Source organism: Pagrus major, chromosome 8 (genome assembly GCF_040436345.1).
Source record: "Pagrus major chromosome 8, Pma_NU_1.0".
Lineage (NCBI taxonomy): Eukaryota > Metazoa > Chordata > Actinopteri > Spariformes > Sparidae > Pagrus > Pagrus major.
The window spans coordinates 32,481,821-32,547,017 of record NC_133222.1 but is presented as its reverse complement, the minus strand read 5'-3'; the positions used below and the strand labels follow the sequence as shown (position 1 = coordinate 32,547,017).

The following is a 65,197-nucleotide window of genomic DNA, read 5'->3' as shown; positions in this document are numbered from 1 at the left end:
AAAACACCACTGAGCAGCTTTCATAGGAATGAATGGGCACCACCTCCAACACTGTTCCCTGTAATAAAACGTCCTTAATAGATTGCATCCGAAATTCCTTCCTTATTTATGCACCACCACTGGATGTTGATATTGGTCATCACTTGGCACGGCAGAACTTAGCGTGTTCACCCGGGTCTTACGTTTAGATCAAAGCCGAGCCGAGGTGATAAAAACCCGGGTCTACTGCAGAGTCAATTGACCCGTGTGAAAATGCTAAGTTTACACATTCCCATTGTACACAAAAGCCTGATCTTAGCGGGTTTAAGTGAGATCTTTGACTAGTGGAAAAGGTGTATTATTAATTTTTTTTCGTGATTTACACGTATTAACTGTTTTTTTGGCCTGTGTGAGCGGATTGTAACATGACGTGAAAGATAAGACCTTCACCTTCTCTCTCGGTTGCCTACAAAAGCCAATTTGTTTAAGTTGTTCAATGCTGTTGAACTGTGGATTTGTTTTTAAAGGACTCCGGTTGGACTTTCCATGACAGTCCAAGTTTAGAAATGGAGTCCGCTAACATAACCTAACAACTGGCTTCCTGCACAACACAGAAGTTCCACAGAGCCCCTTGATGAAGAACTGGAACACCAACATCACTTCATCATGTTGAAACCTCACAGCTTCTTCCCCTTGACCTAAGGTGTGGGGGTTTGTCAGTATTAGAACAGGCCAGGAAGTCATATGTGGGGCAATTCTCCTAAGGTATTAACAGGATGATAGATAGGATGACATTTACCATCCAATATCAAAGGGTCACTGTCCCTTGGAAAGGCATGATCAACACAAACATCAGGGGGTCAGTGTTTGGGGAGGGAGTGATTAACAACTGTCGTAAAGTATGTAACCACTGTTCTGTTGTATTTAAGTCGGAAACATTTGGAGGTCTAGAAAGAACACTGTGGGTCTTCTCTCCATGCTGCATGTATTAAGGAGATCTGAATGCAATGAAAATCAAGCATTTTTACAGACACAGGGTTGTGTTAGGCTTCGATTTGACTATGAATTTTTAAGATAATTCAATTGGTTTTAGAGGATTTTTTAGCCTCAGATGTAGGAACATTTTGACAAGTCGTTTAGTTAGATTAAAAATCATCAAATATTCTAATATGTCATTTTAAATGGCATCGCTATGAAAACTTGAAATAAGCGGACATGCAGCACCACTTCTCTCTGACAGCATTCACAAACCACAACTGCAAGAGCACTCTAAATTTACAAAACCAATCGTCCTTAAGCAACAGTTCCTCACAAAGCAAAAACAAGCTGAGGGCCAGGATAATGAATGTTTTCATCATAATGACATTATGCAATTTCAGCACTGCGACATGCATTGCAGCTTGAACAAAGACCAAGAAAAGAACCAAGATTTCACAAACCACGACAGCAGCGATAAGTGCACAGGAAGCGTTGACGCACAGATGCTTTCTCAACTTTAAAGCCACAGTGAAGCATGGACGCTCTGACTGTAAAAAGCAACGTTAAAAAGCTGGATGTGGCAGAGGAATGCAATGTGATTAATGAGCAACTAATCATGACTCCGAAACGCCGTCCAGACGCAGTCTAAACATGTGTGCTCGAGTGGTTTAACCCACATCGTTCATCATTGATTTGACAGTATTTTGCTGTTAAAGGGTCACATATGAAAATGACAACAGTGATGTCTAATTTCGGCATGTTGTTAATCAAAAGCACTGTATAAGTCTATTACACTATTGTCTAGCACATTGTGTGAATTACACCTTACACACTTCAGTCAGTCCAGCACCCTTCACATCAGGATATACTGTACAAACACCTGACAGATCATGTCTTTGTGAAGGCAGCAGCTGCATTTATAGGCTTACGCTGAAATCCTCCTACTCTAAAGTCAAACAAGTTTTCTTTAGCACAGAAATTAGATTGTCCCCTTTAATTTAATCAAGCCATATCCAATATCAAATAACACAGATTTAATTCGCTAGATCTAGTTTTTTATTTGAATCAGCATCAAATTGTACTCGCTAATAGATACCAGCCACCTATATACACCTGATTTTTTCCATCAAGATCCATGAATTATTCACTGAGAAATCCAAGAAACCAACCAACCAACCAACCAAGAAATGGACACGTTGTGAAAACATAATTAAAGTTAACATTGACCACCATGAGCTAATGCTTATCCAGACCGAGGAAGGCTGTAGCTGTAACAACCCTGAGTGTATTTAATCAGCATTGAGTAGATTTCTAAAATGTAGATTGTTTTATTTCTTCATAAAAAAGTTATAGTCTTACTTAAAATAATTAATGTTTTGAGAAGGAATTGCACACCAAATTCATCCATTCATGAATTTATATGCACACATCACAAGTTGGTATCCTTTTGCCAGTTTAAAGGAACAATTCTACCAAAAATGAAAAGTCCACAAAACATTTCTGGATTCTCAACGCTTTGGGATTGTAACTTTTGTCAACTTTTCTTACAAATAGGACCTTAAATCCAAGTCTGGGGAAGCCCAGAGATCTCTAATTGATTTGAAAAGAGGTTATTTACACCCCTGAACCATGCACACGCTCTCACTTTTAGCTTAGCAGCTACAGTTAAAGGATGTAAATAACATCATCTCAAATAAATTTGGGCTTCCCATTATTAAGCTTGGCAAGCTGTATGGAGCCATTCTGTTGTTTTTTAATGTTTAAAACAAGTCCCCATCTACTTCAGTTTTTTCCGGAGAATGCTGCAACGCTGTTTTGCCGTGAAGCTCCAGCAATGTTTTGCGAAGTACAAACCTTCACCTGACTTTCCATCAGCACGGGGGTGAGTATATTATAATTAAATTTTCATTTATGGGTGAACTTTTCCTTTAGGTACAATCATACCCTCCAAAATAAACTTTATTTAAAATGAATGTGTAAGGAAGCATGTGGAACCAGCATCTGCATTTTCACAGATCCAGATGTTTTCTTTCCTGTGCCCTGTAGACTTTTCTCCTCAAATTAGTAGCACATGTCCTCTGGATAAAATTCACCACAGGTTAGCCTTTTGTTGTCCTTTACATATTTTAAAAAGCTGCCCATGTGGTTATAGTTCTATAAAACTCTTCAATGCCATTGTTCTGAGAGGGAAAGTTTAGTCTGGCCAAGTTCTTTGCTTTGCTCCCACAGGGGCAAAACCATCACATGGGCCAGATGCAAGCACTTTATTGTCACTGAGTGTTTGTTATTCTTGTGTGCGGTAAATCATTATCCTGTTGTCTTATGCAAGTTAAACATGCTGCCCCCAACAGTGAACCAACTTCTGCGAGGCTGTCACATATAAGACTCTACGGATGCAAGTAAAGAGCTTCTAGGCTGCTACTCCATGTGGGACTATATTGTGTCCAGCTGTAGAGGGAAAAAAACAGATCAGACTGCCAACAGGCTCACAATCACTTCAGTCTGAGAATTTTTTATTTTGAAAGATATAAAGTTTTACTTCTGTTAGAAACCTTTATTGAACCAAGTGAAGGAAAAACTACAGTCACATCAAATATTGTGCGTTCATCATTTATCCGTTCTCTACAGGAAATAGACAAGTGGATTCAGGTGAAGATTATCATCTCTTTGTTCAGGGTGAATGGCTAAGAAGGAGACCAGCTCAAGGATGCCAGAACCTGGATAAATTACTATCATCGATAAAATTGAGTTAGGCTAGCTAAGCTGCAGTGTCTTCTGACTAACATCAGTGTCTAAATCCTCTAAAATAAATCCTCTTTTACAGAAGTACATTTCTCCAATGTGGTATTTTACTGGTACTTCCTCCATTACTAATAACACGCAATGTAATTTGCAGTCTTATTGAATAATCTTGTTTCATAGATGGAAGCCGAGCTGACGGAGCCGAACGGCTGTGCTTACAATGATGTTTTTAGAAAGCGTACAAATTTAATTTATCACCATGTGTCAGAGAAAAAAAGGCAGATTTCTCAAGTTAACAAGATCATTTATCGCAAGAAGACAACTATGTAAGATTCATAAGAGTGGACCACGACACACACACACTGCTCTACAAAAACATTTGAACTTCTTATGAACTTGTGCCATTTATTGTGAGAATGTTTTCCAATGAGATTAAATATGAGAGTATTTATATTATGGCTAATTACTGTCCCATGCTACAACCAGAGCAAACTTACTGTCAGTGTTGTAGTGGAAAAGTGTAATATAGTATGTATGTAAATAATTCAGATTTAAGTACAGTCTGGTGTGTTGATTAGTAATGGATACTCATTGATCCGACAATTTCAGCTTAAGTGTGCTGTTCTGGAGAAAGGATGGTGATATTTGAACTCAAAAAATGCAGAAGAAGCAACACCCCCCAAATTCATGGACGACCCTTGTTGGTGGCTTTTCGGCCGATTGAGTTTGAGATTGAGTTGAGACAATATTTCCTATTTTCCTATTTAGACAGAGCAACCTCTGCGTCCATCTTCAGGCCTTTCACCTCTCAGAGATCTCTCCACTGCTGGAAAAGCCTCACTGATATTAACACGGCCATTCATAACCCTTGCTTTTACATTTTCTTTTGTCTGTTTCTTGACCATCTCTCCTTCTTCACAATGCGACTACACGTGAGCATGTGCCAGATTTATCAGCCCTCCCGCTCCCTTTATTCTTCCCATGATCACGAACAGCACCTGTTGCTGATTGGCTTGAATTGGGCTGTTTTCCAACCCAAGACTATTTTGTTCAGCACACACATGGAAGTGGCAGCTGGTAGGCCTTGAGGAAATATTTGCTGAATTTAACATGAAGTGTGTTACTTTGTAGAGAATGGCTGATCCCAGCTGTAAATAAATTCCTACACAATTCCGTCTTAGCATGTTGGTGTGGCCCTCCATTTCAGTCTTTATGCTAAACTAACTGCTGGAGGTGATTTCATATTCATGGATCAAATGTGACAGTTGTACCAAATCTCAGTAAGAACACATTTCTCAAGGTGAACTATTCCTTTGATTTAATAAACTGAGGTGAAAGTTGCCACTGTATAACAAGACAACCGTTGTACTATGTTGGTTCTGAGGGGAAAACTTTGTTGCAGTATTTTTGGGAACCTAATGGCTTTAATCTACTTCATGACAGAAAGGATGCTACCAATAATCCCCTAAAACTAAATGGCTGATGAGAAAATAAGTATTGAAAAAAGCCACATCCTAACCTTGTATTGTTTACATGTAGTTTCATATTAACTCAAAATGAACACAACTGAACCTGACTCACTGAAGCAGCTAGAATGTTTCCTGTCCGTCCAGTTCAGCACATCTAAACCTGTGCTCAACAGACTTAAATTCATTTAGAGGCTTAAGTGCTGTCCACCAATTAGTCCACAACAAAGATTACTATTCTGCCTGCAAGGTCTAAATTAAATTAATTAAAATTAATTTAAGCAATTTAACCTGTAACTAAAAATATGTCGTCCCTGTCCTGAACCATGACACTTGACACAAAACCTCAAAACTTAATACTAGACCACTAATGTGTTAATAAGCCAAACGAAGCCTCTGGTTGAGTGATGGTTCTCCACACACACAGTGACAGGAAATGACACACAAACATATGGTATTATAAAGCACAAAAAACAACAACTTTATTTACAAAAACAGACCACTGCCCCCATCCCACAAACCCCTAAATTCAATGACTACTGAGGAATGCTATGTCTGTGTCTGTGGCTGAGGTTGGGAATTTACAGGACTGAGAAGAACAACACCCAGCGCAAACCTTCAGTATTCTTCCACCCACTTATTTAGTCTGAGTTCAGCCGTCGTCTAATGCCACAGGATGGCAACACGTCTTGAACCGTGTGGCCTGAGGCATGAGTGGGTTAGAGGCCGGCTTCTGTTTGGTTCCCAGTTGCAAGTAAGCAATATGCTTTAATGAGCCTGGGGCCGACGTGTTATCAAACAGGCTGCTCGGCAAGGGGCGTACAAAGATTTAATTATACCATTTCAGACTATGGTATATGCATAACAGATCATTCTAATCAAGACACATTTTAAAAAAATCATACCATACAAAAACATGTTTAATTTTGCTCAGACCAAAGATAGAGGACACACAACCTGAAAAACACCTTCTTGCTAAATAACAGACACTAAAAAAATTCCCCGCTTCTGTCCAGGCAGCACAACATCAATCTCTACACATCGTGTCCATGTGACCTTTCTGCTTAGCATGGAGGGTTTTAAATAAAAATGTATTCGCTTTCGCTCTCAGATGATCATGTATCTATGTGGATGACAGTGTGGTTGCTCTTTACACAATTAGGCGCTTGTGAATTCGGTTCACACAGCTGTTCGTGTGAATGAAGCTCACCGTGAGAACACAATCTGAAAAAGTTCTACTGACCGAGGCCACCTGTCATGTCTCTATATAATGGTGTCTTTATTTGCTTGTGTGTGGTTTCTGCTGACGACAGCAGAGGGGAGGTGTGAAAACTTACTGGAACTCTCATAGATTGAGGCAGTAAGTATATGCATTGGGGGTGACGGCGAGACGGTTGAGAGCTGTGTGGGAGAATGCTCATTTTTGAATGCAGGTATTTGTTTTGGTGCGTGTGAGCTGCATCATAATTGAGCAAAGTACGGAAAATTACAAGCATGTGACATCTTGTGGTGTGTTTCTATGTATTAAGATGTTTGTCTCCACACAGTCAGCTGTATAACAATCCATACAAGTCCGTGATATCTGTTGCCATAGGGGCATTTCTGTGGCAGAGCAGGATTTCTGCATGTCATGGTGCTAATGAGTGCCTCCGTCCGCCCCTGCTGTATGATTTAGAAGGCGTAGCGAGTGCGAATGTCCTCCAGTTTCTTAGAGACCTCGGGAGGCGTTCTGTCCAGCTCTTCTGCCACACTTTTCTGCTTGTGAGGGTCCATACTGTTAAACTGCTCACACAGATCTCCGTCAATGACATTCTGGAGAGAAAAGCAGAGAAGACAAACCAATGACTGAATGAATGCTAATTGTCTGTGATGATGATGTGCACATCTGAAAGAAATGGACATGTAAAACAATTCCAACAGGTACCAACCTTGACTGGGAAATAATAGGATCTAAAGCTGAGATGATCTCTGCCGCACAGTGGAGGGAACTCAGAGCGCATGTGCATCTCTAAATGCTGGAAGAAGTCATGGTCCTGGACAAAAAGATGAGGAACAGAGGCATTAGAACAAAGAAGAGCAGGAGAACGGGTTGAGAAAACAAGTTCCATGTAATCAAATTCATCACTGAGTGGAACAAAGACAGTTTGTGTTGTACCTCATGTGAGGTGAATGGGACCAGAATGCCGATGCCTCCAGACAGAGTGGTGTAGACCAGGGACTCTGAGCCTCCAGGGATCAGAGTGGTTTTCTGGAGCGATAACACAGTCTCTCCTATATGGTAATTTACCACCACCTCAGCCTGGAGAGACAATGGAGGGACAGAGAGACAGTCTTGTTAAAAATACTGAGTAAGCAATACACGGTGTGACTGAAGTAAAACCATAGTTTTGCTGGATGACTACTAGGATGCTCATGTATGGTGCTTGAGTTTAGATTGCAGTGCATGACATGGATGCATTCTATTTACGTGTTCCTGACAGTCTGACATATGTGGCTGTAAAAAGTACTGTCATGTGTCATGTTATATTTTCTACCTCACTCAATCACAGAGGATGCAATGGGTATTTTGGCACTGAACAACAGAGTAGAATATTTACATGCTTTAAAAATAAGGTGTCATGTGCCATTAGTAAAATAACTACAGTAAAACAATATATTTATGTGACAGGAGAATATTGATTTTTTTTCTACCACAGTATTGGGAAATGTTTGATTTATGATCAAATATACGTACACAGCAGCACTGAAGAATGATACTGATACGACCTCAATGACCTCCTGACTTCCTGTCAGTGACACTGACTGACTACAGTTAGTAACTTCCATCTGTCAAGATCATATAATAACATGTCAGACATGTCACTGAAGCTGTTTCAGGTCCTATGATCCTCCGCCCTGACTGCCGCATGTTCAAGTACATTAAGTACAAGCATGTTAACAGTACACTCTGAGCCAAGGTCAGACAGAAGACACACACTGTCATCTTCTGCTTAGAGGAAATTGGTCCGGATGGTCACATCTAATCCAATAACCATCAAAAAACTGCTTTGCCAATAATTAGAAGTAATAATCAGGATGTGCCTTGGATACAAAGGCAGCATTGGGAGGCAATAAAACCTCAGTTGGAGTCTGAACACTGCATAGAGGATATACATGACACTGACGCCATGAGACCAAAAAAGCAGAGGCCAAGTAAAAATAAACTCAGCCCCAGACATGCAAAGAACATAGCTTCTCTCTGAAGGGAGACAACAGGTCTGGATGAGACCGACAACAATGTCTCCTGAGAGGAAAATGAGCCCTGCTCAAGATTCAATAAACCTCAGAGCACAGAAATAAGACTGCAATCTGGGTTTGTGATTGCTCAGACCATCAATCACTGAAACCAATGGCTCTCTTCTGACAAAGATTTAGCCACTGGGGCAAGGGCCAATGTTTTGGGGCTTCTGGTGTAGCCAGCCAATTTCTGGTCCAAGCCTCTTCCATGTGGCGGTCATTGTTTTCAGTTTGATTAGTAACTTGAGACGCATCCAGACAACAGTGGCTAATCTTGATACATAGATATGTGCAGATAAATGCACACTGATTTTAAAAAGGCTAATCAGAAGCTAGATCACTGTCAGACGATAACCGATGGGTTGCGGCCAATGCATTCCACAACTTTTGCTCTCCACATGGATGATTTACCTGCATGCAACCAAAGTAGGCTCGAATGTGATTGGTCAATACTACTACTACTACTAAAAACAAAAACAAATGAGGCCCATCATAACTGGGAGGGATTCTAACACAGTGGAAATGTCCCATGAAGCCAACAAAGGCTAAGCAGTTCAACACGACACTCAAGATGTGTTTCCCAACTGTTGATAAGGTGAGAAAATTAAATCATCACTGGCTAGCGTTGCCTTGGGGAAGGGAAGAACCAACTGAATGCACCCAAAATAGTAATTATCCAAGTTATGTCTGCAGGGGAAAGGGTAAGGACTTCAGCACTTAAAAAGATTGTACCTGCTGTCTCTTGTGACAGCGACAGTCTCAGACTGTCTTATTCTTTGTGCTGGTGGAAATGGTACACTCATAATGGCCTCTTAATAAAACTCAATGTGGTAAAACAGTAGCCTGTTAATCAAATAACAATAATAGGAGTGATCAGCGTGAATAAGAGCGAACAGATTTAAGTTCAATCAGAGAAAAAAACGTTCCTTTTTAGATTGCTACATTTCTCTGTTTCTTCAGTACAAGTGAGTAGATTTTGTCATGTCAATGAAGCTTTGCAGAACTAATTGAGATGGAGAGATACAGAAATGACCCAAGTACACTATATGACATTTGGGGTTGAGACAGTCAGTCCTTTCATTTTGCTGGACAGACAGCTGTGTCTTGCTGACCTTGATCTTTTGAGATACATAAATTAAATCAAAGTGGAATGCATTTAATTTAATGTAAGACAGCATTTAGCCAAATTATGTATGGATAATTAAGTTCATCCAGTCAGATGTAAACACGCAAACAAGATAAATCCCAACATCCACACCCACCTCTATAAACAGAAAAAGTACATTTCCAAACTCGAAAAATGAAATTCTCAATCAATGTGCACCAAGACAGAAATAGCTGACAAACACTGTGTCACAAAGAATACTGGGACCAACTGTCTAAATTGGTGGGACTTTCCCAGTCTATGTGCTACCTAAACAGTTTTTGACCAGAATTTAAATATGGGATGAGTGATGCTGTGTGTTTCGCCAACTATGTGCGAGCATGCATGTGGGTGTGTGTACACACTTGCATTTGTGAGTAGGTTAAACATGTGGTTGACAGTGTTATGCAGTGTGTGTGTGTACATGTGTGTAGTGCCTATGTGTGTTGGCGGTTGGAGGTCAGAACAGTAGTGGAGACAGATTAGAGAATCAGGCCAAAGTCCTGCACACGCCTGACTTTTAGCTGTAGCAGGAGGTGGCCTGAATCATTCAAACCTGACCTGTCTCACAGTATTTCTGTTTTAACATTAAAACTCATTTTCACTCTCTCTACATCCCTGTCGCTCTTCATCTTACATGCTGAGGAATAGACTGGTCTGACTCTATAAATACGCAAATAAAGGTCCAGGTGTATAATGAAGACACTGGTGGCCTAATCTCTTATTGGCTGGTTAAAGTTAAGTGTTTATGTAATCTGTAAGCTTTGTAATCAATGGTCCTTACCTTTTCAATATCTAAACTAATGTTTGTTTTTGATGAAATTTTCTATTTCTATATTTCAGCACAAGTCTAAAAACAGGCCTGAACCTGAACAGAACATGAAAAGGCTGACTTGTTCAGGTCTTTGTTAAGTTGAAGACCTGCATTTGCATTATGTTTAGAGATTTTTTTAAATTGAAGCGCTCTGAGAGGCCGCACAAAAAAGGCGGAGCACTCTGAAAACAGACGCTGGGCACTCAGAATAAACCCTATGTGGACACTGGCCCTTATAGGGCTGATGGTTTGCAGAAAGATGGTTTTACCTTCTGTGAGGCTCCATTGAGGAGGCCTCTGTCCCATAATGCTTTGTTCCCTGTGGGGTCTTCATCCACATCATCGCTGGTGTTGGGGGGCAGACGGACCTGACAATTAAGAAAGAAATTAAGACATTTATCTCTTCATCTGCTCAGTTCTACTGGGTCACTATTGCCGCCCATGTTTTCGGTTCCAATGCCACAAAGAGGCAATTTGTGTCTAAATAGATGCATCACATACTATACTATTCTTTCTCTGCCAGAGAAAGTCAGACAAACAAATTAAACACTCCCCGTCCCCATACTTACAATGCTGATGTTCCCAAATTTGTCAGCGGAAGCCATAGTGTCGTAGTCCAGCAGACAGGCTGTGGTCACCCAGCGGGGATACGTGTCGTCAGCGAAGATAATGAGCTGGTTCTCGTTGCGTCGGTAACGGACCCAGAACAGGCTCTCCTGAACGTCAGACACGATCACACGCTGGCCGATGGTATAGATGCCAGACACCAGGTTGGGAACGTGCTAAAGAGGAGAGCATAAAGTACACTTAAAGTAGGACACTCAATAAAGTACATAAAAAGACACACCATGTATATACCATGAGGAAAATCTACTTTGCTGATGTAGTGCTGCTGCTTGATATGCAGCGCTGTTCATTGTTCCAGTTGGTTATACATTAAAAACTTTGTCGTTTTGGAATATCATAACCAATATGGGAGGTACACAGGAAGAGAAAGGACTGTTGCAAGTTCAATCCTCATCACATCAGCCCATTTCACACATATACTGCTACGCTGAAATTGTCCAGAGATTACCCAGTGGAGCTGTATGAGTTATTGCAAATGTCTGAATCAGTTAGCCCAGACATTAACAAGACACCAAGTCACCCTGCCAGCTCCCTGGTACAGTCCTATTGAGTCCATTTGTGAACTGCCAGTAACAAAACTATTAATTCCTACTCAAAAAAACTCACGCATATGACACACGCATATGACCAGGTTGGGAGCTGTGACATATCACAATGATACTTGGAAAAATACTTTTTTTGTGAAAAGCTGTCGCTTCGATGGACAGACCATGATTTCTGTCCCGATAGACTGCCCCTTTACTGTGATTCATTTTAAGTTGACAGGCGACGGAAGGCGTGGATTGACAGGAGACTTATTACTGAATTAAACAATTCAGCTAAATTTAAACCACTTAGATAAAATCAACATATTTGTCCCCACAGGGAGGAAAAGCACCAGCATTGTCGGTTCATGTCTACTGGAATGTGCCAGGAAAGGAAGTGAGGTCACAGTACAGGCAGTGTTTCAATGGTTTATTTAGTTTCTAAAAGGTAAAGATAATACAGTTTAAATCCTATGTACTGCATTTAACTTTACTTGAGTTTAGGTTATCACATTAAGTCATTCAAAGATATTTGGTTAATAAAGGTAGATTACCGATTGAAAAGCCTCATTATTTGACCACAATTACCCTTGACCATGTTTCTTTAAAGTTTTATTTTCCCCTCAAGGATGCCCATTTACAACTCTGTTGTGTAAAACAGAATGTGATTACTTTTATCTTTTTTTTTAATATTCTTAATTGAAGGCAGTACAAACACGGTCATCAACCTTATAGTTTTTTGTAAATACATGCTTATTCTGAATTTGATACCAGCAACAAGTTTCAAACAAGTCGGGACAGGGGCAACAAAAGACTGTGAAAGTTGTGGAATGCTCAAAAAACACCTGAACATTTCACAGGTAAAAGGGTTCATTGGTAACAGGTGATAGCAAAAGGTATTTAAGCCTTTGCCTTACCTTGTTTTCACACTTGCGAAGCAGCTTCTTTTTGCCCAGGTCGTAGATTCTCAAAAGTTTCCCGACTCCCACAAGCACTCGTCCCTGGAAAGGAGCGATGGCCAAAGGGACGTCCTCAACCGGAGTCTGTCAAACAAAACACAAAGAACTAATAAGCCACAGCCAATCAAATTCTTTTTGGCAGCTTTTAGGAGAATTTAGGTTGAGATACAGCAGTTTTGTTGGAAACATAAAGAGTTCATATTCATGAAGAAGTAGAAGAAGAGTCCAGTGTTTCACTAAACACAGCTCCAGATGCTCATTAGGTCATAACTTTGATTTAAGAAGATGTGAATGTAAAGAGTGGTCATGCTCTTGTAGTATGTATTTTCATATTCCACTCTTGAAATGTTGGAGTTTTTGAGATGTGAACAACAGGTATAATGCTGCATTCTTCTATAAGATCATGTACCTGCCAGCGTGAACTCTGTGCCATTTACTTAACCCCCCCCCCCCCCAAAAAAAAAGATAATAGTAATTTTAGCAAACGCTGATCAACTTAAAAACTTTAATCTTACAGGTGTCCCTTTGTCTGTGTTTCACAAATGAAGATCAAAAAGCATGATCGAAAATTTAACTTAAACCAATGGATTAGTTGTAATTCTCACGTCATTATATCCAATCCTGTTATATATATCTCGGAACACAAAACTACATTTATAATTTTATGGGGTTTCTAATTATTTGAATGAATTATGAAATCAAAAAGTCATTACCTCTCCAGAGATGAGCAAGAATGTTGGCAAATTATATTTTTCAAACAAGATTACAGAGGTCACAAGTCAAAATTCTTAATAGTCATTAAGAGCGTCTTGTGATTTTCTGCCTTTTTTCCAGAAAAGAGTTTAATGTTCAACAGGGATGAGGTCTGGTAAGTGAGGATAGAAGAGCTTCAAGTCAGCAGCCTTTGCTTCTTCCATGGCCTTGAAACAGGTCAGTCATTACTTTGATGCCCCTCTGAGGTTAATTGTTCTGCCAAATCCTAAAACCCTCAACATAAATTGTGTATAACAACTTTAAGCCAGACAGTCTGTAAAAAAAAAAAAAAAAAAAAAGGGAGGGGAAAGTCATTAACTTAAGTTACTGTGCAGCTGTTTTTTTTTTTTTTACAACACACTCATTCCATACTGGAGTTTTATGAACTGCTTCATTAACCTTGTAGGTAAGTTTGACCTTTGATTTAACCGTGAAGAAGGTTTTTCAGATGTACTTTAACAACGTGCTCCTCTTTCGTTCAGCTGATACTGCAATCATGGTAAGACTGATGTGAGCCTTACTCAATCTGAGTGGCTGTGAGGATTTTTGGTTGCCTGCTTTTATAGAACATTTCTGCAGTCCATCTTTACTTACCTCTTAAGAACAAGCACCTTAGTGGCACACTGATCTTTTTTTTTTTTTTCATCAGCTAAACTGCTTTCCTGTTTTTTGTTTTTTTGACATCTCAATTTGAGTCAAGCACAGTAACAACATAACCAAATAAATGGAACAGTCATTTTGCTCAAAATCAATGTTATCAGAAAGTTGTGTTGACATTTAAATATATGACATGACAACAATTGATGTTACCCTTACTAGCCAGATCAAGGCTTTTTTCAAATGGTCCAATGACACTGCATTAATACACTCCACATCAGTGCAATCGTTCCACTTCCAAAACTGGTTGTTAATAATGGCAATATTCTATTTAATATATAGGCAATATTCAACCCATTTCAAATAGGGAATCTGATATTGTTAATGAGGGAAAAGTAGTTGGTTACCTCACAGAGAAATTGGAGTTGTGCCGCCTGTTGCCTGCAGCTCTTTATCTAACAGTACCTTCCTGTTGCATTAATCTCACAGACTGTTCAAAACTACACCCTGACATTTTCAGACTTCAAACTGATCTGCTGTCAACAAATGCCCCAAATTACTGTCGTTTTGTTCTGTAGAAGCTTTTATGTTGGTGCTAAACTCAACACTCAAACTGAACACACTGCATTTCCAGTGCCTAGCCTACTTCAAAATAAAAGCTGTGTTTAACAAGATAATTGCTTTTAATATGAACCTGCAGCAGTAGGAAATGTTCAGTTTGTAAATGAGTTAACACTGCTCTACGGATTGTGAGCATTTTTTCTTCTAAAAAGCCGGTGTATCAGGTAACAATGGCGTAGTTACAACCTTATTAGTCATTGGGAAATATTGTCACCGCAAAAATCCTAAAAAGTACATAAACCTCTCTGTTCCAATGATGGTGTATCATGACTGTGTTATGCATCAGTATCCAAGTTGTCATCTATCTGGGAAATGCATGTGTATGTTGTGCATCAGTAAAAAAATATATGTGTTTAGACCAGAAAGACTCATCTAAAATATCTGATCTGGTTAAGTGGTTGGGAATTTCCTCTAAAGTCAAAAGAAATGGCTGACACTACGGTGCAACACTCATGACTCACTTCCCTTGTTAATCCACATCAGGTAACAAATGCATGTGGGCTGATTTACCCCGATGGCCTCCACCCTGCTCGAGTTTCTAGGGGATTTGCCGAGGAGCAGTGCTTGGCGCCAGGGGCAGTAGCATCTGTGTTTGGGGTCATTAAGACTTGACTGGAGGCTGGCCTGCATGGTGCAAATTAAGGGCCTCTCTTTTTCCAATTAAATCCTAATCTTAGCATCCATCTTAACAGTGACCTGCTAACACTTCAATTTCAATAACAAAGGAGTTTTCCCAGACAATTAACACCCTCGGGCCCAAACTCTATGGTCATGTAATATGAGGTCCCCAAGAGGAAAATGTGGGTAGAGGTTTCGGGCATGGGCTACATTTCATCTTTACTCTCTGCTATTCGTGAATGTGTGGGTAGCTTTGTGAGCAAGTTGTAATCCAGTGCAGCAAATTAAGTCAGCAGTCTAAATATCAGTTAGTCAGTTCAGTGTCAAACCAACCTTGTGCACAAACTCCAGCTTCTCCCCTCCACTGATGAGTCGATAGGTGTAGATAAAGCCACCACCCACTGATCTTGGGTTGAGAATCATATCTCTGGCAACGCCCACCAGAACATACCAATCATCTCCTGTGTTGGGGAAACGGCACACAGCAACACTGAAACATAACAAGCAAAGGAAAAGAGAAAGAAAGGAGATGTGAGTTATGGGCTCTTCTGCTGTTTTTGGCAAAAACAATGGAAAACAGAAAATGATAAAAGGTGTCCTACACAGAGTACTACAGGATTTCCTCAGAACATCAGCACCATTAAACATACTACCATGATCTCTATGCAAGTTGCCTGTTTACCAACCATGGATAGAACACAGAGACTGCAATACTTACTGTAAAAGTGAAGGGGAGTAAAAAAAACAAAACAATCCTCACCTCTGTTTAAGCAGCCCATAAAACATCTTTATGGCAGCTGCCAGTTATATTCAGTCACTACTTAATATAATTTAGGAGAAGCTGGGAGTTTTAGAGGCTGACTGTCAATTTGAAAAGGCGTAACAAACAGAAAAAATGTCTGGGGTCAGAGTCTGGACAGGATAACCTCATTTACCCCCCATCACACCCACACACAGAGAACTCTTATCCAATATCCAATCCAAAAACACGATCCATATTGAGTATTGGTATTGGTCCGATATTGGACAAAATCACTGGATCGGATATCTGAGAGAGGAAAATGAATAATCCCATCCGATTTATTAGCCTAAACGCTCCCATAAATGCTTAAACTATGCGCAACATGCCGTAAAAAGAGCAGTGTGTGTCACGTGACTACCTGGAGCAAGCTTGAATGAGACTATAATCTGTTTTTCTACCAGAATGTTTGGCCGCGCCGAATCAAACCGAGCCGCACCGATTTGCTTTTCCATCACCAGTTTTACTGCGCCAAGTTGAGCCGCACCGCAAGAAAGACATTTTTAAAAAGTCAGTGTGTTCAGCTCTCAGTACTTTTGTAGCATCTAACTGAATCTCTTTAGTTCCTCTCGTCCTGTTTGTACTTTCAAACATCTGCTGTGTTTTACTGTTTCAGGAGTCATGTTTAGTTACTGCTGGTGAAAACACGTTTCCTGTTATGCTGTTTCATAATAAACGCTTTTAAATAACTAAATAACAGGGGGCTTTTTAAGTTATAGGAAATTAAACTTGTTGGTAACTGACTTAGCGGAGCCACTTTGTTAGCGGTGATTCTTCGATAGTACTGCAGGGATTGGGACAAGAGCGTCATTGATTTAATACACACCTTCAAGCAAGTAGGCATTGTGATGGAAATGCAAAACCCCTGTCGCGTCGAGTCAAACCGAGTAGAGCCGGGCCAGCAGATGTAATGGAAAAACGGCACAAGTGAGCAAGTTCATTTCGAATTGTTTGGAAAATGTTGATATTGTTAGTTTTCACAATGGACATATGGAGCTCAGACGAGTGTCCAATGTCATTACTAAGTCTGACAGCACCGTGGAGAGATTCAAGTTTTAATTTGCATGCAGCACTGCAGTTTCGTGGCTCACACACAGGTGAGAACTGCAACTTGTTTCTGCTTGTCATTGAGGTATAGGCTACACTGTGTTATATCACGTATCTTACACTGGGATTATAACACCTTTATCATAAGTACTCAGAACAACACTCAAGTTGCACTCTGAAATTCATTTTGAATGTTTGAAAACAGTTATTTGTGTAAAATCAAAATAACAAAAAAACTAATTTATGATGTTGTCTCTGTATTTCTTCCTTTAGAGAAGTGGAATAGTTGTTTTACAGTTTAAGTATGTTTTTAAATGGCTAAGTTAAGCAAAGTGCTTCCATACCTAGACACCATGTCATGTGAAACCTTTTTTTCAGCAGTGCCTGTGTTTCACACTTTGAACAGTTGTTTCATGTAACCTTGACTCTTTGTAATTCTCATACTTCCACTCTATTTAATTCCCTTCCTGTTTAGAAATCATTTCCTAACACTTCAACCATCTGTGAACAAACATCCCCAATCATTAAACAAAAAGCTGAACTCATGGCGTTTTTCCATTACATCTTCTGGCCTGGCTCTTCTCGGTTTGACTCGGCACATCAGGTGAGCTCAGCAGACATTTACATTTCCATTATAACAGGGCTACCTGCTTTAAGGTGCATCTTTAACTGATGACATGCATGGCCTGTGTAGTGGTCAGAGGAGCAGCTGTGAACACTCCTCCTCCCCACAGAACCATCTAAAAAAGCTGTGAATAAAGCTCCATTAATTCAGTGGCAAACATTTAATTTCCTGTAAATTCTTCACAATAAAACTCCTCCATTTAGTTATTCAAAAGCTTTTAGTATGAAGCAGCAAAAGGAAATCAGGAAATGCTGGGTTTTCTCCAGCAGTAACTTAACACAACTCCTGAAACAGATGAAAGTGAGCCCAATGAAACTAAAATACAGCAGATATCTGAAAGTATGAACAGGGACACTGGAGATAAACTAAACTAAAAACGCCTTTCCTTCAGGTTTCCTGCACGGACATGAGTTGAGTCTCAACACAGGCTCATTTGAGGGAGAGGAGGGGGTAGTCATGGTCATTGGTCATGAGACATCACCACGGCCCACTTGGAGGCAGGGCGGGCGCACTTTGGACCTACTCCAGAGAAAGTCCACCCCGGGCGTGGCTTGGCTTAACCTTGTGTGGTAAAACTGGTAATGGAAATGCAAATCGGCGTGGCTCGGTTTGACTTGGTGCGGCCAAAAGTCCCCGGTGGGAAAACCCCATCAGTGTCAGTTTTATTACACCATTCCGACAACTCCTTTTCCTTCCTTTATAATCTCAAATGTTCCGATTCGGACATGATCTGAACTAAGGATGGGTACTGTTGGGATTTCAGTGATTCTTCTACTCTTTTCCAAACATTTATTGTTTCTTTTAGCTAAATACAGAATACATTTTGAACAAGACTGGAATGTATTTTTATTTTTTACATAACAAAATTTTGTTTCTAGAGCAGCTCAGGAGACTGAATAGTATAGTAAATAGTATAATAGTAGTAAAATATTTTCTGAACATCAAAGCATTGAAGGTTAAGAAGAAACCAGCCACAGTCACTCATCCTGTCATCCTCTCTCTGCCAATTTAGATTCCCCGGCTGGCGTTTGAATGGAAGTCTTCTAAGATTTTTCCAAATTTTAAGATGTACAGTATGATAAATGTAGGTATGCTTAACACTTTTGTTTATGCTTGTTCCAAACAATTAGCTGTTAGCCTAACAAGTACTCTATGGCTGTGATGGACGCCTTTCTTTTTCAGTGTGTCTGTTCACTCATTCCTCATCTGAATGCAATTATCTACTTTTCTACTTGTGCAAAGCCAAGGAATTGAACCTGCTCACCTGAATGCGGCTTCGTTCTGTTCCAGCTGCACCTGGTCCAGTGTTGAACCCTGTATGGGGTTGACGAGTCGCACCAGTGAGGCCCACTGTCCTGCCCCGGCTTTAGGTGCACCAAAAATGGCTTCTGGGAGATTCTCATTTAGGAAAGCGGCAGCCATCTCAGCAGCCAGCTCTCTTTCATCCTCACCAGCAGCCTCTACCATCTCCTGCAGAGGCAACAATGAACAAAAAAGGTCAGGAAGGGACAGCATAGTATTCTGGCCATCAGCCATCTTTTCCGCATTACCAGGTGACTGACAAGTTCACTGTGACTTATTGAACCAAAGCACACTGATACAAATACAGAGTACAGAGTGATTTCACGGTTATGGTGTATTCTGATTAGACTCTTGCCCCACTGATATGCACACTGGAGTTGAAACAATTAGTTGTCAGAAAAATAAACAACTATTTTGATAATTGGCTAATCAGTCCATTCATTTCTGAAGCAAAAATGACAAACATTTTTTAGTTCCAGCTTCTCATATATGAGAATATGATTTTTGGACTTTTGACTGTCAGTTCAACATAAAACAAGCTGTTTGAAGATGAAACTAGTATCTGAAAAGAATGTGATGAGCTTTTCCTCTCTTGATTTAATCTAAAATCTTTTGGGCCAAATCTAGGAATCCCCTGTAGCTACAGTAATATATAGCCAGTTTCAGTAAACCTTTATTTAACCTCACTGAGATTAAGATGTCTTTAGCGGGGGAGCTGACCCTTGGCCAAACATAACTGCCGCAGGTCTGTACGCAATCAATCTCCATGACAGAAACAAAAGCTATAATAAGGCCTAGGCTTAAACTACTGAGATGTTGGGGTGCCCCAGTAGCTCAGTGGGTAGAGCATATGCCCCATGTACAGAGGCCGTGTCCTCACCGCAGCAGCCCAGAGTTCCCTGTGGCACTTTGCTGCATGTCACCCCTCCTCCACCTTCCTGCAAATCTTCACTGTTTCATCAAATGAAGCCATGAAAAAGTCCAATAATAACAATAAAAAAATTATTTTATTTTACACTCCAAATGTTCTGCTGTAAAGCATGACGGAGATGCCAAATTATTTTTCATTATTTCTTGGTGTAGTCTGGTTCTGTTGAAGTTGTCTTTTGGGGCACAAGGTCAGTATATTCTTAGCAAGCCTGCTTCGCAGAAAACTCAAAGGGAGATGCAGCAGATGTTCAGCAAAGTGTCTGTTACAAATGATCAAGTCTGTCTTTTTAAACTCTAACCTGGAAAAATAATATGAGAACTAAAAGCTCCCTGACTAAATGTATGACATTCCAGGACCACTTCAGCAGGAGGATCATTACTCCATCATTTCATTGATGTTGCACTTCATACCTCAGCCATCTGTTGCTTTCTCTGAGCTTTGGTTGCCTCAGTGTAGGCATTGTGGTCTGTCTCGATCAAAATAAGGTTGTTCGTCTCCGGGTGGATTACAAATTTCCTTGGAGTGTACTGCAGAGGAAAGGCCACCTGATTGAAGACCGCTCCCAATTTCTCCAAAGCCAAGATTCTGACAGACAGAAAAGAAGAGGACGAGGAGACACAGTTAAAATCATTTTTTTCCTCGAGTGGTACAGCAAGGCTCTAATGATGGATTTATGCCTCTCGCCTCAGCCGCTCTTTCAGTCCTGCCACAAGCTCATAATTCACAGATTAGCCCAGGATTTCTGGTGAATGTTGGACCACAATTACAACACGTGATTGATGTGTCATGGATTATCAGGCCATGTGGTGAATTCACTAAATACCTGAAGTTTCTATTTATAGACTTTTTTTATTATTATTAAAATTGCAAAACGATAGAAACTAAACAACATATTGATATTTTTGAAGAGATGCAACACGAGAAATTGCTGAAAATCTGTTTGTTTCAGACGGATGTTTATCAGTGACTGAGGAGAACAATTAACAATCACACAAATCTTCTTCAGAGACGTCAAACATGCAACTAACTGATTCTTTTTTTTTTTTTTTTTTTATACTTATATTTTATTAGTTTTTATGTCAGGAATAGTCAAACATGACAACATCACAGTACATTCAAGTGAGGAATGACATAGCCAGGCAACTGGATCATTTGAGGGCAAGCAGAAAATATAATTTTGATCTGCACAGATCAAACAGTATGTGTCCCTTGAAAAGTATCTGGCGGTTAAACATCATATCAAACAGATAGATTGGCAGGATAATGAAATAAAAGTAGAGAAGAAAAAAAAAGAAAAAGGGAGGAGGGATCATGAACGACCCTCCTCATTCGTCAAGAACGCCAACCATTTTTCCCATCTTGCGTAGTACATGTCTCTTTTTAGTCTGAGCAGGAAGGTTAGTCTCTCCATCTGGTGAATTTCTTTAATAATCTCTAACCAGTTAGAGGTTGAGGGTGGGTCTGACTGCAGCCATTTACGGGTGATAGCTTTTTTTGCTGCTGCAGACATTATCCTTAAGAGATATTTATCATTTTCTGTCATTCCATCAGGTAAATCACTTAAAAAAAAGAGTTGTAAATGGTAGAGGAATCTGTTGTCCCAATATCTGTTGTATGGTTTTCACAATATCTCTCCAAAAAGGACATAGTCCCGGGCAACTCCAGAAAATGTGATAGTGGTTTGCCTCCTTATTTCCACATTTCCTCCAGCAGTTGTGAACCGCTGTAACTGAATATGTTTTCATTTTAGGTGTTACAAAAAAACGAACAAGGTTCTTCCAACAGAATTCACGCCAATACATAGAACAGGAAGTGGAAAAAGCATTGCCACACATATTATCCCATTGTACAACTAACTGATTCATGGGTGAACAGCGAAGCCTTTTCATTCTACATGCCAAACTTTTTGTGACCTTAAACTCTCTAAATTAACATGACACATGAGGCTGCTAAAGTCGTACACTAACATATCTATCTGTTGCGATGTGTATCCATACCTCAGTGTGTTGGTGGAAATGGCCACGATGCCCTCAGGACATTGCTCGGAGGCAAAGCCAGAGGCGTACTCCAGAGTCTCATATGACAGAGGGGTCAGATGGAAGCGAGACTGGTATGAGTAGCTGAGCCAGGAGCGGCTGGACATTGCCAACACCTGAAAAAAGACAGACATCAAAGATCCTCTCTCACTTAAAGTGACAAAAATGACAAGTCCTGTTAGAGCTTAAAGTTTTATGTTTAGGTTAGCCAAAAGACTTTTACTTTCATCGTGTTTAAGAGTAAAAAGGTTGTATCATTTTGTAATTAAGTTATAGCACTGGAGTTATATTAGCACTGTTAGCCTATTTTTTGTGTGTATTGATTATATGCAAATGTTTGAGTCACATACAGCTTCCTGTCCCTGCATCCTGACTCTGAAGAGTTTGACAGGTCGTGACCCCAGGTAGCGTGTTCTGGTATCTGACAGGTCACCAGTCACTGGGTCGAGCACAGTCCTCAGCAACACACCATTCTGAGAGAGGGGATCAAACACACAGACAGACACATTACTATGATTGTCATGTAAATAGGCGATGATGTTTTTACGTCGATTTCTATTAATGCATGATTTGGCATAAAATTTTGGACCTCTACTGTGAGTTGCAGATAAATGGTTGGTTGGACTTCTGATTAGAAATCACAGGTTGTTGCAGATGTTTTATGTTACACGACTTAGAATACTGACTTATTGAAAACTTAATATCCAGCCACAATATTCTTCCTGGATGACTGATGTGCTTTATGTCTTCAATTTATGACGATTGCAAATCATGATGAGAATTGTCCTCTTGGGTTAACCACTAAGCAAAAGATTAATCTGAGCCACTGCTAACATATACTAAAGATATGACTTATGACTCATGTGTGCTTTCACAGGGGTTTAAAGAAACAACATTTCTGGAAACAGTCTGACAAATGAGAAAGAATACCTGAAGTCCTATGTTGAGGTAGAGGAAGCCGATGGTTCCCTTTTCTCCAAGTTCATCCTGTTTCTCGACCCCTCCCATCTCCACAATACACAGACTCTCTGGCTGGGCTGGAAGGGCCTGCATACTCAACGGCTGTAGGCAGTCCTGAACATGATAAAGATTCAGAGGGTTATGACCATTTCAACATACAAAACAGTCCCACCAAAGTGTACACAAACATTTAAATGAAGATGTTGTCTTCCATTAAAGCCTTTAGTAGTATGGACATTGGAAATCAACCAATTAGTGACTTTTGGGAACAGTCTATAATTAGTGAATGTCAGCACTGATTCCACCTTATTGAATCAAGGGTGACACCGACGGATTACTGATTGATATGCCCACTTGCTCTTCGAAAGCCCATTTCGATGGATTTTCGATTTAGAATCAAAATCGCAACACCCCTAACCAGAATACATTAATTTACAGAAGTTTATGTCTTTAAAAATATCTAAAACCCAGTTAGAGATCAGTTCATTACTAAAGGATCATCTATCACCAATGTAAGAACAGAGGCAGCATTCTATGGACATTGTGGATTCATCCCCAGTTCAGAATAAAATCCATACATTGTTCTTCTTTATAACCCTGTGACTGGACATGAAGGCAGCGGTCAGGTTGTCAGCTGGTTCCCTGCATCATATACCTCATCAGACTGCATCCATAAGGTTAAAACACGTCTTAATAAAGTCTTAATCGATAAAATTCTGCTTCAGACACATTGTTTATTCCGGAGCTACTGATGTAAGTAGCTATGTTCAAGCGCTGCTTGAACATAATCACAGGGACCTAATCGATTATTTTTCGACTACCTCTGTTTCATTAGTTTTTTTTTTAAATAGTTCCACACGGAACTTTTTGATGGCTGCAGCACTCTCTCCATGGGTCCTGCTTGTTTCTTCTTCTACGGTGGCATCTAACGTCAGCCCATCACACAGCGTATCAAATGCTATACTGCCCCCGTGCGGAAGGCGCCAGTAAAACAAAGGAATATTTTTTTCAGACATGATTTACTAATCGATTATGATTTAACGACTATTCGAATAATCGAAAATCATTGCCCATCCCTAGTTAACACATCATGTTGAAGATCAATATTTCTGAGTGAGGATGACTGTGGGGCAGCTGAAAAGATGGCTAAAAAAGTGAGGTTAAAATAGAGGCTCCATATATTTATATAAAAAAAGTACAAATAAACATTAGCATATTGCTGAATCGCTGTATTAGCTTGCTGCTGGCATCACCTTGTTAAAACACCAAGCAGTCCGTCTAATTATCCCACTGTAAGAATATCAACATTTGTTGTTTCCATACACAATCTAAATCATACATTGTCTTGCTTAGCGTTTCAAATTAAGTAAGTCAAAAGAAATTGCATTGGAAATATTTAATTTTCAGCCGAGCTACTTGAGGACAGTAGGCAGTGTATGAGATGGAAGAGGTCATTGGACCCGCCTGACGTAATTATTGATCAGCTCAGATGAAATGTCAATCGTCTGAGAATGAGGCTGAACAGGTCATTAGAGCTGCCAGAGGCCACAGGTAATCAATTCCTCATCCTTTCCCATCACTCACTCTATGCATGCTGTCCACTAAAGGCATATATTGCAGGTTCGTAAGGGCCTTTGTTGTCATTTGATTAGTAGTAATGAAAACATGACGCAAAACACTTTCTGTTACTAACAATTTGTGCATGAAAGGATTCAGTAATTACTATATCCCACCATCAATCTCTTGAGCCATGGCTACCTTTCAGTATTCATCCCACCAAAAGTTTTCACATACCTCATCAAACATCAGGTTCTCAATGATTATCAGATATCTTTGTTCAACATTAACAATACTGATTGACAATAACATGTTGCCCCTGATGATGTATATTTAATAAAGACAACATTCTGACTATGTCCAGGCTGGATAAGACCAAACAAAACCAAAATCTTTCAATCTTTCTGCTGCAACTACAGAAGAATCCAGCTTAAGATCCTCCTACACTAAATTTCTTTTTGACAGAAACTGCAATCCAGGCAGTTGTAACATCAGGCAACATAATTAATTGTTTTCTAAGAATGTCATGGACCAAAGCCCTGTCCCCAGGACCACTCTGATAACCAAACAGGAACTTTGCTCCTTCTGTCATATCATCAAGAACTGGATCCAGGGTGGATGAGTCTGCCAGCGATGGTTTGACAAAAAATTGTTTTTGGAAAATTAAAAGATCTTATTCAATTAATTTGGCAATTTTACAATTGAATGGACAAATACATTTTTTCTCCTCATCTTTAGAATATCTAACGGCCCCAAATGCTTACAGATTGGTCAATACCAAAACCTCTGAATCAGAAAGTACTACTTTACCTCAGACAAGTACGCGCACAATACCTGGCACATGTGAACAAATGTGAATCAAAGACTTACTACACAATTTTCTGGCCACAACAGCCAAATAAATACACCTATATTTTTGCTGCTGATGAAAATACTTTGGAGAGACAACAACACTAAGTGTTAGTTAGCCTTGAAAGTAACGTTACACAGACGAAGAGGTACAGAAATGTTATTTGTTTCTGACTTGTTACGAAGTTGAACAAATAAGTTTTGCTAGAGGGGTGTCGCGGACCCGCCTCAGCAGGTTTGCATTCAACGGCCAGGTCATCTTAGGTATATTCAAACAAACTGGTTCTTCTCCACTTAGCAGCAATAAAACTATGATTAATGATGCAATCCAGAAGGGAGAGGTTTTCCCAAAAAAAAAAATGCTTTCAACACTTAAAACTAATTTACAATAGGGGTCTGGTAGGATTACCAAGGCCAAAAGGACAATTGACACCCCAGTGATTGACGGGGTCTACAGATATAAATAAGTTAAATTAAGACATTTTAAGGACCCACAGCCACCCTGTGTGAATTTCCATCTGCAACAGCCCTGACACAAGCAAATGGGACTTTAAAATCATTTGCTCCTCCTCACCATCTAACCAGCAAGACTGGCAGCGTTGGAGGTAATAGTATGAGAATAACAGTACTTCACTCAACTGACAGTAACTGAACTTTTTCCTCCTAACACTTTAGATTGGGTTAGACAATCATACAGAACATTTCATTTGAATGTGTCAGAGTGCTGTGTGTTGTTTTCTCTGCTGAAGGGTCTATCTCATTTACAAACTACAAACTTCATACCGAAGGGTCCAGGGAGATGATTCGGACAGTGTTGTCAACCAGTCCCACGGCCAGGAATCGCGAGCGTTGCTCACCAGGTGGAACATTAGCCAGGCTCATACAAACCACGTCTGCAGACATTTCCTTCCGCTCCGTGTACTCATTCAGCTGTCCAGACTAGAGACGAAAAGAGAAAGGAGGAAAAAGAGAAACAAGATTACTACACAGGTTTTCAGTCATCTCAGTCCTTTCCTGTGGTTAAGGCACATGAGAGGGACTCAGTTTTTAGTCTTCAATATTAGTTTTAGTCACACTGAAATCCACTTTTGCAGTTAATATTAATTACGTGAAGCTAATAGTGTTTGATTTTTGGAGAGCTGTGCCATCATATTTAAGTTTGCAATTTAGCTAACATTAAGGTTTTCATGTCTGCCACTAAATACTGTCAGTGACAAGACAATGACAACAGACTAGATGATATTAAAAAAGCCAATGGTGAGGTCTGATGTAGTAGACATTCCCTAAAATCTTTTAGTCCCCTCCTAACCTGAGATTACTTCTGTTATGATTTGATTCTATACAGTTCACACATCTGTGACTTCTAATATACTAGATCAAAGTAGCATAAGGCATGAAATGCCGATGCGTAACATCACTAACACAAAACCTCAAATGCAAAATTAAAATATTGTAAGAATATACCCATTTCCTGTGGAAAAATTTAATTTGAATGAGTAAACAATGTGCAAGTGCAGACCAAAACATCTTTTTTCTTACCGGGTCCATCTCAAAGTAGACCAGCTCCCCTCCTGTGAGTGCGATAACAACCTGTCTCTGATTCACAGCGCAGCGGACAATAGTTTTTTTGCCAGGAGTCTTCCATTCATTCACACGCTTGTCTGCTCGGATGTGGCGGATACCGTCTGGGTACACCTGTGTGGAGAAAGAAAGTAAATAGTGGGCAGGTTTAATTGTTGATTGTATTTACTGTTTTCTTATTCTAAGATATCCTACATACAGTTCTTCAGTTAAATGTCACAGATAGAGCAGGGTAAGCAGCATCACATTCAAACTTTTAAACTTTTCTTACAGATAATTCGGTCATGGGCAGAGATTTGGAAGTAATTTGTGATGATGAAATAAAATGGTCAAGACTGCTTGTATGCAAATCTATTACTTTATGCAATCTTGACATAGTTGTCTAGTATGAACACAGGTATGAATGAGGATGGTCTTAAAAGGTACATTCCACTCACCTGAACCAGAGCGTCTTCCCCGAGCAGTGAGCAGGAGAGAGTGGGTGTCGTTCCCAGAAATCCAGAATCTGTCACTTCCTCTACAGTCTCCCCAATGGAAAGTACCAGAGTAGCGTTCACGAAAGACACAATGATGTAGGCATCAAACTCATCTAATGAAAGAAAGAATGCAGACAAAAAAGACGCAGGATTAATGATTAGGAAAACAATGCTGATTGAGTCGTGCTGCGAAACATGATGAATTAATGAAAGTACATGATCTTGACACATGGAAAGGAAACAGCCACACAGCTGGGCCATGTTCTAGGTTTTTCGATATTGATATTGATTCTCATGGCTGATCCCAACAAGATAACAGTAATTTAAATTTTTTTTAACTCGTAGTTTTTCCTCCTCTCTGAACCTTTGCAGAACAGGTATCACAATTATAAGCATGTGTTCTTCCTCTACAAACTGCAAAAAACGTCTACATGCAACATGTTGGCTCTCTAGTCTGCACTGTGTGGCTCTACCCAGGTGAAGCAGTTTAACGTCATAAGCGACAACAGCATGCTGCACTTCTTCTCTGGGTTTATTTGACGGATGGCCAAACAACTTTAGATGGCATGCTGCCTGCTGCTCTGATGGAGTGCTGCGCTTGTTTAGTCAATGAAAGCAATTTGGCTTCATATTATTGGCTCCATTTATCAGCTACAATTTCACCGATACCGACATATAGCTGATAATATACATTTCCCCAAATCGGGTAGATATTTATTGTGCATTACTAGTTTTCAGCACTAATGTGTCTTACCAATCGGCTTTACCTTCACACATGTTTAAACATATTCTCTCATGTAATAAATAAATCAAGATATTCAGTAGGTTATGGTTGGAGTCCAATGCTGAAACAACACACTCATTTCCTTCACTCTGAAGACAGTGTGTCCGTATTAAAGTTAAAGAATTTTTTTCCCCCACAGGAGACTCGGCTTGGCACTGGGTGTCATCTCACAGTTTGAAAAGACAAAGATAAGTTGATCTGTTTGTAAACTCAAGACATGACAAAGAGCAGTCTTCTGGTAACACAACCAACATGTGGTCAAATCTTACTTAACACCATCCAAAAGGATAAACACCAGACAGTTTGCAGACAGCAAACAGTATCCGGACCTCACGTTATCAAGAAAAAATGCAAAGGTTTACACTTAAAACAACTTCCATCTTCATCTTATGCCACCGACATTGACAAGACAACCCCTACATTTACAAAAAAATGACTTTTGGAATGTAAACTTTCCAGTGGACAAATATAGTGCATTTGACATTTTTTCAACCAATTATCGCTTACTCAGAGAACTGAAGGACTCGTTTCAAAACACTGACAAACTCTCTATCCCAAAAACGTCATTCTGAAACTGGCCTTTGTTCCCCTGTCCCTGACACATGTACACTCACACTCTCAAAACATGGATCTTAAGACTGATCTCTGTCAGCTGTGGTGGAAAATGTGATAAAGTGTAAAAAGCATTTGACTTCAGGGAAAGGCACTGTTGAAAACAATATTTTAAACTGAAGAAACACATTAACACTAAGATGCATGCAAACACTAAACATCTGCCTATGCATTAAGGCTCTTCACTTCCCTGGACCAAACACAAATGCTGGACTAAAACAAAAGAGATCTGTATGTAAAATGCTCCTCAAATAGGAAACAGACCAAACATTTTCAAAGGAGTGACAGACTAATTTATTAAAGAGCACAATCTTTAATCCAAATGTAAACATAAGGGTCGACTGCAAGTCGTTATAAATCCCTTGTTGATTTGTGTACACTGGTAGATACAAAGACTAAACAAAATGTTTCACAATGCTGCTGAAAGGTTTGTACACACAGCACTTAGAGAAATCTAAACGGTGAAATGTATTCATTCTGGCAGCCTTAAGTCAATCGTGAAAGCGTACTATTGACGTGACTACAGGCTGATATTGTACAATTGGATTGTAGATGCTTGGATAAAGGGTGTTTGAAGCTTATTACCTTCAACATGTCTGCGTACTGTCCACACAGCGTTGGGGTTACCGGGCAGCTCAGACACAGCCATCTCTGACACCTGATAAGAGCCGGATAGGGAAGGAAGTTGAGAGAAAACGAAAGACAAAAAGGAGGCGATTAGGATTTAATGTTTATCAAATGTCACATATCATATTGCAGTGATGTTGATAGGTACACGTCCTGCATCTCTGATGCATTTAAATCCTAAAGGACGCAATTAAACTCGATCCAGGGGTCCCACCATATTTTATTCCTCATAATGCTACATTGTGAACAACAAATCCATATTGAAATAATTATAAAAGGATTCATTATAAAAGAAAAATCAGCTAGTCACTGTTTCTGACCATCTACGCACTGTGTGCTTATCTCAATCATCATGACATCATGACAAACTCGGTATTGGTAAATGAATTAACTGGGCCACTGTCAAGAATAATCAAAGCAGAGCCACAGCTACAGAAGTCATGATTGTTTCTAAAACTGTTTTAAAAGTCAGCAGGAGTCCTACAACAACAGAGATGTCCCATGTCAATCAACTTGCTGAGTTGATTGCAGACTATCACGCATGTGTGTGTACACAGAACATTGCCAGTGTTGTCTGGAGTACAAAGACTGAAGCTTCTCTGTTGAGAAACACTCACAACATTTATAGTAGGAATGCATGTACTGAGCACAGAACATGTGTAACTGGGGGTTACAATTGTTTGTGTGATGAAAACAGGCGCCTTATATAAACACCAGATGCAGACCAGATTTGTGCTGAAATCAGATCCATTTACAAACTCTTCAGCTTTTATTCAGAGAAGAGACATGAACAAACTCATCATTTTTCAGCCAGCAGTGTGTGCGCTCATGTTGTTTTGTGCATGTGCTCATGTTTTTGTGTGTGTGTGTGTGTGTGTGTGTGTGTGTGTGTGTGTGTGTACCTCCAGTCCGTGTCTGAGGACCCTCAAAGTAGACCGGGGTCCTCGTCCACAAGCGACATACAACTGTGGTGTATCTTCATTGGCCAAATCAGCAATCTGTCAAAAACAGGAAGAGATTCATGACTTTGTTCAAAAGACTTTTTTATGACAGCAATACAGCTCCAAGGTATTTGGGAGGCTAGACACACACTAACCTGACAGGACATGATGGGTGAAAGGTTTTCCTGTTCATCCACCAACACCAGGTTCTTGAGGGGCCGGGGTTGGAAGAAGAATGTGTCTCCCTCTTCCAGCGGCATTGCAGAGGAGAACTCAGGCTCCTCGTCATCGTCACCCAAGTGGGCGATCTGGTAAAGGTAACTAAAGGAAACCGAAGATAGAACAACATGAGTAAAAGAGGTTTGAGAGTGGAATAAAGTGCAAGTGAAATAAAACAAAAGGTAAACAGATAAGAATTATGTCCAGGAGCTGAGCTTTGAGGATATTTTTTACAACAATCTGAAGGGAGGAAAAAGTAAAAGGCGATTGAAAGTTGTATTGTGTTTAGTTAATAAAAAACAAATGACTCACTGGTTTCCAAACTCTGAAGATACAAACAAGAAGCCAGTCTTCAGGACACACATGGCTGTTGCCACAGGGATGGTGTCAAAGTATTTCAGCCGGATTTCTGTGACCTGAAAAAGAAGCGAGACTCCTTCTGAACATGCAATTTTGTGCGTGAACATTAGCAAATAAATCAATCCACAGAAAATTACTCAATAACCATTTATTGCTTTCCTCTGTTTCACATTAGAGGTGAATGGTATGCAGCACCTCATGACAATGGATTTGACTAGAATATATTTTCTTTCGTAGAATTTATTTGATCCTTCCTTCATCTTTGCTCACCATTTCCTCATCTGTTTCCAGGGTAACCTTAAAGATGTCACCCTGCTCAGTCTGGGCCAGGAAGAAGAACATGGACTTGGTCTTGTGGGTGGCTGAGCAGACAAATATCATACCACGCTCTGGGTCATCCAGGTCGTTCTGTAGGACGGGCCAGACAAAGAGAAGGAAGCAAAGTAAAAATAAATGTGCACACAGTGACTAAAAACTGACCTGACACAGATGAAACATAAAATAACTGGAGTGGGTGAGATGACTTGAATTATATCACAGCCTCCAAATAAACGAACAAAACAAACACATTCTTCCATTTGAAATCACAGTCGTGGATGACAAAAATATTACTCATTAAATTAAAGCTAAAATCCTTAAAGTCAAGAAAACGGTCACATTTTGATGCATGCTCCTTTTCGCTGGTGTATTTCTGTATTTATGACTCACCCTGCGTCGCGGGATGGGGCAGCGGATGTCAGGCTGGTCTCCAAAATTCTTATAAGTGATGTAGTTTTCCGAGCAGATCAGAACACCACTGGGCCCGTCAGAACCACCAGGGACTGGAAAGAGAGGAACATTCAGTGGAATGTGTTTCAAATTAAGATAAAAGTGAAAGCAGCTGGACTTCAAGAGCAGGGTGGGCTCTGGTTCCCAATCCATTTGTTTCCTTTTACTACTTTAATGCATGATGTTGTGTTGATAACTGGTGCTGAGATCAGAGAAGTTAAATCTTTCTCCAGTGGTAGTCAGAGAAGAGACATGACAAACTCATCACATCTACAACAACTTTATGATGATTTTTTTTGTAATCTAACAAGTCAATGTGTGCCATCTTACAGCCAACACCAATTCTAAAAAATTTACCATTCCAATGATATTTCTGGCTAAAGTTCATTTCCACTGTCCCTCTTGGTTTATTTTTTTAACAACATCTTCTTGGCTTCCCTTTTAGCCTCCGAGCATTACCAAGTATTGCTTCCCTGCTATGTGCAACTACTACATGTCCAAATGCTTACCTGTGATAAGGAAATTTCCATGCTCTTCCAAAGCCTCGCTGTACTTGCGGACCACGTGATTCAAGCCAAGGTCGAGCTCGTAAAAGGTGAGCGTCTGTTGCGTGTTTGCAGCAGCTTCTCCTGTCGGGTCATTATCAGCTTCCTGAAAAGAGCACATATCAACATACAGGATCAGAGGTGTTCAAAATCAGCCCATTATTAGGCTCAGAATGACCAAGGGAGCGGTGGCAACTTTAAAGAGGGTAAAAAAGGTGGCAGGACATTCAGCCATACTTGGTTGAAAATGGCTCTTGAAAAGTCAATGTGTGCCGAGATCAGAGATGTTTAATCTTTCTCCAGTGATAGTCAGAGAAGAGACATGAAGATCTCATCACATCTACAACACAAGCCATTGTTTATCATCTTCAAGGTTTAGTCTGAGTTTTCAGGACCTTACCTCATAGTCCATTTCGAGGCACGCGAACATGGGATTTTCAAAGCCGACGTCGACTCCGACCACATGATACACCAGTGTGTTTGCTTTATGGGCTTCCAGTGGAGAGGAGATGGTCAGCCTTGCAGCTGCATCTCTGTTCAGGATGTAAACCAGCTTCTGCTTCTCTATGGCACCTGGACAGGGGAAGGACAAAGGACATCCAAAATGCTTAATTTCACTCAACCTGCTGTTTTCATATACATGGCTGTCCTTGAAGACTAAGATTCTAACTGAAATATGCAGTATACATATTCATTCTCATTCTCAGGAATCCAGTTGCACAGGTTCATCAGGTACACCTAGCTAAAACTAATGCAGTCTGATACAGCAGCCCTGTGATAAATCCCTCAAAATATTCAAATTTACTCACATTCATTTTATAAGCTAATATTAGAACATCAAAGTGGGTTGCAAAGTTAAAAAAAAATGTCTTCAATCTATTTTGACGAACACATGAATGTAAATACAATATACACATTCTGATGAATTCCTGTTTTTGTGGAGGAAAAAGCCCTTTACATTGCAATGCAACTTTAAAGTACTAGATATCTTAAAATGTAATATGATTAACTGTGACGACACTGCTTATTTAAAGTGCTGTACTGATCTGTAAAACTGTAAACTAAAATGCTAAATACTGACACATTTTACTGTGCTCTAGAGGTACACTGAACCCCCAAGTTTGATTCGTACAAACATGTTAAGTCTTTGAAATCACTTCTCACCGATCATAACAGCTCTGCCTTTTGGGTCGACAGCCAGGAACTGTCCGGGGACAATGCGCCGGCAGCCGCTCTTCCCAAATGTTTCCTGGTGGATCTTCTCAAACATGTTTTTGGATGGATGATATTCCAGGATGACGATACGACCGCTGTCACTTCCAACAACAATGTAGTCTAAAATCACACATGAACATGTATAAATATAAAGGTAGTACATGGGGCAAGAGAACAAAGCTTTTAAATGGACACTTTAAATTTCTGTGAGGTCTTAAAATTGTGGCTGAACATGTTTGTCCCAGTGCATGCCCTCTTGAGTACATACCTTTGGTTCCTCCAGTGAGTCTGAAGGCCATCAGGGACCTAACGATGCCGAACACCTCCACTGTGAGCAGAGTGTGCACCTTTCCTGTGTTGGCATCTGGCCGCAATAATTCCAAGATCTTTCCCCTGGAAACGACGATCTCCTGCATCTTGGTTCCTACCAAGACAACAAACATCTTTTTTCAGCATCCAGCTTGTGAACTAAAAACAAAACGCTGTATAGTTTTTGGCTCATATAGACGCGTATTGTGGGTGACATCTAATAATTGAAATTGTCAAGTTTTACAGGATTTCTAGCCAAAATCTGATCCCCAGAAATAAAATTGCTTTGGAAACCCAGCATTGTTAAGAGATAATAATAATTAAATTCACCGTTTAATCTATGAAATAGATACTGGCAACAAAAGTGAGTGTATACTTTTCTAAATGATTTTAGTTTTAATGATATTTGTAGCATATTATCATTTCAAACCCACAAGGAAACAATATTTGATCATTCAGAGAAATGACATGACATGATAAAAAAATTAAAATCACCCCCAACTTACACAGGAATTAACTAAGATCCATTATATAACATGAAAATGCAGATTGGTGAACAGATATAACATAGCTTAGTATCAGATTACATGAATTCAGCAAACAATTCTGTAGACAAACAAACCTCATTTACACACATCTGGTGAAATATCTGTGTTCTACCAAAGAACACTTCTGCAACCACCACAAACTCTATGACTGACACCTGAGTTCACAGGGGACCACCTGATCCACAAACGGAAGTCTTAAGCCATCCTCCTGCGCTTATAGAGGAAATATGTGTGACTAAAAAGGTGGGAAAATGGTAAGACAGACTAAAGATAACCCAACCACACAGGAAAAAAGCCAGGCAGCAGTCTCACCTGAGAAGTTTCCATGGATGGCATGAGTGATGCCAGTGGCTCGCTGCAGGGTGATGTTGTACAGAAACATGGCTCCCTTTCTGTGGGTTCAACACAAGGTTCTTCAAGGGCCGCAAAAGGAGCACTAAGCCCGGCTCAAAACTGTAGAGAAACAATGAAAGGCAGGGGTTTATGTATGGAGGTGATATTTCTGTTAATACTTTGACCATGGCCAGTCCTCCTGTCCTTGCATGAATGTGTTCTGGATAATGAGGGCTATTCAAAACTGAACTGAGCAATACTGTTGAGGAAGGAGCACTGTGGTGTAATCAGCTACCTTCCAAAAACAACCATACACTTCACAATTAAGCCATTAGGAGTTAGTCCAGGGTTCTCTAAATGTTTGCTAGTCACGCAGAATGAACTTGTGGCGTTAATGTTTACATGCCAATGGCCGGCTAACACTGCTAACGCTAGCTTAGCAAATACAAGACGAACTTTATGCTCAGCAATTCTCAATTTATTTACTTTCGTTTGGCTAACCTATCTTCTCTGTTGCAAAGCAAATGTGGCACAACGTAACCCTTTTAGCCTCGCCAACTTTAATTAGCAAACTGTGCACACATTTAGCCTGTACAGCGCTTATGAACTTGTGTTCAACTGTGTGGGCGCCCATTCATTGAAAGCGCCACTTTTGCCTGCCGCTATTTCCCATTTTCTTGCTCTATCACTCAAGACCCTGCACACTAAACATGCATACAATGTCCATTTGATTGCGGAAAAACTGTAGATTTGAAGGATAAAATATTTACCGGCGTGTTCGATAAGATGATTCAGATTATAGATGGATAATGTTTCATTTACAAAAGCAATATCCCCGTCACTCAGGGAAGCCAACGATGAGCCGCCGTTTGGGGTCCTTCGTCAGCCAAACAGCGTCATGTGAGGTGGCCCACACACTGCCTGACAGAAACCTGAGACAGGCGGTAGTAGCGCCGAATCTCCAGCAGATGTCGCCAAAGACCTTAAGACCAATACAGAGAAACACGAGGAGCGCATGGAGGGTATGTGGCTCCATGTTTCTGATTACATTTCCTGTATGTATATTGTTTTTTATAAAGGAAATATACTGAGCCACTCAAACATCCTATGGTGTTTGCAATTATTTCACATTAATAAATCATATCCACGTTTTTTCTTTAAAACGAACCTGCTGAGTAGTAATGATAGTCTATTGAATAGCCTACACACAGTATGCTGTCTTCATCTATACAAACTCATGTTGTGCAGCCAAACAAATGTAAAATCTGTCTCACTAGTAGTTATGTCAACAAATATGTCAAACTTTGATCATCCCAAAAATCAATACAGTATTTCAGTCAGTGTGAGCGTCACTGAAGCTTCAGTTAAATGTTGGGCCAAGCAACAGCATTGCTGTATTGTTGTTTTTAAGTATGTTGGAATGACTACTTGAAGCTGAAATGCATCAGTCAGTAGCCGGGTATGTTGATTTACACCAGAGCGGGAGTGTTTTTCCAGCAGGATCATCGGGTGTCCCAAGGGTGGTTAGGTAGTCATGATGGTGCAAAATCACAGCTGGCGTGATGTCCTGAAATAAGACCAGTCACTGTGCATTCACTCTCTCTCGGTCTCTCGCTCCCTCACACACACACACACACACACACACACACACACGCATGCACGCACACACACGCATGCACGCACACACACGCACACACACACACACACATACACTGTCACTACTAAATGCCTAATCCTAACCCTAAACCAAACCATAACCAAGTCTTAACACTCAAACAACCTTTTATAGAAGTGTGGACCCAAATGTCCTAACTTCCCAAGAATGTCCAGTAATACCTTTTTTGGTCCTCACTTTGTATCATGTATAAGGACACACATACATGTTGATTCAAAAAAACACTGACAAAAAACTGACAAAAAACCCAGCGGCGCACAGAAGCGAAAAGTGCAACGGGAGAAAGAAAAAAGGGACAGAGAACTATTAGCGAAGATTCCCAAATTAACGGGATATTTTAAGGCTGCTGGTTGTCGGGGTCAAGAAGATGCGGAGGTGGAGGACGTTGACCGCGACCACCGCGGCTTGTCATCTTCTCAAGCTAGTGAGGAGGGTGAGACAGCAGGCACATCCACTACAGAGCCAGCGGACACATCGGCTCTGACCTCCAGTGTCCTGGGAGTTAGCCACAATATGCTAGCCTCCGCTAATCCCTCTGTGAGTGCATCACCTGTTGCTGGGGGTCCACATAAAAAATAGCCTAGAGGCCCATGACTACCTTAATCCTCCTCTGTACATAGCCTAGACTTACATCCATCTCTTGGAGTCTTACCCTAGCCATAACCACTTCTTGCCTAACCCTAACTCTTACCCTATAGAGTTCTGCAGGAATGAGTCCTAAAACCCTGATATAAGTGAGCATCTTTGCACTTCGAGTCCCCTCGTCTGGAAGTATTTGGGTTTTTTGAATGGGTTTTTGGTTAAATGCCTGAAATAAGGTCTGTGATTAACACAAGTCTGAGATATTTTCACTTTTTGTTCCATGACATACAATCTGACAGTTTGAATAATACACCATTTAGCTGACAAGTGAGATTACCGTAAGGATACAGAGGTTTTCAGGGACATTAAAGGTCATCACAATGAATGTGGAGACTCATCTACTCACTAGTCCATCTTTACAGGTGGACTTTAGCTGCAGTCTATTCTTACTCTAACTTTGCAGCTTGTAGATTAATATGAAATTGTGTATAGTATAGTGTAAAAAGACACTTAGTGGTGGTGACGTTGAAGTCAAGCGACCACAGTGTAGTTTGTTTATAGCCGTTAACTATAATTTCAATGTAAGCATTTTACTTCTGCCGATTGCATTTATGCATCAAAAATCATAAAAGTGGTGTTAATTTGTGAATATTAACTTATCTGTGTATGGTAATAGAGAAAAGCATAGACATTTTTCACTCATCACTTTCTTCAGTATGGTTTGCGAAAGGAAATGTCACTGAAAGGTTGTTTTTTTTAACCTTGTCAGCTTTACTCATAATAAAGCAACCTACAATATGTGTAAAAACTACAAATTCCTAAATGCTTTGCACAACATGGCCCAAAGATTCAGTGAGGATAAAGGGAGTTCAAGTGAGTTCATACGCTCATGATTGCTGTTGGTCACGCAGTAGTGCTTAGTCTTTCAGCCAAGTCTGTGCAGCCCATAATGAGTAGATCTGCTAAAAGGATAGGTTAGCAAAAAACATAACTGTGAATTATTTATAGTCATTCAAATTGTCAGAGGTGAGTTGTGGACTTTAACGACAACAGACCCAGAACTCTGTCATTGTAGTGGTTTGGCTCCTCTGAATAGCTTCTTTGAGGGAGTCACACAATTGTTGCTGTAAAGCTGCAGAGTTCACTACCTGTGAGTTTGCTTTCAAAGTAAAATCAGCAAAGACATGAAAAACAAATGCGCCGCATGTCAACAATACAGTGTATGCACTAAATGTAAAAAGCACACCATCTCTCTACTTATGTGTCATTTCAGAGTTGTATCACCTGGCTCCTTGTTCCCTCCTCTTTTTCATAGAAGTGAATTTATTTACATGTCGCTGGACTCAGTGATGGAACATTTAATGCATATGCTTTTGCTTTGATATCAGAAGGTCCATAAATGTTTTTTGTGATTTTTCAAGTTATAAATTGGATTTTAATCCTTATCTTTATGTATTAGATGATTTACTTAGCCTACTTCAGCAGACAGGAGAGTTTCAGATGTGATCCAGTCCATCATTCTGGTGGGGAGGCAGGTTTTGTTAAGGGGCAGGAAGATTCACAGAGATCCATCTTTTCCTGAATGAACATTTCAGCCATCATATTCACGATGAGACTTTTGAAGTACATTAGCACTATGAAATACAACAAAAATGAAAAGTACAGGACTTTGTATAGACTTTATTGATGGTAAATAATAAAAAAAAGCACTATATACTACTAAAACAGGAAAATATGGCAGGATCTTAAATATTTGTGCATGTACCTGCATGTATATGCATGCATGAATGTTTCTATCTACTATGTGTGTATGCATGTTACAGGTAGGTATGGTTTATGCACATGTGCATGCATATCAATAAACGTATACACACACATATGCATGCACATACAAGCAGTATGTCTTTAATTTATTAGTCTCTATAGTGTCCTCTGATTTGTGTATTAGTGAATTTTGTAAATGTATAGAATGTAAATCATAAAAAATCAAGGCAAAACAAAAATTAGAAACAGAAAACATGCCCATAAAGTCTTTAATTCCCCTGAGCGACATAATGTTGTAGGTATAAAACACACACAGTAGTTTAATTGTGAAAAGGTCTGACAGGAAGTTGTAGATCGACGCTAGTTAGCGTGACAGCAGCGACCACCGGGGTCTACGAGGACCGTCCCTCCCAGGAAGACACCATCCGACGCCGCCTCCTGCTCCTCCTGCTCCTCCTGCTCCTCCTGCTCCTCCTGCCTGGTGGTTGAGGGCCGTCCCGGACAGCACAGTCCCCGGGCTGCCCCTCGTACTGGACACTGGCTCGCCTCTCCTTCTCATTCAGCGAGCGGGTTAGCAGGTTTTTAGCCTCCTCATCATCTGGTACCCGTCGGCTTTGCAATAGCTAGGCTGAAACCGCTAATGCCGTTTTTTTGTTATCAGAGGTCCATTTACATTCCTGTGCTCGTCTGGCTTCGCACGCAGGCAGAGTGAGCGGAGAAACAAGCTCAGACAACGTGACTGAGTGCCGTGAGCGAGATCCGCTGGATGTCTGCAAGCAGCAGCAGCAGCAGCAGCAGCAGCAGCGAGCAGGCTGAAGAGGACCGGCTGTGGAGAGCAACACTGATTTGGGATTTCACCCAGAGATACAACTGAACAGCAAGGTGAGCATGTGGCCATTTCATTTCTATGCAGCTCGGATACACAGTGCTGGTGATGATGATGAAGAGGCAGGCATCCTCCTCCTCCTCCAGCGTCTGCTGCTGGTGTCGGAGGCCACGGGCTCTGCTCATCCCCCTCTTGCCCTGCTGGGGATGCTTTGTTGTCGTTGACCTGCCTGCCAGTGTCTGCCTCTAGTGTCACCATGGCCATCAGTATGGGCGCTCAGGCAAACTGCGAGCCTGGTTTGACTCTTGTATTTAATCGTGCAGGGTTTTATTATATATATTTATAAATAAAAAGTTAGAGTAAAGTGTCCGACATCAGATCCTATTCAGTGAGCACTCTGGGAAAGTGAACCATCTGTGTATTTTATAACCAAACTCTTTCTAAAGTGCTTTCCTAGAAATGCAGTCGCTGTGCAAAAAAACATGCCAGCAGGCAACCCTTAAAAATGTAGTCTCCTTTATCGTTCTGACATTTTGCTCCCAGATGACATTAAATACTGTGACTTAGCTGGAGCTTGACATTTAAATGCATCCTTCCCTAGCTTCCTTCTCTTTCTCCCTATCTCCCTCCAGTCACCTCTCCACCCATCTCCTCCCTCCCCACATCACCTACACCTACTCCTCCTTTATCTCCTCCTCCTTTTTCCTTTATACACTTGACACCCATTTGCCCTTCTCCCCACTTCTCCCTCCCCCTCAAGTCCTCTCCACCCCCCATTCATCTGTCTGTCGCTCTCTTTTTCCCCTCCATCGATTTGCCTGGAGGTGTTGCTAAGAGACAACAGCAGTCGGAGTGCCGTGAAGGATAGAGAAGATGTAAGGGCAGCTTGGCCTGCTCAGGGAAAAGAGGTGAAAAGATTTTGAGGGAGGCTTCTCTTCTCTTCTCTTCGATTACATATTTCCATCTTATTTGGGAGACAAATCAGAATTGTGAGAATATGCAAAAACATGACTTGGTATGCAGCCAGGGTGTTGCCAACAAGTTGGACATGTTTCCAGAATCACATGTCGTGCCTGTGCCCGGGCCTGTATGTCAAACAATGCTGGTTGGTTGTGCAGTGTGAAGTTGGACAAATACCCAACATGGCAAACAAACAAAAAAAACCCAGTGGCAACAAAGACAGTTTGAATGTTTTACACTTTTAGTATATAAATTGAGGAAAAAGAAAAACCATAACCAAGATGACGTCTTCGAATGTGTTATTTTGTCTAACCAACTGTACAAAATCTTTACAATTTACAATGATATAGAACAGAGAAAAGCCAGAAACCGCAAGTTTCACCAATTTCTCTTGAAAATGCTGTTTAATGTTTAATTTAATTTAATTTAGATGTTTTTGTCATTTTGTTTTTCGTTAATAGTTTCAGTCCTGTTGTTAAATGCTCTGCTCCGGTGTTGAGCACTAATGTAGAGGAGGTGCGTGCCAATCCGAACTGTCTGGAGTCATCTTGTGAGGAAGTCCAATATCCGGTTGCAGAGAGTGGAAGTCAAGCCCAGAGTGATATGTTTTCCAATCAGCTCTGTGGGTGAGATTGTATTGAATGCTGGGCTGAAAGCAACAAACAGCATCCTGAGGTAGCTGCTCTTATTCTCTAGGTGTGAGGAGACTGAGTGGAGGGCAGTGGATATGGCGTCCTCTGAGGATCTGTTGGTCCTGAAGGCATACTGGTGCTCAGAAATCAGACATGTTGTTTTCCTCTACCTTTATCTAAGATCTGAAGTCTTCTTTACTGTTTTTTGTGAAACTTTGAACTCCCCACTTGATTTTATGCAGGTGTATTTGTGTACTCAAATAAAGCACTGTCCAAAACCAGTGACAGTAGGCAGGGCAGTGAAATAGGTGCTGGGATGAGAATACAAAAAAGTACAGTGGAATCTGAGCTCCCTTAAAGAAACTGTAAACCCAGCTTTAAATCTTAAGCACTTCTCTACAGTATTATCAATTAATGACTCAGTAACCAAAAATCTAAGTTAAAAAACATCAAAAACTGTCAGGTCTTACATTTTTAAATGAAGCCCTGTCGATTTCAAACCAGTAGAAATACAGAAACCTCTCAAGTGAAAACTCTAAATAAATGTTCATGTAGGATGTGATCGCTCATGAAGCTGATTGAGAAAGCAAGTGTTCAGCGCCTGTAAGGGAAACATTTCTGTTGTATTGTTGTATTCTTGATAACTATGCTGACTGATCTAAAAGTAAATGTCAGTGTATTAGCTAAGACCTCTCATCTATTTTCTCATCTCATGTCATCGTATTTTAAAAGGAGCATAACAAACCTTCGCCCTCTGAAGAAACCCAGAGGCTTAAATGTGTCAGGTCAGTCTCACAATAGCTTAGCAATCCATGGTCAGAGGTGTCATAACCTTCAACCTGGCCTCCTGGGGCTATATTACAAGAAGGATTTGTGGTTAGCCCCAGAGCAGGTTATGTTCAAGATAACAGATCAACACATGTAAAAGCACCGCCTTCTGACCAATCAGTTCTCTGGAAAATGGCATTATCATTCACAGAAGATCCAGAAGATGTGTTTAACTTCCAGTAGAAACAGGAACACCTCCCCTTTTATGTGAAGGTGTTCGTGGCTCAGTGTGGAACACCTGGGTTGACTTATCGAGTTGATAACCACCTTCGTATAACTGCTTAGTGTGATCGTGACTCTTAGGGTTAGTTAAGCCGGATAACAGAAACATACCTTGGGTATGTTGAACTCTGGCCTCTGTTTTAATCATCGCCAGCAGACCATCATCCAGGATTGCCAAATCACCGACAACCCTCAATACCTCAGCACTCCAGTGTCATGCTCAGTGGCAGAGAAGCTCCTGTAGGACCCTGCTGATCCCATCCACTGTTTCTATAAACGGCCTCCACCAGGCTGCAGGCTTCAAGTCCCACAGGCTAAAAAAAAACTGCTTGCATCTCGCACACCTTTTTTCATAGCTTCACCTTTGGGACCCAGTTTTAAAAGACATTGTTTCTGATTAGGTCCTGTGGTAATGAGTGCAGGGGTAACCACACACCACGTGTGTCCAATGCATTGAGCACAATGCTCAAATTTCCATTCTGGATTTTTCCTGGCTTTGAAAGAGGCTTTGATGCTGCAGCAACAAAGCATGCCTGGCTTTGTAATCATGGCCAATATAACACCTAAACCCCGTCTATTCTAATTTTATGCTTGTATAGACACTGTGTTTTGGCATAGACTAACACAACAGTGTCCTAGTGAAGGCAGTCCATGGCTTCTAGATCCATTTAATGTCACATTTATATTACCAATAGGACCAGAACAGACCCATCAATTTGTTAGATTTAATTGCTTAAATCTACTCTCTAAAATTTTATTTTGGCATGAAACCTAAAATCTGGCCGTTTGGTCCTCATCCTTTGGCAATGTGTGACGTGATACTATTAACAGTAAAGCTTAAATGCTAAACCTGTGAGTCACACCATTGACAACTATTTAGAAGTGCCTTGTAGCTATGTGACCAATAAAAAACTGTGTTCAACTCACTTTCCTCCCAATCCTACACTAATTTATGATGCTACTGCCGTTTAGATATACACAAACTTACAGAAATATATAAATCAGCAAAAATATTTGAACTCAGACATACAAAACTAGATGTAAGCAAAGTAGCTAAGTAGGGTCTTTTATAATTCTTTATGTTTATTATTTTATACTTGGTATAAGATTTTTCACACACACATAGGCACAAATGCATCAAGAGTTTGTATAAATAATGTATGTTTGAAGTTTGTGTTTGATCAGAAAAATACAGATTAAAGAAACTCCTAATGAGTTGAGATTAAGATAGTTGTCTACTGCGGTCTCGTAAATACCCCAAAAGTTGCAGTATTTTCTCTGTAGTTCAATACATGAAATAAAATATACATGCTTTGAAGTGACTGATGAATCCCATCACTGGATTTATCCTCAGATCAGGTCACATGTCATGCAGTTAAAAAAAAAAAAATCTGTGTCTATGTAGATAGAACAGCCACTGCTACAATGCTTTTAGTGTACAGCATATCTTACGTGTGCAAACAGGTGAGGACAGAAGGCAGGCAGGTTAAGAAACAAAAGGCGAGCTTTCTTAACAAAGCTGGAGCCCAAAAATCAAAACGCAGGCGATAAAAAGCAGGCGACAAAAAGGCAGGCAAAAGAGAGTCCGAGAAAAAAACTAAGAATACAAAACAAAGCAGAAAGTGACGGGGAACAATAGCGAGGACAAAGGACACGCGGGGAGCAAACGCAGATGAACAGACACCAAGGAAAACGGATAACTGACAAAGAGTGAGGGCGAAACACAAGCTTAAATACACAAGGACTTGTTAACTAACAAAACATCAGGCGTGCACAGAAAACAGGTGTGAAGAAGACAAAGATGGGAAGCGTAAAGCAAGTATCACACATGAGGAGAGAACTTTCGAAATAAACAGGAAATAACTGAACTAAAAACCCCAAACCATGACAGAATCAATGGCAATAAAATTCATTTTAAAGGCCCTGCACATAAATGTGTCTCATCATAAAACCCACAAAAGAGACAATGACCTTGGAGGTCTGAGAAAGTGCCATTTAATGAAATCTGTATGAGGCAAAACCCACTTCATGTGCCTCAGACATGTTATGTGTTTTGGATGTTTTTACCACAACCTGCTAAATAATTCTGGTCAAAACTTGCTTGTAGAGGTCAACCACATGACACAAAAACCTGTTCCATCAGAGTAAATCCTTCTACAGCGCTGCACATCAACTTTGAACCACAATGTCTGTTTATCTACTCTCAACTTGAAATTAGAATGCGTGCATGTTAAACCTCTTTCACACTGGACAACAAACCCACTCACACCCACTGACATCTGGCTGTTGTCTTCAGTGGTAAAAAGTCCAATCAGCATTCATTCCCGGATCAAATGAATCTGGAGTAGTCACAGGCTCTGATCAGCAGTGATGGAAACAAACCTGAGTGGACGTGCACATTCTCACCCCCTATCTGGAGCGATGGTGTGATGTGCATTGAAGTAATGGATGTTGGCCCATGAACGTTTTTCCATCCGTCTCCGTTGAAGCAGCGCTCCAACGCTGTTCAGTGGGCAGTCAGGTTTAGAGAGAGTCTAAAAACACCACTTCGTTTATCAACATGCAGCTCGAACTTCACTATAGCATGGAGTATAAAATACTCAAAGTTCATTGCCTAGCCACATGGAAATGGTATTTTAAAATTCATTAAAGTGCATAATTTGGCGTTTTCAAACTTCTATGAAGTTTCTATGAAGCTGAGATGGATTATTCTGTCAGCGCTCAGAGGCTGCTGGTGCGAGGCTGTTAGCCTCCTGTAATAGCCAAGCAAAGTAAGATATAGTTATGAAGTCACTCACAGTTAACTTCAGCAGCACTTCAAACAATGTGCAGTGTGCATATATTAAGCCAGTACAGTGGGTTAAATATAGAAAAATCCCAGCAGGGCTTTGAATCCGGGGCGCTTTGTGTTTCATAATTACAGTAAGCTTTTGGTGGGTGTTTTCCACAACAGCACGCACACACAGCTGTTGCATATGTTTTAAGAAGGTAAACTATAGGCCTACATATTTTCTAAATATATTCCAATATGTTCGAAATTAGTTATTTCCCCCCATTTTTCCACGATCATATTTCTTGAGAAATGGGAAAGGATTTTAATTTTCCCGGGAATTCCGTTCCCCAGGATTAGATCCTAATCCAAACTGTACAGAAGTCAGCTGCCAGGCTTTTAGCCAGAACCAGGAGAGGTCATCTCATCACTTCTGTTTTAGCCTCTTTACACTGGCTCCCAGTAAGTTTAAAAATAGATTTTAAGATTTTACGGATTACTTTTAAGGCTCTTCATGGCCTCTCTCCCTGCTTTGACCTCTTAGCACTGAACGTACATTGAGATCCTTGGGCAGATGTCTTCTGTTTGTTTTAGAGACCAGATGAAAACTAAAGGTGACAGAGTGTTTGCAGTCAGGGCCCCGAGGCTTTGGAACGATCTGCCCGAGGACATCAGTGACCTCCTTTAAAGACGTAACATGCAGGGATTTTCTAAAAAAATGTCAAGGCTCATAAGAAAGTAATCCCTCTCAATGATCACTTCTCACCCACTCAAAGTGTGTGGCGGTGTCTGCAGAGACCCTGCTCTATGCCTGTATTTTCTTAGCTGTGTAGTATTTTGCTGTGTTTATGACGTTTCTGGGTGGGATGCACATGCCCAGCCACTAACAGCACAAGGATGGGACTATAAAAACCTCTGCCTGTGTGAGCTGCAGGTTGGGGTTGCGCTACACACACACACACAGAGCAGAGAGGTAAACATTTGACAGAAGTGCACGCTTTGGTTGAGTGCATACCTCCACCAAGGCCCAACAGTCCTCCTGAATTCAATCAAACCATATCCAATATCAAACTCTGTAGCCCTGTATCACTCTAAATTTAAACCACTCATTGCTGCTCAGCCACTTAAACACACTGCATTTTTCAATAAGAGCCATGAATTATTTCCTGAGAAATTAATAAAACACCCTATCTCGCAATGTTAGAGAAAGCGAAAGAAAATTCCTGGCTCCATCCCTTTATCCGGGTTGCAGTAGTCAGTACAATACTTAACAATCTAAAAAATCATTTGTTTTACTTCCGAACACAGATGCTGGTAGATTCACACATATACAGTTTTATCAGTGTTAGCCCCAGCTTTGATTTGAGCTCCGAGTTTAGGTGCTGCTGCTCAGTGGTGAATTGTTGTAACATTAGTGCAATTGCTTACTGATGCAGATTGAATACTCGCAAGACATTATAAGGCTGTTAGAGAATAGAAACTGGCTTCTGTAATTTCCTACCTTTCCTCCGGTTGGTGTGTGTATCCTCACCAACAAGGCATTCTAAAATAACAATCAGTTCAGGCCAGTTCTACTTAAAGCAGTGAGATACGTGTCATTAATATGGGTGTTACAGAACACAGAAGTCATGGTTCAGTTAATACCCCCATTTAGGATTCAGGGTTTGGTGCAGGTTTGGTACAGCAGGGGAAATTAACACGAATGCATCTTGTCATATGGGTGAAAATGTGAATGTGGGTGAGCATGTTTAATGTGTTGTACCCTAACGCAGACATAACGTCTTATCATCTTATGCCGTAACGTCTTATCTACGACTGACTGGGAACTGACTTGTTCTCAGACAACTGATTTAAAGGACACAAGCGGGCCTTCCAGCTCTGGTGTTTCATTTGTGTTTGCCATTGTGTGACTGACTCGCACACAATCAGCTTGTTTTGCTAACCTGAGCACATGTTGCTAACAGCATATGGCTTAAAGTTTCTTCTGGGAACTTGGGCTTATGAACTTTGGCTCTGCATTACATGCATTAGTCTACGTACTGTGGAGGCTGGTACTTGACGCCCGTACAGTGACAGTTGCACAAATACACAAATCGTTAAAGCCCTAGTGAATTAGATTCTCCCCAAAATCTTTGACTGCAATGAAACTGGTGTGGTTGGTCTTCATGGTTACAATCATGGTTGGGAGTTTAAAAATCATAAACCCATTTTGAACTTCCAAACTACTCCATGAAAGCTTTCTCAGGGCACTGTACGTGTGCAAATTTGGCTGTGACAGCAAACTGAGCGTTTAATGAGCTGATGAAACTGTATAATGTGCATCCAGTTTAAACACTGCCTTGAGGTAAATGGCCTTCAGTGAAGTTGAGTTTATGGGCCTTCATGAAAGACAGACAAGGCAACATTTCACATTGTGATGGGCACCACGTGAAACCCCTTCAGGGTGGGAAAGCACACGCAGGAGCACGGAGAGAAATAACTAGGACTTTATATAATGCAGAGTACATGGTGGACATAAAACCTAGTCTTCCCCACATATCCACACACAAGCAGGCACAAGGACAAACTCGCACATAATCCTATCATTTTAAACGACTTACAGTAACTGTATTTTTTCTCTCTCTCTCACACAGACATACGCGCACACACTCTATCCTATCACTGTAAACTACTTAACTTTCTCACACACATTAAACTCCTTTATTTACACTGGTGTTTGAACCAATGCTAAAAACCACTTAGTGTAAAACCAAAGAAAGCTTTGACAGTACTTTGCAGCGTACTGTACTGTTGTTTATTTAAATTACTGGAAATCAATTCAGTTGCTGTCGATGGTTATCTGGTATTGTTGTTTATCTCTAATGATTTCTCCAATAATAATCACTGAGCTACACGAACCATCAGATTAGATAACAGAGGCAATGTCGGTCCATTTATCTCCACATTGTCTGTCTACTCACTGATCAATGGTTTCTGTTGCCGCTGATAAAAGCCCACACAATCACCAATAGGTGACAGGGGAATTTTGTACCACTTTGTGCTCATGGAGCAGAGAGAGGAAAACACCATTTAACACAAATCAATGTCAAAAATGTAACTGGTTAAATGTTTTGCAGTAATTGTAACAAGCTCATACTGTTCTAGGTGCCTTTTCAACCGAGCTCATTAATCCAGCAAGTAAATCAATGACCTTTCCAGACAACAGTGTCTGTCTACATTTCTAGACTTGTTGCCTTAAAGAGGTCATATTATGCAAATTTTCAGGTTCATACTTTTATTTGGGGGGTCCTAGTGGAATAGGTTTACATTCTTTAATTTTCAAAAATCACATTATTTTTCTCATATGGTGCGTTACTTCAGCATCCCTTTTCACACTGTCTTGAGCGCTCTGTTTTAGCTACGGAGTGAAACACCTCGCCTCTGTTCAATCTTTGATGAGAGTTGCACATGCACATTACTTAACGGGTTGGATGTAGCCAATCAGAGGCAGAGTAGGGCGGGTCATGCTGAGCAACAAACATAAGTTACGGAAGTAAAGGCTCGACTCCAAACCAGTCGTCAAAAAAACCCAAAAAGTATAATATGTCCTCTTTAAGGGATTAGACTCTTACCTAAAGTTGCAAAGGGTCAGTAAATTTCCATACAATTTCTAGAAATTTTCCAAGGGAAGTTCAGGAATTTGGGTAATTTGGGTAATTTTTCTCAATTTCAATATAAAAGACAATAATATATATAATAATATAAAAAGAAAAGAAAATACACATACAAAAGCAATACTAGAATACGTTTTGGTCATAGGCAAGTCCATTTAATAGAAGTGTAACTATGCACTGCATTCAGCAGCATACTCTTCTATCACATGAACAGATAATTTGCTGGCTTCCCATTAAATAGGAATTCAGTAAAATTAAAACCCTCTGCAAGCACAGTGCATTCTACCATCGCATATGCAGCCCACACTACTGCCAACACTGCTGCACTATCTGAGTCAAAGGACGGCATGCTTTATATATATAAGGAGGCCTGAGAGGAAATGTAATTTCTGCAGAGAAGTATTCTTTTGTGGATAGGAAGTGTTTGTGGGGGATTGTTCAATGAAAGTTAACTTCAAGTTAAAAGTCAACTAATTTCACAAAGTTCAACCCAAATAAATGTACTGAGTACTCATGTAGTAATGCATTAATGACTACTGAGTAGTCAAGGTTTGGAACAAGAACATGTTGTCAGGCATCGCGTCTGGTGTAATCCTGTTGCAAGATGGTAATTCCTGTTATTTCTAGTTTATTCACAATAATTCCCAAGTTCACACTTGAAAAGGGGAAAACAGCTATCTCTTTCATAAGGTTAAAAAAATCGGTCTATCAGGATCTCTAAAACTCATTAATTTACATTTGTTTTACCCTGATCTTTTAACTTTTGCTACAGCCTGCCTTATCTTTTTGGTGTCCCTTGTTTCATCTGGACTTTGAGGTGGTTCATAACACTGTCCCCCCTTGCTTTCAGTGTTTATGCGCGCTAACTTTCCGGCTGGCTGTAGCTCACATTTACCAACCATACTTTAAACATACTGTTCTTAACCAAAACCACAAGGTTTCTTGAACATGAAGCAAGTGCTCTGCCCATACCCAGAAAATAAAATATCAATCATGCTTTAGTTAGTTATTTAGTTTAGAAACCGATATTGTGGGGGAAATTCTGGGGCAGATTGTGTGTTAAATATAAATGTTTTGTTGTCTTATTATGGCCTGGTCACACCATAAATTGGGACAGCAAAATTAATCTGCTCCTATCTGCCGAACATTTGGTTCTAAAGTGATTTTTGCAGGGCTAGTTGGTGAACTACAGCACCTGCGAGTTAAGTGCTGACATGATTATGAACTGGGAACATGTTTGTGCAAGTCAGGACACTGTCTAGACGGCTTGCTATTGTTCAATGGAGCAAATTCATGGCTCAAAGTTGCATTTGCATGCAAATCTTCAGATTGCAGCAGTTCCATTGAAATTGATTGAATTTCCCTGTTTTAAATGCTGGTGTGAACAGGTCTATAGTGCTGTAGTTTTCCAAATGGATGCTTCTGTGGAGTAATTTGTAATAGAACTGTACTGAACAGTTTTCTTCACTCTGCTCTCGTCTGCTCTCTCTCTGTGCCTCTTAAAAGCCGACTTAAGTGGTTACCCTCCGGTGTATTTCATGAAGGTGTCAAAGCAAGTGGACCCAAAACACCAGTAAATACCATTAAAATTCAGTTTACAGCTGCCCCCCAAAGACCAAACAACAGTGACACATCAGCAAAACACAGTGAGCATTCCAGCGTTTCCAGCTTGATGAAATCGATGCCCAAACACCAGATTAGATTTCTGGGCAGTCACATGCTTTGCATTGGAGAGGTACTTTGAACACAGCTGAATAATATAATTATAGATCACCGTTCTGCTCACACAGCCAATCCTGGGGCTGGAGCCATTGATGTTCATCATATCATTAGAAATCTGCAGTGTCGGGACTTAGAAGCCCTTTCCAATCTGTCTAATTAACTCAGCAGGAAACGCTTCAACTAGGTTAATCTGATACCTAGGGAGTTGAGTTTTAATAGAGCCACAGCTAACTGGGTTAGCCTGTTTTTCTCCTCACCGCTTTTCTCCTTTCCTCTGTATCTTTCCTCTCTGAATTTTTTTTTTGATGATACATTCCGCTTCACTTTTGGTTCAGAGAGATTTCAAACTGGGTTAACACACGGGTCATCCTATTGATACAGTCTTAAAAAGGTTGCTTTCTCTCTGTCTCCGTCTGCACCTCTCCACATGCATTATTCGCAATGGCAAATAGCTCAATTACACAGGATCCTCACAAACAACATTCACTGAATAAACAAGTAGACACACAGCATTGAGGTGTCAGACTGATGTTCCCTTTACTGACAGGAAAGCTTTGGTGACAGACATGGCGAGTATTAGATGCACAGTTTGGTAACAGTTGGGTTTGCTTTCAGTAGAGAACAGGGCGTTCATAGATGGAAATAAACAAACAAAACAAAACAACAATGTTGATAACCAGGTGTGGTCTACCAGGTGCATATTGATCCATGTGAGCAGAAACATCTGGATGGATGGATCCAAAATGTACAGAATGTCCTCAGGAACCCATTTTTTATTGTATCTTACCCTTGTTCCAGGAAAATATCTATGCACACCACTCGATCTACATGATGTGTGCTTCAGTCTGATCGGGATGTGTGAGGAATGGAATAACTATTTTAGCAGCCAGAGTCTCAGTGATAGGGGACGGTAGCTAGATGGTCCAGTAGGGTCTTTACTGGGTTTTAAAAACTAGGGTGATGATTGCTGTGTTCATGGTAGAGAGGCCATCGTTGGGCTTCAATTAACAATCATTTCCATTATTGACTAATATGCAGATTATTTTAATCATTTGGGCATTTCATCTATAGAATGTAAAATGTGAAATTGCTTCTTTTGTTGAAGCAACTAAGACTCTTCATTTGTCCTCATTAATGTCAAAGAAAAGCGGCAAATTCTTATATTTAAGAAGCTGGAACCAGCAAATCTGTGGTGTTCTAGCTTGAAAAATGACTGAAGCAATTAATTGATTATCAAAATAGTTGGGGGTTTATTCTTTTTCGATCAACTAATCGATTAATTTGTTGCAGTTTTACAGTCAAGTTTAGCACCACTGCAATCTACCACCTCAGTGACAGATGTATAGTTAAATGAACATCTCTCTGACAGTGTCAGTCTTCACAAAGGGGGAATTCATGGCTGAGCTGTTGTATGAGATTGCATTAAATCCTATAAAGTGGACACTAAGAATAATGTCATGGGTTTTAGTTTATTTTTAAAATGATTGACTATTCAATGCTGCCAAAAATTCATAATGTCATCTGTCATGGCAGATGACAATGTGATATGTCATGTTTTTTTATGCTCTCTCTCTCTGATCTTATCTGTGTTTTGTTATACCCGGTGGTGCGGCATTGTGGGAAGGCGAAAATGCCACTTGTCAGCATGATTAGGACTGCCTGCAGGTCGCTGTTGGAGTCACTGGTGGTGACAGTCTCAGATTCCCCAAAGAAGCCCCTGAGCAAGAATAACTACCAATTGTGTACCAAGCTGTTGCAAAGAAGCTCGCTTCACTGCGTAATACGGTGCAATATGTCAATGTGGTTGTGTAAGAAAGTGATTCTGCCGTTAGTTTGGGAGATGAAGTGTGGCAGGGCGCAGTCAGTCTGTCCAATGTGAGAGGCTGTGTCAGGTAAAATGTGACTGCATCTTTGTGAGAATGCTGCTTTAGTGTTGCTTTTGTAGGCCTATATGTATGTATGAATGAGTGAATGAATGAATGCATGAATGAATGAATGAACTATGTCTTTAAGCTCAGGTCACACCTCCCTTTTGTTCCAGATTGTTGGCAGGAAGGTAGAAAGAGCTATCCATCACATCAGCTTACTGAGGGCTTTGTTCTGTCAGGATTATCGGACCTTTTCTACGTGCCCCCGTCCTCACCTGTGTACACACATGCACAGACAGTCATTATAACTCTTTCACCACACTGATGATCTAATTTAAAGCTTTAAAAACACTGGAGCTCCAGGTAGCGAGCAGCTGTTGCTATTTTGGTAGCAGCTCTGCAGTCACAATCATTACTGGTACTGTGAACTCAATGATCAGAGTCTTATGACAGGATCACTCTGGTGGAACACATTGTAAATAGATATGCTCATGTCACCGATCTTCATGCCCTTCTCTACAGTATTTTTCAGTTTATTCGACTCTTACAGAAAAAGCTGCGGGGTCTGTTCCTCAGGTTTAGAAAAAGTGAGTTCCTTTTCTTTTCGTCTGTCTCTCTCATGTATGGCAACACAGACGGGAGCGCTTCCCAGGGCTGCTGTCTGTCAAGTGTTCACTTCATCTCTTCTGACTCCCAGAAACCTTCTCATCTCTTTGTCTCTTCTCACGCTCTCGTCTCTCTACGGAGCAGGGAAGAGCACCCATGGGAGACGGAGTGGGGAAGAGCAAAGGGATCCCTCCTGCTCTCTTTTCAAGAAACATGTAGGGCCAAGGCCTAGTTAATCGAATTCCCCCGAAAACCAGAGAGACTTTGCTCGCTCTGAACCACAACCTGACTTGAATTTAAGATGCACTCATTAGTTGACTGCATGCATGACATGAAAGCTGGACTGATTTCAACCATGTTTTGTGTGAGTGGAGACGGGTTGGATTAAACAAACACCCTCTATCAGATGTTGGGTTAGTCTCTCTCGTTGCCTGTCATTTTGACCGACAGGGTCATAAAAATTTCATCATAATCTATTTGTCCCTGTCTGTTTTACTTTCATTTTTAATGATAATGAGACATAGCCTAATTAATTGAATTTAGTTCTCAAAAAACAAGTCGATCACAATCGCAATTAATATACAAATTTACAGATTATACATTTATAAGGGCATGGAGCGAAAAGATGAACAGAGACCCCGACCATTCAATCACTATTCATGTTAACACCACAAGAAGCAGATGAATAATTCGTTTTCCGCAGTGACAGTAGAGGGCATTAAAACACAACTACTCATGCCTATTTTAATTTAGTTCTGAAAGCTGAATCTGGGCTCTCCGGACTGGAATTGCCAGTGTTACTCCACCCAGTCGGGGAACATTTCTGCCAAGTGATCAGAAGTTGGGAGGAAGTCCTGCAGCACCTTTTGCCTCTGCACCGGCGGGGGCTGCACCCATCTGTAACCCAAAGTGGTCATGCATATGAGATCAAAGACAAGATGAGACAATAGCCAATTAATATGCACACTTGCCACCAACTGGACAGAGGGGTCTATGCATGTGGTCCACATATGGTTGACAGTGTTGCGTATGAATTACTAACGTTGCCCTCAGTATTCTAATCCGAACAGCCTTCAGATTTTTCAGTCAGTGACAATGGAAATATTCAGATAACCAGTGGTACCAGACCTCATAACACTCTGTAGCAGGTTTAAACTTGTAACTAAGTTAGAGTAGAGGTCAAAACTACGACAGTAAATCTTTGGCTTACATATTGTTATGGCATAATGTCTGCATTATGACGGAAAAAATTAAATATAGGGCAAATTAAATCTTCCATTTATTGCTCTGTAGTAGCCAGTGCTGTTTGCAATGTGGCTGATTTTAATCAGGGCATGTTGCTTTTATATATCAAACCCCTGTTGTGCACTAAATCTGAGTTCCTTTCTCCATTCCTAATGTTTCATCTAACGCAATTGTGACTAGAAACGTTATGCCTGGTGGGACAGTATTGTTTTCTTCTTTGATTAAGCTTTTCCAAAATAATGTAAGACATCATTTATTATAAACTGTCCTCTGTTGACACTGGCCTCTGAAAACCATCCCACTGTTCAGTCTGTGAAACCGCACCACAAAATGTTCTTAAGTTAGGTTTAAACCTCTTCTCTCACTAGCTGACACTGCGTCTGGCTCACTATTACAGCTGTTAATCTAAATCTGCCTTTGTCTTTCTGCCGTCCAGTTTTCTGTCAACCGGTGCTGCCTTTATGTTGTGTCTCGCTAATGAGATGCTACTTGAGTATCTTAGTCTTTTTATACGATGAAAGGATGTCGGACTGGATATGCTCCATTTCATTGTTTTTTGGACAAGATTAACCATGTTGTCTACTTAACAGACACATTTATGCACACAGTTTTGCTTATGTAGGTGGTGTCATTGTGATAAATGTGACACAAACAACAGCTGCGCCGATGACTCAAGTTTATCTCGTCGTCGTAGCGGAGTGACAAGAATTACTGAGGCTTCACAATATAATGACAAACAGATTTTATCATATACTACATGGAGGTATGAGAACAAAGCAATGTAGTTACAGTAACAGTTGGGTGAACATACAGCAACTGTCCATACTAAGAAGGGTTAAAGGGCCATTCCAACCCTGATACCCCTTATGATTTGCTTTTGCCATTTTGGGTTTAAAATCTACAACATTCTAACTGAACACCTACTGTGGACATGGAGTTTGAAATTCCAGTGAATATACCAGACAGGAACAAAACAGAAATGTGCAGTGTCATGGGTGAGATTGTAGTGAATACTGAGAAGAAGTCAACAAACAGCATTCTGATGTAGTTGTTGTTATTCTCAAGGTGTGTGAAGACTGAGTGGAGGGCAGTGGATATGGCATCCTCTGTGGATCTGTTGTGGTGAGGGCCCAGGCTGACAGGGATGTTGTCTTTGATGTGCTGATGAACAAGTTTCTCAAAGCACTTCATCAGGATGGGGAGTGAGTGCCACAGGGCAGTAGTCATTAAGACAAGACACTGAAGACTTTTTAGGTACAGGGATGATGGTGGCTGTCTTGAAGCAGGAAGGCATCACTCTTTGTTGAAAGAGTGATGCCTAACTCCATGTGTTTCATTAAATGTTTCATATTTGTTGTTGGTTTGTGTGTGTTATACATCTACCATACACAGTCATATGGTTGAATGGAGGAAAGATGTGAAAACTGTACCATCTGTGTACGTGGCAGATAAGCAATGGGCCAACGTGTAATGGTATCATTGTTTTATAGAGCACAGGCTGGGGTAACTTCTGCTTTCACCACCACATATCACCCAGAGAGCCCAGGGGTTTATGAAGGCAGGCTTACCCACTGAGTTTGCATCAGGGCTGAATTCCAAAGCAGCGTCATCCCTGCTTGCCTGTGCTTGGATGGATAGTCTCTGCAGCAGCAGCAGCTGGCACTGGGCCTCAGGACGAAGGACTCTCATCCTTGTCTTCCCTTCTGTATTCCTCTCGCCTCTCTCAGGACTGAAAACTAATGGAAAGAAAAGGAAGGGAGGGGAGTGAAGGAAAAGCCCAGAGACACTTGCAGGGCTGGCAGGGAGACAAGAAGGAAGAGAGACAAGTGGTTGGTTCATGCTTTCTGTGTGGCTAAAAATGAAGGGGCACAGTACAAATGCAGACATGCCATCCATGTACATTGGCAGTCTTGTTTCTTGCACAACCTAGGACTGAAAACATGAAAACTTGGATAAAAAGCCCTGCTGTAAGTAACTACAGTCCTACACATCTCCCAGCAAATAAAAAAATCTTTCAGAAATTGACCATTCACTCAGCCCCAGCCACCGTCAATTGTAGATGAAAGACCTGTCAAGCTTTCTGTTCTCACACACGCAATTTTTTGTTGTCGAAAAAAAGCAGACTGCTCATTTTTAGCCAGCAACTGTTGTTTTTGCTGTCTGAAAGTGCAGGATTGGATCTGCTGTGGTTAATTGATTAATTAAGCTGACGTTAGCCCTGTCGGGTGGTTTAAAATGTTGTCTCAGAGGGACTTTGTAATGTGTACACCTGACTCATTTTAAAACAGTAACTATGTAAGAAGGGTCTTAAATATGCACTTAATACCTTATTTAAAGTCGCGTGTCCCAGGCAAAAAGTCAGCCTTTACAAGAAAAACAAAGGTCAGACTGTTGTTTCATTCTAACTGAACCCTCATATACTGGTATCTCAAATATGTTTTCCCTTTTAGTGTTATGAAAGAAAGGACATTCAGGATGAGTACTAACAAATGTCTTCTCGCATGCATAATACTTTATCCTACTTTACTTAACCTCCTGTAGCCCCACAAATTAAGTCTTTTTCCAGACCTGCCATCATGGCTGCTAAGCTATGATTAGACAATATCTGTTATGGGGAGGGATAAACCGAACAGTCATGTAGGGAGAGATCATTTAATGCGAGTCTGTGGACCCTAACCTTGTATTAACCAACATGAAACCATCATTAGCTGCCAGTTAAAATGCTAGCAGACTTGCTCATTAGCCGTAATGGTAGCTTGTTGAATAAAGTTGAATAAAAGAGGAATGCACATGGAGCCAGAGTTTCCAACACTTTTCCTATTCTCAAGAACTAAACGTGTCAATTGCTTAAATTCCACATGAAAGGGAATGCAGCATATATTGTTAAATAGATGCATATGACAGTAGATGCAATCTAAAATGGCAACAAAGACATTTTTCATTTCAGCTTGACTTCAACAGTTAAATACTGGGATTTCACGCCGACTGGGAAATACAGTTTCTGCCAGCGTAACAGATCTGGTCATTTACTGCATAAACGTTATGAACAGGTAGTTTAAAACAGGTAGAAATGGTCGATGTTTTTGTAAATGAAATGTAGATCCACAGCACTCACCTGAATGCAAATTGCAGGGAAAATCACAGCATGGAGCAAAGATTAAAAAGGGAGCGTGGAGGGAGTGTGAGACAAATGTGTGTGTGACAGCAGGGGTTTGAATGATAAGAGGCTGGAAGAAAAATTGAGGGAGAGGGAGAAATTGTTGAGGTATTGAAGTGTACTTGAGACTTAAATGGAAGGCAGGAAGGCAGATATTTTAAAAAAATCAGAATTGTTTTATTGGCACGTATGTCACAACAATATTTGCCAAAGCATCATGAAATAAAATTATATAATATAATCAATATAATTAAATGTGTCCAATGTAATAATAAATAAAAACTCATAACACAGTATTGTCACACCCACAGTCAGTGTCCTGGATTATAGTAGATACAACTGTAAGGGCTTGCACAACATACTGCCAGTAAACATGCTAGCAGACTAGCTCTCTAGGTGGCTGTAACCTTTTCTGTGATTTTTCAAGGTTCAGATAGTGGGCTTCACAATCTCACATGGAACACAGCAAGCGTATGTGCTGTTTCCATTTTCAAAAACTGTTTTCCCTCTGCATTTTCAGCTATTTCTGTTGGACATTAAGGATGTTAGGCACTAAATGTCTCATTTGCTGAAAAGTCATCATACCTCCAACTGGGATTTCACGCTGACAGTGAAATAAAGTTTCTGCCAATATAAAAGAACGAGTTTTTGATTGCACAAAAGCTGTGAACAGGTAGTTTGAAATATGAAAATGATTCTTGTAAGGTGCATATAGGTCACACAGAAATCACCTGCCTGTAAATGCAGATTACAGAGAAAATTACAGCATGTAGCAAAGATTTCCAAGGAAGCACGGAGGAGGGTGAGAAAAATCTGCGTGTGACAGCAGGGGTTTGAATGATAAGAGGCTGGAAGAAAAAGTGAAATGGTGGGAATAATAAAGACTTAAATATAAGGCTGCCTGGCAGATATTAAGAATTGAGTGTCACAACAACAGTATTGCCAAAGCTTTGAGAATCAGTGCAAAAGAATAATTACATTTGATCAATTCAAACAAGTGAAGAGTAGCACAGTATCGTTAAAACCAGCTCTGTGTGTGAGCGTGTGTGTGTGTGTGTGTTAGTTAGTATTATACTGTTGTGAGCGTTTGTGTGTGATTTTGCAAGTTATCAATTAAAGAAGATATGTTCGCATGTCCAACTGACTCAGATGCAGGTGCGTTGGTAAGTGTCATTTCAGTCTTGAAAAAAGAAGATCGCGCACGGTGCTGTTGCTCAGCATCACAATTTATTCATTTTGCTGACGTTTCAGTCCCGTTTTTGTCCCTCTGGACCTTCCTCAGGAGTGCTTGAAACACTCTGTCAAATGAATAAATTGAAGTGCTGAGCCAGAGCGATTTGCAAGATGTTCTTTTCCAAACCATCAAATTATTGTAAATCAATATACTTGAGTAAACAATCAAACAAACAACAAATTGTTTTCATATTAGTTTCCACTGGTTGTTGGGGGTCGTGAGTTTTGCTGCAATCATTTCACATTTGGGGATTTCTGCCAGTAAAAAATGACAAGAGAGCGTGACAGCGTGTGAGAGAAAGTGCTGGCATTAGACTTGTATGTGACAGTAGGGTGTGAATGTGAGCAGTGTTAAAAATAAATAAATCATTTGGATATACGGAAATGTGACAGACGTGAATGTGATGTCGAGAGGCAATAGGTGCTAGCATGGATCCATGCTCAAACTAAGAGGTTTGGAAGGGAAAAATGAAAAGAAGGATGGGACTCACTCTCTGTTAACGGTCCGTACAGAAGCATACTTTAAAACAATAACCCATTTTAAAATAATGCGATGCATGGCTGAGTTTTATCTCCATACAACGCTTATGAAAATCCCATTTTTGGAAGGATTTATATAGAAAGCCCTTCCAAGAGGGGCATCTTTAATATGAATGGGAAGAAAAGGAAGAGGGAGTAAATATCATGTAGGAAGATGAAAGTGAAAAAAAGAGGTGATTGTTTTTTGGTGGTAGGTAACTTCACGGCTACCTTTATTCAGCTGTCAGGGAAGACATATTGTAAGTGCTCTTTAAGTGCACACTTTTCCGCCAGTGATGGGACAAATGCGAAGCTATCTAATTCAAATACAGGATGTAATGACTCATAAATCCAAAATAAGAAAGTTGAGTGAACAACCGAAGAGAGAAAGCCAAGTCCTTTTACTTTAAAGTAATGACTCGGTAGTCAAGTATATATCAGTGCTATCAGATTAAGACAGTGGAGAGGCATTGAGAGGGAGGAGGGGAGGATGAAAATGAATCAGTTGATAAATACAAAGGGGAGGACCGGGATGAGAAAGAGGAGGAGGAGAGGCAGCCTGACAAATTACAGTTGCATGGAAACTTTTAGAATAGAAAGAAGGATGATTATTTTTTTATAATTGATTATTGGTGATGAGAGAAGGCAGGCTGTGGAATACGGAGGGCGGGGGAGGATGTGAGAGTGGAGCAGTAAAACAGTGAGGCAAGAACTTATAACAATGTACATCTAATTAAGCACATCCACACAGTCAATCACATATTTTTTGTTTAACTTAATCTGTTTTTAAGGGCTTGGTACATCACTATTGTTTCACAAATTAATTAAAATGTATAACCGTTACCTCATCAGAAGTGACAGGATTTCCATTCATTTGGCCTCAGCTGAACTCGGCCACATTTCTCTGCTTCTCTTCTCCTCTTTGTTTCAGTTCTGCCTCACACTCCCACTATTCAGGGGCTGGGTTTGTTTCACAATGAGAGCACAGAGGCTTTCATTACACAGTTGGCTTGTGAACTCTGCTTAACACCAAAAGTTGAGGTAAGGTTGCAGAGCAGAATGCTGCTGGACAGCAGCCTTTTAACCATTGTGTGCAAACATGCTGCAAGACACAGGGATATTTTTATTCATCCTTGACTGCAGTCAAGGCATCACTGCATGTTTATAAACAACAAAATCTCTACAGATGGAAGCCTCACATTTTAGCAGCATTGCATAGCAGCAGCTTTTTCTTATCTGTCCATGAGAACGACACCATCCACAATCAATTAACTTGGTGATAATCAGTCTTTGCTCTTGGCTGCCAAGTGATCCCTGGGTCCTGGAAAACTACTATACAAACCAGGTGGTGAGCCATGGTTAAGCCTGTTTTTAAACAAATAATGTGTTGAGTGTTGAATTTAAAAAGTCTATTGCATCTGACTGACTGGCCATACTGGTTATGTTTGTAATATGCCACTCTTGTAGTTCCAGGCTGCTGCTTTGTTCGCTCACACAGAATTTGTAATGTATTCCCATTGTCAGCCAGTGCCCCTACTGTCACTTTTAAAAGAAGCTACGTCTCATCCCTACTTTGTATAAAAAGGAATTTAACTTTGTGCAAACTTTTATGCCCAGCATCCTCAGTCTACCTTCATTTTCATGTGGCGTTAGCATAAATGCAAAAGAAGCTCATCATGATTGCATTAAGGCTGAGTCCACTCTGCAGCGTCCTGGGTCCCACCAGTCTCCTTACCTGCCTTTCCTGTCCCTCATTAGCCATCACTATCTCAATAAATGCCCCGAAACAATCTTTAAAAAGTATGTCGTTAATACATAAAACAGTCAGAACAGAAAGAGAGGGATGATGGAAGAAAGGTGTTAAGACCCACTCATTATTATTTTAATAATAGTGTAACTGTGTAATATTGCCAGCAAAAGTGAGAGTCCATTAGCGGCTGTTACGGTTCTCATTAGACTAATTTATTCGTTGTGTTTCTTCACCTGTTGTGAGGCGAACCGAATTAGTCATGATGCAACCATGTATAATACAACAAATCAACACAACAAGTCATTTCAAGGCAATACTTCACTTTCTAAAGCGTGGAATTTAACCATATTACAGAACTCTAATGAGCAGAGAATCTTCTCTTCGACAATCAACTGAGATAAAAGCTGCAAAAGGCATGCAACTGCTGTGGGACGCAGTGTCACATACGTATACCGCACAGATCTGGAACCGCCATAGCTGTAAATCTGACTTGTTTCATAGATTGGTTTCACAGGATACTTCTGTAAAATCAAATCACCACCACCACCACTGCTTAGGGCCGGTGGACTGATATTTGAGATGGTCAGGTTCAGCTGAAACAATGTGGATTCAGCAGGGCCTCATCACTGCTGTGGTGTGATAGAGTTAGCCAATGAAATTCCAGCGTTGCAGCACATGTGGTGGAGCAAAACATTCCCATTTTGCAGATGAACATTTGTACCTGCAAATACTAGACAGAACATCTTGTTTGGTGCTATCTCAGGTTGTGTTCCCACTGTTCTCACATGAAGGTGTAAATTATGTTTGGGGAATTGGAAACATCTCATAGTCAGCATGAGGTTTGTTGTGGCCAAAAATGAAAGCTTAGTGAGTTAATGGCTTCTTTTTTTCAGCCAGTTTTAATTTGAATGCACGTGTGACTGTATGAATTGGCTTCAGGCAGGCAGCCACAGGCTAGTCTCAGTTCAACATATTTCCTGGCTGATAACATTGTTGTAAGCCAGACGTTTGCTTGTTCGTATTAATTGATTTTCGGAGCATTTCCTAATCAACCCTTTTCCCAGCAGACATTTTGACTTGTCAAAGCAGGTGGAATTTCTAACATTAACGATGGCTGCATTCCATATAGATGTGCTAGTTTCAGAGCTCTGGTATCGTGCATGCTCACTCACTGACATGGCTTACTTAGGCACTTAATAGAATGGAACCGTCCCTAACGTTATCGGTCACACCTGTGCTTTTGCTGCTATGACAAGTCAAAATGCCTGCTGGGAAAAGGGTCTATTGCTTTAAGAGATAAGATAAGATGTACATTAATATCCGAGAGGGGAAATTTGTTCACGACTCCGTTCTGCACTTGCACAGAGCATAAAAACCAACTGTACATACTCAGATTGCAAGGGAAGAGATCAACATCTCAACAACACACACTGATTTGAGTGTCAACATTGATACATGTACACTGTTTAGAGCCCTCCAACAGCAGAAGGAAAATGGCTTGTCCTTGGCATGTATGCTACTCCATGCTAACACTTTAGTCTTGAGTTAGTCTTGTTAGGGACAAAAACAGAGCTAGAAGAAGAGACTATACTGATTTTATATGAATATGTCAAATGACTGGATGCTTGGGTGTGTGAATTGGCAACTGCTTGCTGGTATATTCGCCACAGAATCTTGATGAGATGAGATTTATAAGATCATTCACTCCTCACCTTATTATAGACAAGTGATTACACTAAATGACACTTCAGTGAGCCGTAAACAGAGATCTAGGACTCTTATTTGTCATCATCATTTTGCATCATCACAGACAGGTGGAGAGTCACTGCTGTCTGCCTGGAGCCCCAGGGAGTTGCAAAGTGCTGTGGGGACTGTTTTTTTTTATTTCATTTTATTAATATTGTACTGTTTTGTCCCTAAAGTATAGTGTATAACCTTTTAACAAACCCAGCGCCAAGGGCAATAGTCCCATGGAGTTGAAAGTGGGTATTCTGCAGCTCCCTTCTACTTCTCCAGCTGTGAGAGAACATGCTGTTGATTGTGCGACACAGTGCCAGGGCACGGCCCATGCGCACTTCCGTCTTGTCAATAGTGTTGGACACAGTGAGGTTCAGGTTGTGCCCAAAGCAGCTTAATCACGGCCAGCACATAGGTAATGAATAGCCACTTTTATGTGGCACCCACTGTTGGTCATGAAACAGGACAATTTACCCTCTTTCTAATTTCCATTCATGCAAAGCTTCCTGCAAGGCATCAGCCAAGTGGCAGCAGTGGTGTGGTCTTCCGGCAAAAAGCTTGTTTGCAGGCATTTGGATACCAGGGTCCATTTTGTGTCAATGAAATGTGAAGTCAGTGACATGTACGGTGCCTTTTTGTGCCTAACCACATGTCTGCTGTAAGGGAAAAGTGTTGTGCAGGTGAGATGACCCACTGCAGCTCATTCCTCAACTCTCCTTTCTCTCGTTACGAGCAGCTACTGTCTGCTGCGATATTATAAATTCACGTTTCGTAATTGATGAATGTGGGCACTGCTGCGAGTCCAGCAGGACAAAATCCACCCTGTTCTTATCAGTGAACTGTTCAGCACCACTGTTAAAATACTTGAAATATGGCTGTAAATCTCTCAAGTTCACTCGTATAATAAAGAAAAGTAGGGTAAATAGAGCCGCTGTTGTCGCTTGAGTTTTGTCATATTAAAGCTGCTCTGAGCAGTTCATGGCTTGGTCCAGGAAACGGTCCCTTGCCAGTAGAAAAAAACGTATTTGTGACCTCTGACCTCCTAGCAGCTCAGTAGAGGAGGAGTGTTCATCACTCTCAGTCTCTTCAATAGTTAGATCACACATATGTTCACACCTGTCTCACTCTTATATGACACACAAACTCAGTCGCACAACGTTAGAGACACACAAACAGCCACTCATTATTCATTTGAATTCCTTAGGCAGAAAGATGTCTGATGTGTTTAATTGGCCACTAGGGAGCTATTGGCCAGAGCGCTCTCTGTTTTTCTCTCTCTTTCCATCTTTTCCATCTCTCTCTATCTTTGTTTCATACTCTTCTCCCTCACACGCAGCATTCAGTCTGCCCCCTTCCCTCTCTTTGACTGCTGATTGAACCCCAATCTCGCTGAAAACAAAGACTCTTAATTCAGACTCAGCACTGACAATACTCTTCTCGACAGAATACAATGAATTTCAATCACTTGATTTAAATGCTTGACATCAAAAATTAATTTCCTGAGGGTATTTCTCTTTGACTTCCCAATTTAAATATGTCACTTGACACAAAATATTGGAACTGTTCCAATATTATAATCTGCAAAGTAATTTTGCAGTCGCAGCCTGACATCCACTGACACATGAACACATTAGACTGCTGTTGCTTCAAGATGTTTTCATGTCCGATGAGGTAAATTGAAAATCTCTCTCCAATATCCAAGCAGACCCTTTGAGAGAGAGGTCAGGGTTGCTCTTGGGGATTTTTAAAGGCTTGCTCAATGATGCCTGGGCACTGTACACACACAAAACTAAAACCATTTGCCTGCTTGTGAGGGTCACTGTTTGTGGTGCTCAGGATGGTTCCAGAAACCTCATGGACAATAATAAGGAAATAATGCCTCTCTGCCAAGTAATTACTAACAGTAATTACTTGATGTCAGCAAAGGGCAGCGCTATTCTAGCTGACTTTAATCTTGGTGAACAAAATTTTACCTAATGAACCGCACAGTGTGTTCCCTTGACACCCCCCCCCACCACCACCACCACCACCACCAAGAAAATGTCATTGACAGTGTTGTGGCTGTGTGTCCTTGCCACTTTTTAATTTCTCGTGGTGGGAACAAGCTGCTCCTGCGAACCTCTTACGTTGTTCCTCAATATGCAAATTCCCATCTGGTGTGATTATCTCTGCGAGTCTTTGTCAGCCTCTGAGACCTCTGGGAAAACTGTCATCCATGTTTTCATCTCCAGTGCCAAAAAGTTTCAGACAACTTTTGTTAACCTCTGTAGACTTGAATTAAGCAACTCTAGTGAACTGTGTAATACATTCTGATTGTAAAGTATCCATAAAAAGTTTCCAAAGAGTCAGAATGTGTCAGGATGAATTTTAGGGAATGTGCTTAAATTGATGCAAATAACATCAAGAATATTTATCTAAACTGTTGAATTAAGTATAATGACGGTTATTATAGTTGACTAAAACTAAACTAAAGCTAGATGCTTCTTAAAAGATAGGATTTATTCAGGGACTGTTGTTTTACACTGCATTAGTTTTAGCTTTGTTTATTTAATAAACTGGCAACTGTGTATGTGACAGAAATAGTGTGACATTTATCTGAGTGTTAGGCATCCAGTCTTACAGAGGCACTGTGTTGATTTCTTTCAGATCAGGAGACTTAAATCTGAGTGACCTTTTTAGGACCCTGGCTAATTATAGCCATGCTGACAGCTCCAATCTAAGAAATAGCACTCAGCAATTGCAGAGCTTCAAATTATTCAAAATCATGCTGCCGGGATCTTGGTAACGACAAAAATAAGAAACTACATACACCCATCACCCATCCTATCTGACTTAAAGGGGCTTGTGTAAAATAGAGTTTATTTAAAGAGGTCATATTATGCTAATTTTCACTTTCATACTTTTATTTGGGGGTCCTAGTAGAACA

The 65,197-nt window shown here is 40.5% G+C and overlaps 1 protein-coding gene across 2 annotated transcripts; it reads right to left on the bottom strand.

Moving 5' to 3' along the window:
• Window positions 1–5,620: 5,620 nt before the first annotated feature.
• On the bottom strand, window positions 5,621–35,382 carry sf3b3 (splicing factor 3b, subunit 3). 2 transcript variants are annotated; one of them, XM_073472603.1, is made up of 27 exons: window positions 35,293–35,382; window positions 34,502–34,642; window positions 33,601–33,756; window positions 33,282–33,452; window positions 32,518–32,690; window positions 32,082–32,223; window positions 31,513–31,625; window positions 31,075–31,212; window positions 30,757–30,860; window positions 30,381–30,546; window positions 30,187–30,282; window positions 29,243–29,315; window positions 27,223–27,374; window positions 26,744–26,899; window positions 25,988–26,143; window positions 22,769–22,912; window positions 22,189–22,311; window positions 21,800–21,954; window positions 20,213–20,387; window positions 18,834–19,039; window positions 15,432–15,588; window positions 12,468–12,593; window positions 10,969–11,181; window positions 10,669–10,767; window positions 7,321–7,464; window positions 7,094–7,198; window positions 5,621–6,977 (listed from the first exon to the last, which is right to left on the bottom strand). In XM_073472603.1, exons 2-27 carry the CDS (start codon window positions 34,569–34,571, stop codon window positions 6,837–6,839), a joined length of 3,654 nt encoding a protein of 1,217 aa, XP_073328704.1. In that variant the 5' UTR covers window positions 34,572–34,642; window positions 35,293–35,382; the 3' UTR covers window positions 5,621–6,836. The 2 variants fall into 2 exon arrangements, with proteins under 2 accessions (XP_073328704.1, XP_073328705.1); XM_073472604.1 differs by lacking the exon at window positions 35,293–35,382 and adding an exon at window positions 34,818–34,908.
• Window positions 35,383–65,197: the final 29,815 nt, after the last annotated feature.

Bases quoted from the DNA above. Each gene is read 5' to 3' on its own strand.
- sf3b3 (XM_073472603.1), bottom strand. From the start codon at position 34,571: ATGTTTCTGTACAACATCACCCTGCAGCGAGCCACTGGCATCACTCAT. The intron at 19,040-20,212 runs GTATGAAGTGCA...TTGCCTCTGCAG, and splicing joins GAAAGCAACAGATGGCTGAG to GAGATGGTAGAGGCTGCTGG. The intron at 10,768-10,968 runs GTAAGTATGGGG...CTTAATTGTCAG, and splicing joins AATTTGGGAACATCAGCATT to GTCCGTCTGCCCCCCAACAC.